This window comes from Pinus tabuliformis, chromosome 3_1 (genome assembly GCF_031772625.1).
Source record: "Pinus tabuliformis cultivar Carrire ecotype Pingquan chromosome 3_1, CPIR1, whole genome shotgun sequence".
Taxonomy (NCBI): domain Eukaryota; kingdom Viridiplantae; phylum Streptophyta; class Pinopsida; order Pinales; family Pinaceae; genus Pinus; species Pinus tabuliformis.
The window spans coordinates 483723325-483795413 of NC_142301.1; the positions used below are offsets into that span (position 1 = coordinate 483723325).

At 34.5% G+C, this 72089-nt stretch overlaps 2 protein-coding genes across 2 annotated transcripts; both read left to right on the forward strand.

The window, feature by feature from the left end:
- The first annotated feature begins 25982 nt into the window (after nucleotides 1–25982).
- On the forward strand, nucleotides 25983–27535 carry LOC149187901 (pathogenesis-related 5 protein Cup a 3-like). The gene is made up of 2 exons (XM_089412897.1): nucleotides 25983–26135; nucleotides 26209–27535. Exons 1-2 carry the CDS (start codon nucleotides 26000–26002, stop codon nucleotides 26874–26876), a joined length of 804 nt encoding a protein of 267 aa, XP_089269023.1. The 5' UTR covers nucleotides 25983–25999; the 3' UTR covers nucleotides 26877–27535.
- A 424-nt stretch (nucleotides 27536–27959) lies between these two features.
- On the forward strand, nucleotides 27960–29358 carry LOC149187902 (putative serine/threonine-protein kinase PBL9). The gene is made up of 3 exons (XM_089409821.1): nucleotides 27960–28683; nucleotides 28779–28911; nucleotides 29005–29358. The coding sequence occupies exons 1-3, from the start codon at nucleotides 28577–28579 to the stop codon at nucleotides 29356–29358; spliced, it is 594 nt and encodes a 197-aa protein (XP_089265947.1). The 5' UTR covers nucleotides 27960–28576.
- Nucleotides 29359–72089: the final 42731 nt, after the last annotated feature.

A 72089-nucleotide genomic window follows, 5' to 3' on the forward strand; every position in this document is an offset into this window, starting at 1 on the left:
TTTCTCCTCTCGACCCTAAGAATGTTGTTGTCTGCCTCTTTTGATAACCTTCCATATCCCCTTAAAGGACTAACTGGCCTCATTATGGAGACAAAAGGGAAAGGATGTTGGACTGAGGCATAATATTTTATTTGACAACTGAGGGGAATTCAAAGAAACTCTCTATTTTTTTTCGTCTGAAAATCAAAAACATCTTAAAAGAGAGAAAATATTTGTCATAGATGTAGATGGATCAATGTTAATAGAGTGGGCAGGGTATTTTTTTTACTCCAATGGTGGCACTATTCAACTCTTTAATTTCTATTGAATGTGAAGTGCTTGTCTTGATCACTCAGAGCAAGAAGGTTTTCACATATTGAAAGGAAGTATTAAATTTTTTTTTTGGTTATATGGTTAATGGGTGTGGAAGTGCAATACTCAGGTTTTCAATTTTTTTTATGATAATGAACTTAACACTTTACAGGGTGATATATATTCTGGTGCTATTTCCAAGAAGCCACAGGTGGAGTTGCCTAAATTTCATCTAGTAGGAGAGAGTGTTGCAGTTCCTATTTTTCCATCTTGGGCAAAGGAAAGACAGAATATGGGAAAAGTAAAGTCACATGCTACAAAGATAGGGAAGGCTATGTGGGAAAGGAAAATAGGCTCCTCTATAATGGATGACAGTAAACCTTATTCTCAGAGGGAAGATGTGGATATCTCACAACAATTTTTTTGTTCTAAGAGTACGAATTTTGAAACCAAGGAAACTAAAATAGGTTCTCATTCCACACCAAATGAATATGGTTATACAATGTAGGTTTCAAGAGATCCTTGTTCTTCTGTGACATTAGTGAAGATTCACAGTTCATTGGACCAAACACATATAATTCTAGGAACATTTAAATTAGTAGGCCAAGAAATGTCACAGACAAAGTTGCAAACAAATCAAACTAGAACTTTTGGGCAAGCTCTAGAAATTTGAGTGATGGTTGATGAGGGCCTTTCCCACCCTCCCCCTTGGAAATCAAGGGCTACTACAGTCACAGGAAAGGGTATTTATTGTCAAAGAAACAATGAGAGACATCGCAACTCTCAACAGGTTGCACAGAAGTGGGTACCAGTTGAATCAAAAAGTGGTAAGGCCTCTGCAACTGATAAAGTTGTAGCTAACTCCCATAGTGGTACAATTATTTGTAGAATGATTGATGAAGTTAGAAACAAGGAAGATGATTCATCTAGATTGTGTGAGGCTTCTTCAACTGACACTCAAATTAGATATTCTAGTGCCAAGACAAATGCGCCTGGAATGACATTTAGGGACAGTCAATCACATACACAATCTAAGATATTCAGATGTCCACTTAATGCACTAAAGGAAACTGATACAAGTAATAGTGACCATATAGAGCATGTAGTTTCAGAAACTAGATTAGATTTTGATGATGCTTGCATGAGGATTGGGAATGACTCATGCTTGCTTGATGAATCAAACAAGAAGGCCCATTCCATTTTAAAGTCTATTGATTCTTCATATGAGTATGAAATGATTTCAAAACATGTTTCACAGGCGATTGGCAGCCCCATAGTCAAGTTTGAGAAGGTTCTGGATGCCATGTCTCGTGTTTTTCTATAAGACCCTTATGAACACAATTACAACTCTGATAATACTTCACTGAATAAAATTTTAATATGTAACCATTAGATCCCTAACATTCCATTGAAAATTATTTTGGTGCTATGAGGAACCTGGTAATTATGGTCTAGAAGTAAAGGCCTAGGATCTGGTACATTCAACAAGGTTGGGAATTGATAGAGATCTGTTTCATGCCCACTTTATACCCTTTTTATCAGGGGTGTAATTATATGGCTTCTCAACATCCTCATTCATAAATTTCATGGGTGTTCAGAATAGTGTAGAAATGGTTAGGAACACTATGTATGGAAACCTTCCTATCCTTTCAACTATTTTTCCAAAGCCTACCATAGCAGATGATTCAACTGTATCAGAGTATTTGGGCCCAAGTTCAGATTTGTGCACACATTGTGAAAAACATGTTTGCAGTTGTGATGCAACCTCAAGAAATGTCTACTTATTGTTTGAATTTTTTGAGTGTGAGCAACCACATCAATGCAGAATGAAGCAACCAGTAAGTGGGATGAAATTCCAAGATTGTGAAAGATGATGATAGACAATGGGGTAGAAAAGAAACCAAGATGCAGCTAGATTGAATTCAACAAACATGTTCATGCTTTTCTTGTAGGAAACTGATCACATTCACAACCGCAAATAATTGATGCAAAGTTGGATTGATTTTTTGGATTGGTGAAGTTGGCAGAGTATGTGTCAAACCCAACATTCATACATGATATGAAAGAGGAGATAAAGGGGAATTTTCTCTCTAATCACTACAAGTAGCCCATGATTTCACTTGAGCTTATTAATATAAGCTTTTCAAATCTTCCTGCGTTATGAAAATATTTGAGTGCATGGTGGTAACTATGAGAGACCTACCCTAGGGTCTGCTAGTAGATCTACTTTCTTCTGAAATTAAATGCAATCAGAGGCGATAACTTACTTACTTACACGGCTTTTAAAAAAATACAATTTTATCATTCCATTCTAATCAGCATAAACTAAGGTGAATATTTCATTCTGATAAAATTTACAAGAGTAGTCTATGGAGGAATACCTGTACTGGTGGCTGATGGAGATACCTTTGTCCTGCTACTCTTGTTGAACGCTCCTCTTGACAAACCCAACTGGATTTACCTCCCAGCCAACTAGGAAATAATCCCTAGCCCAAGAAACCTCCACAGGTTCCCTAGCCCTCCGAGCCCAAGTCCAACCAGATGTAGTGTGTGTGTCCAAGATGAATGATCCAGACCAAGATAACAATACTTCCCTCCTCTCAACAACCCAAGAAACCTCCACAGGTTCCTAAGGTCTCCAAAAACACAACAAGTCCAAACAATCACAACCAACCACCACAATCATAAGCAAGACCCAACATCCCCCTTTCTCCCTTCCCCCTTCCCTTTTTATACCCTCCTTCCCTTCTCCCTCTCAACCACCTCTCATTAATGTCATTAACTTCTCATCCATCCTTACAGTTTACTTCTCTTCTCCCAAGTAAAGCTGAAAGTACATTTGGAAATGTGACATGAATATAAAATTTGGAATTTAATGGGAAAGGACCATGTCTCCTCCCAAGTAAATCTGAAAAGTACATTTGGGAATGTGAGATGAATGTATATATATTGATAATTAAATGGAAAGGACTATGTTTTATCCCAAGTAAATGTGAGGGTACGTTGGGGAATGTGAGATGTAATTACATGGAGAGGACCATGTCTTATCCTTAGTAAATGTGAGGGTACATTGGGGAATGTGAAATGAATATATATATTGATAATGAGTTGGAGAGGACCATGCCTTCTCCCAAGTAAATGTGAGGGTACATTGGGGAATGTGAGATGTAATTACATGGAGAGGACCATGTCTTCTCCCTAGTAAATGTGAGGGTACGTTGGGGAATGTGAGATGAATACACATATTATTTGAAATAATGGAAGGAGACCATATCCTACCTAATATTCAATTTGAGAAGGTAAATGGGGAATTTGAATAATGGAAATCACGAATTTTATATTAGACCAATATTTCTCAATATTTTCAAATAATGTAAACATTAACAAACTTTGTAGGATAAGATTTAAGTGGAGCATTACAGTAACTATCACTCTGCCACCAAGTTTGTCCAAGGTTAGTGTGAGAGAAATTGTTAGGAGTGATGCCTACTGATTCCATCATTTGGAAGATTGATGTTGCTTCTCTTGAGGTTATTCTTGGCAATGCATATTTTGATTTAGAGCTATCAATCTCATGACTCAAAGGTAATTCCAGAGTTCATACTTAGGCACATACTCTCTCACCACGGATGGGAAGGTCCACACCAGCCACTTGGGAGGTGATGTAGAGGAAAAACTAATTGAAAATGCCTAGCTGCACATGGGGACAAATAGCCTTGCATTTGTTCCACACCAGCCACTTGGGAGGTGATGCAGAGTGCAACAACCAATTGAAAGTGCCTAGCTGCATGTGGGGACAAATAGCCTTGCATTTTTGGGAAAAGTCTTTGTATCATCCTCTGATATGATAATATCCTTTAGGCATAAATTGGAATTGCATGGAATTTTGGTCATGAAGCATTACTATATTGATAAGGGACAAGGACATGTATCATGAAACATTTGGTGAGCTTATCACATATATCAACGATCTAGCTGCCATTCTTGAAGCAAGAAGAGGCTCGAGGATTCCACGAAGATCTATTATCTAAATGTTGATGTGTTAGCCAACATTACATAAAGGGAAGTTTGTATACTGCAAAATTTGCAGCATTCCAATAAGCACATCATGGAAACTATATAACGAAATAGCTCTACTACAAGGAAAAGAAGAAAAAAAATACTCCCCGTCTAAAGGTATAGTAGAAAGAGGCATTGATGAAGCTTCTGAGATGCGTTGTTTTAGTGATTCTCAAGTAGAACCCATACAAAGATGGTTGAGAATCAAACCTGAGCTATTTGTGGTATACCAATAGATCACAACCCAACTGGAAACATGTCACCTAACTCTTAATGAGTGTTATTCCATTAATAGAGGACCTTCATTCATTACATGTATTTTTTAATTGTTCATCCTCAATTTGTTATGACAAGGTTTGTATCTATTAACATAACACTATTTAAGATTATAGAGTAATTATTAAGAAGTATGATCAAGCATACGTTGAGAATTAAATGATAGACATGCTTATCAGGATATGTTGCACATTTAGCCATCTTTTCTCGCTTACCTTTGTAGCTTGAAAAATAAGTCAATTTTGAAGAATGTTTCTTGATAATGAAGATGATGTCCCATTGTGAAAAACATGTTTACAGTTGTGATGCAACCTCAGGGAATGCCTATGAATTATTTTGATATCTAACTTTATCATGTAATTTCTTTAGTTTCTATTTTTCATCATGTTTGATAGGTTTGCAGTAGCTTGGTATCCAATCTATCAAGTGAAAGAGGGGCAGTTGTGTGTAACATTTTTGACTTACTATTCACTTGGTCATTTTTCTCATAGAAATTCTTGTTGTAACCCAGTTGAAGGCACCAGTTCGCGTATTGTAGATCCATACTGATTACCCTACACAAACAAATCTGACAAATTTTAGTTTGTCGATGCGGGATAAACCAAAAACAAAGGAGGGAAAGGGTTCAATGCTTCTTTTTATCAAAGTAATTGCAAGAAAAACCTTAGACTTGGTTCTGAACTGGTTTTCCCTCCAAACCCAGAAATTCCAAGTGACAAATTACCGTAGGCAAAGAAATCCAAAGATTTAGTTTGTCGATGCGGGATAAACCAAAAAGAAAGGAGGGAAAGGGCTCAATGCATATTTATGTCAAAGTAATTGCAAGGAAAACTTTACTTCGCATTATCCTTGGTCATGAACCTCCTAAAAGGGTTCCGAATTGTAGAGATGGTGTACCCATAGACTACAGTCGAACTGAAAAATTAATGAGTGAATTAGTTGAGTGGCAAGAAGTTGTGGGATCAAACAAAGGGAAACATTTCAATCGTCTAACACTTGATCTCACGGTCCATAGCGAGGACAACGAGGACCAAAGGGGATTTCATCTCAAAGGAAACACCTTATGGCGTAAATATTAGAACTTGTAAATACTACATTCTATAACATAATGTAGAATGCAAGTGGGTTGTATGATGGTGGCTTGTGACAGATCATTAGGCCATCGATTCTCAATTCAGTATTTGTCTAAATTGCAAGTTTGAACATTGTAATATTCACTTTTTAATTAGGATTTTGTCTAAATTGCAAGTTTGAGCATTGTAATATTCACAATTCAAGTACTTTAGAGATTTTTAAGGATATTGAATTAATTTATGCATAGAATTTAAATAATAAAAGAAACATAAATTTGCTAAGAATTATATCAACAAATTTAGACAAAAACTAAACCATAGAATAGTTAGCATGACATAATGTTTTTCACAAATGACAACTTGTATATTTTTGTTTGTACATTTTTATTGAATTCTTTACATTTTTTTCAATAATTTTCCATTTATACAAAAATATATTATCATTTCATAATTTTAAACCAATTAAAAAATATAATATTAAATTTTAAATATTTAAATAAATAATTTTTTTATATAGTTTTAAAAAAGCAAAAAAAAACCAAAATTTTAAATAAGTAATTTTCTTTACGTAGCTTAACCAATAACAATATTAAAACTTAACAAAGACCATCAAAACAAAAACTTGAAATACTTGAAATAGTTTTTTTTTATTATTATTATTATTATTATGATTATTATTATTATTATTATTATTATATCAATTTTCACTTCATCCATTGATAATAATTTTCAAAGAATTTATAAAATAATATTAATATTTCAATAAATTTATATTTACTCCTAACCAGAACTTAGATTATCACTCTCAACATTAATCCCATAAGAACTGAAGTTTTTGCCTGATGGGTCGCTTATAATTTAATTTTAAAATTCCTTCCCAACTATACATTAATTAAGCAATTTTATTTGTATGAGAACCATACATTAATTTTGAAACCTTTTATTTGTATCAGACTTTACATTTATAAAGCAATGAGAAAGTGTGACCTCCGAGACGCAATATTTGTTATTATCACTGAAGTCGACTCAAACCGCTAAACTTAAACCTACCCTTAAAGTATAGATGAGGTCCAAGAAGTTCATCTGTAATTAGGATGATGCTGCATATATATAGCCTTGTAATCCTTCCAAAGTTTATCAACAGATTTACCAGTGATATCGTGGAAGAATCGCAGGTCCCATCCATCGCGCAGTTTCGAATTCATCTTGGCAACGAAACCAGGGGCAACGGTGTCACAGTACTGGAGAAAGTAGGCAGTCACATCGAAGACCTCATCCCACTTGGTACCACTATCGGGCTTATATCGGGCTTAGACCAGTGTGATGGGGCAAGCCCCGTGGTGAGCAGAATATAATCGAAATGCCTTCAACCATCCCTAATGGCGCACTCCCATGCCGTCCCACTGCCAAATGCAGGTCACGCCGTAATACAAAACACCGGTGATCTCTGTTTTTACCTTGCCTTGGTAACTATCAACGTACTCGGTGCTCAAATGGATTTCATCGTTTCTCTGGTATGCAATCAAGGTTATGTTGTCCACAAACAGAGTGATTGCCTCCACATTCTTCCTGTCGGTGGATGATTTCAAGTTGAAGCTTTGCCAGATGAATTGGGTTGCACTACTCATTATCTACTAGTCCTTGGCACTCCCTATCTCGTTGTCGAATCTCGTCCCGCTGTCGCTACCCTCAACGCTATTGTGGACCATGAAGTGCAAGGTGTGGCTGTCTTGTGCGGCCATTGCCTTATGAAGTAGCGCAACCCAGATGGCTCCTGCCATATTCCCAAAAATTAAAGGCAGTGAGAACGTATATCTTACACCACCTTGTTTCTTTGAAATACGCAGGAAGCAAATTTAAAAGTGTAGGCAAATAGAGAAAACTCACAATACTAGTAGGTTTCGTAGGGCTAGATGCAAGCCCTGGATCGAGAAATACAAAATATTTATTGGAAATAAAGCAAAGGCTTCTGTGGAAAATTTATGGATCTCGTGCCTACCAAGCTTGAATTTTATTTTTCAAATAATAAAGGTCGGTGAAGTACCTGCAATATATTCATTGGTAAAGATCAACAAGGTTAACAGTTGCATGAATCAAAAATTCAATTGACAGTTAGAGCAATGGAATCTAATAGTGGAAAAAACTTCAATCGTCTAACATTGGATCCAAGGTACACAAAACTACAAAGTGGCAAATGGGGGAGTTTTTCCCAGAGGGAATGCCTTACCGCGTAAATATACAAAAAAAAGATGTTAAAAAGAAATTAATGTTGTATATAATAAAATAACCAATGTGAATTATGAATAAAATAATTTAATATGTATGAATATTTATGAATACTTGCCCACCAGGCTTTAGATTGACAGTGAATAAGTGCACTGTTAAGCGATAGGTCATTGGTTCAAATCCCGGCAGGTACTTAGGTAGTATTATATAGAAAAAAATATATATATTTATGAATACTTAAAAATATATTTATAACAAAAAAACATTTTAATGTGCACTCATAAAATGGCCCAATGCACAAGTTATGTAAAATATTTTATATATTGTTTTAAAAAATTATGTATATATCATATATGAGCGAATGCATGGAGCTGACTTACACTTTTTGGCGAAATGGGGTGCGTTTGGGTGGTAAAAACAATGCCTTGATGAAGCCATTTAAGTTCTAGGTCGGGCTTTTTTTGAGCACTCGATCAAGCTCCTTGGGCACTAAAACAAAAGCTCGATCTAGGGTTAAAAACTAACCCTTGATCAAGTTATAATGCTCGATCGAGATTTAGGGCTCAATTGAGCTTTAAGGCTCGATTGAGCGTTAATGCTCGATTGAGAATTAAGGCTTGATTGGAACCCTTTATATATATATATCTATATATATATATATATATATATATATATATATATATATATAGTCTGCACGCAGAATTTGCACAGACTGTAGGAGCTCAGCCAAGAGTTTGACGGTAGCTCGACCGAGATTATCGAAGCTTGATCGAGTAATGGAGCCTTCAAACCAATCTTGCCAACCACACCACTAACACCATAGAGTTTTAAACAAACGTAGATACTCTATTATTTATCTTTCTTATTTATTTATTTGTTCAAAATGTAACAAATTAATAATAAATAAATAAAAATAGACATGTACAAAAACCATGAAACCATACAAAAACTACGAAAATACAAAAAAATCCCTTCACGAAAGGTTAGAAAATCACAAAACCAACCAATAAAATGGTATAAAAAAAAAACGATCTTTAAAACATGGACCAAAACCACAAAACTACCTTAGAAAACCATAAACAAACCTTCAAAACAACCTAGAAAACACTTCGAAACCACAAAAAAAACTATAATTTAGGTTTTAAATTTGTTTTTTACTTGCAATGTTTTGTGTATTAAATGCATATTTTCTAATTTTGCATCGCAAAGACTTTTTTTCTAATTATTTTAGGTTTTCAAGTTTTCATTTCAGATTTTGTGAAATAAAGTCATAATTTTTTTGTTATTTAAAATGCATTTTAAATTTCTAGCAAATTTGACCCAAAATATACCCAAAAAATTCCAAATGGAAAACAATAAAACTATAACCAATAAATATCTAAATTTATATATCTAAATTAGGAGCTTGATATTGACATAATGAATATGCTTGCTCATAGTGAACCTCTATTTATAAAATAAGAAATTTTATTTTATTTTGTTATTTTAAATTTAAATTAATTTATATTTTAAATTTTTTTTAATAATAAATATAGTAAGATTCTAGCTTTAAAATTAAAATATTAATCTTTAAAGTTAAAATTCTAGAAAGATAAAAAATTGTTATATATATAAATATATATATATGAGACAACATAACATAGTTCTATAACTATTTACTACATAACATAAAGTTATAGCATATAACTTTATAATGATTTAACATGTATAACATAAAATTATTTAACATAATACACATAAGATAGCATGTAACATAACTATAACTATTTCATAAGTATGTACCTATATAATTATTTAAATATAATTATATATATTTAACTAGATTATAAAGTTATAACATATCACATAGCTACATATATTATAGTTATATATAATGTTTATAACATAACATAAAATTAGTTAATGTAACATAGCATAGTTTTATAATTATTTAAGATAACATATAAAGTTATATATATAGTCGAAGGGTCCTCGGGCCTGGAGATAGGGAATATGGATCTCTCCCGACCGGGTATCATTTCTCCCGTCGAGAAATGGTACCCGGTCAGGAGAGATCCATATGGCCTATCTCCAAGCTCAAAGACCCTTCGAGTCATGTTCGGAACATACTTATTTTATATGTAATTATGCCTTTTGATGGCTCGAAGTTAGGTCCAGGTTATTAGAGTTGAATTTACCATCCCATGATAACCAAGCTCCCACCCTTACGCATGCATATCTAGTCATGCACATGCATATCCCGCCTCCCCACTTAGAGCAAGGATGAATGGACCTACTACATGAAAAGAGTATGACTGCAAAGGAGCACTATCAAGGGCCGAAGTACTTACCTTACTATGGACGGGATGGCCTTGTCTGTTAGTCGTGTGCCACCGAACCAAGTACTTACTAGGGAGGGTGTTGATTTTGATGCCCTATATGTTAAGATGTTGTTGCAGTCGTTATTCCTTCCCTTTCATGGGATATCAATCTTCCTTTCGCTCCATGATAATATTGGGCTTGAAGCCCAATATTCACTTTTAAGAACTTGCGTGAACCTGACTTGCCTACAGCTTACCTGGAGCATAGCATAGAATGTAACATAAATATAATTACAACCACAACTCATTAAAAATAATATATTTATAAATATAACTATATTTATATATTTAATTATTATAGTGTTATAACATTACATATATAGATATAGATATATATATATATATATATATATATATATAACATGTAACTTGTTGTAGCAGCTACAACCACCCTCCAAAATTTTGGCTCACATGCAAATTTCAGAGCCTGCCATGGATCCTATGATCAATCGTTCCTTGGTCGCTTATTTGTAAGCTGATGATTTCAAACCCCCTCCTTGATCTTAAGAGTTTTTCATGTTCTGATATTTATGTAGCAGGTGTCATCTTTGGGAATAGGGATTATTGTTTGTCATGCAAAGGGAAGTTTGTTCTGCTTCAAGGGGAGATCTTTGTGTGTATGAGTTGTTCTCATTACATAGACATGTTTCATACTCACTTCGTGCAGAGTATGTTTTATATGTTTTCGATGGTCTATGTTGTATCACTAAGTGTTCTAGTGTGTGATCATAGTCAAGTTCTATCACTGTTTACATCAGTTTCACTAATCTCTTACTTAGCGAGTTTCCTGAGCAACCTAGCCTCCTCCAGCTTTCTCGAATTGCACACTTTTCTTCTGCAACCCTCAATCTCTCTCCCTTGCCTGCTAGAGCTCCGCAATGTGTAGGAATCCTAGCCTCCCTTGGCATCCAAAACTACGTAGTGGTTTCCTCGAGTGTCCTTCCCTCAGTCGAAACCCACTGTCTCCAGAATCTACGCTGTGTTTTCCCTCAGATGCCTAGGATGTCTTGCAATTTGAAACTACACATATGTGTCCTCCCAGGACCCCATCTCGCAACGGTGTCTTGAATTTTATAAACTGTGTAGTATTGTCCCTCATCTTCCTAGTCTGTATTGCATTCAGAAACTGCGTAGAGGTGTCCTCCTAGGACCCCATCTTGCAACAGTGTCTTGCATATCAAAACTATGCAATGATGTCCTAGCTGTCCAATCTGCCTTACATTCAGAAATTATGCAAATGTGCCACCAAGGCCTCATATTGGTAGTAGTGACTACCCACTGAAACTACACAGATCTATATCTCATTGACAAAAAATAAAGATGACATGGTAGATGAATCTTAAGGATTTGAGAAAAAGGACCAAGGAACCCTGGCCATGATCGCATGAAAAATTCGTCAAATGCATAACCCTCTGGAGGGTAAGTATTGTAAGTGAATATCGTCTTTTGAAATACATCTCCTAGTGTAGCTTGAAGTACTGATATCATTTTGTCTTCAATGACATGCATGAAAGTCATCCCATGTGTGTCCTTTATGTGTCTTGCTCCTTGTCACTTGTTGGACCAGGAGTTGTCTTTTAACATATTGATTGCTTTGTCATCCTTATGATCTTGTTTTAGAAATTTTGAAGGTTTGTCTTTGTGTGCATGAGTTGAATTCGCTCGGTGAAAATGGGTCACACTCACACACAAAGTTGCAAGCATATGCGTGCAAGTTTCATCACGGTCGTTCGAAGGACTATCTCAAGTGTTGCACTTGTCGCTCTTAGCTTTAACAGACTCTCACTGAGCACATGTTTTTTCTTGTTGGTACGTCTTGTCTTGTCATCAAATTATTCTAAATGTATGATCACATTGTTAGTCCGCACAAATTCACTTGCTTTTGACACAACCATTTTCCTGAAAATCTGCTCAACCGGAGAAACTCCTTTAGCCAGACCTCAACTGAGCTACACTACTTAGTCTCAGCCCTCGATGACCCTGCTCTGCTTTCCAGAACTGTGTAGTGCTTGAGGTTGTCCTCTCAATGAATTGCACTACACAATCCTGGAAGTGATCAACTTTTCATCCTCCCAGAACTGCGTAGAATTTGCCTCCAAGCTTGATCCAATCTATGCTTCCCACAAGATCATGAAACCTCCCTTTGGATTGTTGTACACTTGCACTACACTGAGACCCAAGGCTACATTAATATCCAAAACTACACAGACATGTCCAACTGATTCCCCTGCTGCATACCCCACATTGCCTTCAGAAACTGTGCAGAAATGATCAACAAGGCCTCTCGTGCCTTGCTCTACACTGTCTCTAGAAATTCTGCAGTCCTGTCTAGTAGGTTTTCTGTTGCCTTGTTCTTCACTTCTCCAGGAAGCTACGAAGAATTCCCAGCTAGTAACCTTGTAGCCTGTCCTATCTTCGTCTTAAAAACTGCATGACAATTCCCTTGCACTCTACCTTGTCTTCTTCCCAGGAACTGTGTAGAAATGAAAAGCAGTCCCTCTATAGGCTTGTTCTGTCTTCCCTCCAAAAATTGTGTAGAAATGTCCAGCAGCCTTGCTCTATCTCCCCTTGGAAATGGCACAGAACTTCCCATCAGTCCCTCTATAGCCGTGCTCTGTGCTCCCTCTAGAAACTAAGCAGAAGTTATCCCTTTCAAGGTCTCATCTCAGAGACAACACTGGTGACTGTCACTGCCTGATTCTGCCTCCCAGTGATCATTGTGTTGTTTTTCTCAATAGTGCAAACTGAGCTCTAGAATCCCTCATCCTGGCTTGAGTTTTTCTCTGTGCAGTTTCAATGACCTGTCCTCCCTCCCGGTCACCTAGACTCAAACACAGAAAACAATGCATCATGCTAGACTAAGCGATTTTTGGATTTGATGTTTTCCTGTCATGATTGGATTGCAGGAACAAGTATATTGATGGAACATGGTGAGACAATTAACGGGATGAGGAAGGAGCACATTCTAGAAGACTTGCTTACAGCTGGATGGATGCATAAAGCACATCGAGAAACAAGCAAAAGGAGTACATGCAAGGAACCATCTTGCAGCAACCAAGACGATTGGAGACCCCGCAACACCAAGCTATGTGGAGGTGAAGACAAAGTACATCCCAGGACACATCCATCACTTAGCAGTGTAGTAAGTTGACTTGGACACCACATTCAGCCAGTACATGTGAGTAGTGTCATGAGTTGTCTTAGCCACCTCACTACTATGAGTCGTATTTATTGTAATCAAATGTAATATAAAGTGAAATTCCAAGTGTTGTTAGTGGAATACAAACAATCATATGTAATGTAAAGAGTTATATGTAATGAAGTCGAAGAGTCATGAGGGTAGTCCAAGAGTAAAAGGGGAATTTCAAGGGTAACCCCACCTTTTGCTATATATAGAACCTCATAACTCATAGAACAGGATTTTTGGGAGTCAAGCTTTTGGCTAACCATTTTTTAGAGAAGGCTTTGAGAGTACTGTGACGAGCCTTAGCTTCTCCACAGTGTAGAGCGAGTACATCTCTTTGGAGGAGTAGGTGATGTTGATTGTAATGTTCCACTACTTGGGCTAGTGGTTGTCAATGGTGTATGTATGGATGGAACTTTCACTTTTATAATATAACAGAGCCATCACATCTTCATGCATATGTTTTTATTGTAGTTCGACTATTCTGGTTACTTTATCAATGGATGTTGTTTAACTTACGTCTTTCTATATGAACTATTTTTTATAGAATTGTATGAATCTTATTGAAGTCGTGTTGTTGGTTTAACCCATCACTTCAAATTGTTGACTATTTTGCTTTCTAGTTTGTGATGTCATTCATCTCGTGTGTTCCTTTCAAGTTGCGTACCATTACAGGCTTCTAAGGGACACACTTCATTTTCCCCTTTCATGTGTTAGAACCCTCATGCATCTCACTTAAATCGTTGTAAGGTCACACACTTATTTCTAACAAAGATATCACGCTTACCTCTGCACGCTATCACAGTAAAGGCATAGCTCCACTACCCACTATTGGGACTCCTACTCCAAATGATCTGAGGTCTAGTTGGGACTTCTTACTAGGGATATCCCCTGACATGTTGGCATGTCCAGCACCGTCAACATAACTATAACTAGATAGTTCATAACATAATTATATAACTATTTATCATAACATAAAGTTGTTGACATAACACGCACACAAAAATATATATATATTGTGTAACATAACATAGTGTAACATGTACATTGTACATAACTATAACATAATATAACTATAACTATAACATTTAAGATAACATAATTATTTAAAATAACATTATATATATATATATATATATATATATATATATATATATATATATATATATATATATATATATATATATATATATATATATATATATAAGTTCATGTTTCAACAATGCATCATTCATAGATAAATTAAATCCATTATAATAAGTGCATTCTAACTAGTGAATAAAATCATTTAGACTCTTTTCTAATTTGTACCATATTGTTTCATTATGTAGTGTGTTGTACAAGAAAAAGTGTCTTGATGTGCTTGCACCTAATACATGTCATGTGCCAAAGTCAAACATTAAGAACATAAATTTTATTGTAGTACTAGGTTGACATGAAATTTTATTATTTTCTTAAATAGGCTTATTTCAATTTTTTACATATATATTTGCATATAGTTTCGCTATGAATAAAGTGTATTATATAGAAATGAGAAAACGTGTGAGGGTAGATTTGATCACTTCTTTTGAAGGTGTTTACATGGAACTCAATGTAGTTTGGTTGATAAATTATCAAAAAATGGATTCTAAAGTTTAGGACTTCAGACTCGATTATTCTTCTTGAGTTTAGAAATGGTTTTTTTCTCAAAAAAATTTCTTGCATTAGTTTATATGTATTATAGGTAATATATTGAGGTATCCCATAAATGTGCCCTGACTGGAGGCGATCGTAGTGTGATAGGGCATGCTATACATGATCGAGCTCGTGATATATCACATAGCCCAGCAAGAGTCCATGTTCCCCTAGTATATCCTACCACCGACGTCAATCAGAGTGTTAGAGTCTATGTTTTTGGCTCTATTGATGACCATGATTATACATCCCGTGGACCATCTTTGCCCATTTCAGGTACACCTCCTGAATTTTTAAATCCTCTTTAAACTTTATGTGTTAATGTCTTGAAATTGTCTTCAACTGATGTGTTTGAGTTTAATGTATATGTTATTATGCATCTAATTTTTTAATTATATATATATATATATATATATATATATATATATATATAGATATAGATATATATATATCATTATTTTTATGAGTTATAGGTCCTTAGTAGGCCAAAGATGAGGATCAAATTACAGTATCGATCCCTCTATGGGATGATGCTACAACTCATATCACATTAGATGATGTTACAACTCATTATACACAGGTCAAAACAAAGATAAATAATATCCCTGCTAATTCACCGATTGGCCTTTCATTGTCTTTGATGTTGGATAACATGAATAGGTTGATCAAGACATATAGGAGGTTGGGCCCACACAACCACATATTATAGTTTATACATAGGGTCAAGAGGAATGAGGTTAGAAACCCAGATTCTTGGGAGGTGATAAAAGAGGCCACGAAGAACATTGATGTTCATGGGGAGTTGTTCGAAATCCATGTGGATCACCTTATTAGACATAAAGGTTCAATCTTGTTGAGATACTTTAACAATGTTCATGCAACCCATTTCATGTATGATAGCTTCATTGGAGGTTGGGGCAAGTTACCCAACCTTGACCAAGTCACAGTTTATTTTGTTAAGCATTTATATACTTAGTTTGTGTTACATATGAGGTTGGATTAAACTGATGCCAGATTTCATTTTTATGGTATCAGTAGGGGGCGTACCTATGAGCACGAGGGGGCTAGTAGGGACCCTAGGCATGTACCACAACCTCTGAGATTCTTATCACTACCATCTCATAGCATGGTATTACATGGAGAGCTAGAAGAGTTATCACAGCTTCGTGGTGAGATGCATCAGACTATTGTAGATTGCATTCCTTCATCATTGGCTAGTGCTCATGTTGCATTGCATGGAGAGATACAGAGACCACCACCACTACCTTATCACCCACTAGTGCCCTTATATGATGATGCATTTCTCACGAGTTTACTTTTTGATCAACTTTTGACACATACATGTATGTATCATGATGTCATTCGTGAGACTTGGAGGGTGCATGGCCCATGTGACACAAACTAGGTACATATTTCTACGAAACTTATGGCTCTTATTGTCAAATTATGCATAATTCTTTATATTAAAATGGCTAGTTCGTATTAGATTGAATAATTTATATGAATAAGCTCATGATAACATGTAGACACGTCCCGACTACAGGGATGATCTTATGAGGTCATCCAAGGGGGAAGCTGATTAGCCAGGGCACCCTCGACCAGAGCACATTTCCATGGATTATCCTCCACCTCCACCTCCACATTATATGTTCACTAATGTGGAGGAGAGTTAGTATGTACAACCACATGCACCAACAATTGAGGTAAACTTATTTATTCCTAAGATTTCAACATTTTCATTTTTTTTAAGTTACATAAATATGGTAATTAATTTGTAGACTAATTATAATTATTCCTTGTCATTGTGTACCAAAAACCATATGTAGAGTGACATTAATGCCACTGTTATGTGGAGAGATGAATGGGATGATGGGTTTAGAGGCACTGACAATGCAGGTCCATCGATGCAGGCTGCCATCATCGAGCCACACGCAGAGGAGAATCAAACCCAGATTGATGATTAGACCCCCATCGTCCTAGACTTGAATTTGGACTTGACGAAGGTTAGTAGATTCATGTATATACGTTTACAATTAAAAATATGGTTCAATATAATTTATTTCCATATTATTTATTTCTTACAAATAATGATATAATTAGTTTGAATTTGAATGTGTTATATTACAGTACCATCTTATGGACACTTACCTTGCATGATAGAACTCACATAGGAGTTTTGGTGTTACTTAGAGTGTCATAGTTTGTATATTTTCAGGCTCATTTCTGGCATATTTACATGTGTGATACAAACTTTGTATGTTTTTATATATGGACAGTTTATGGATGTACAACATGGATATTATTTTAATTTATGGATGCTTATTATTTCAGTTTATGGATGTTCATGTGATATTTGTAATTTGTATATATTTTCATATGGATAGTTTATTGATACATGTATTCACTATTTTAGTTTATGGATTTGTATTAAACTTGTTTATGGATACTCATTAATTTTTTAAGTTTAAATGGATCTGTTAAAATTATTTCACCAATTTAATACTTTTTCTATATACTATAGCTTTTATTAGTAAAATATATGTTCAATTTTGATTTCTAGTTTCATAGACTAAGAAAATAAGTAAAATCTTAAAACTTATGATGCAGGTCACTTTGATACTTAAAAAGAACTAGAATATATCATGTATCAATTTAATATTTAAAATGGAAATAATTCCCATCATGCTTCATATTGGCTTGTCGAAAGTGTCTTATAGTGCAATCAACATGTATGTTATTACAATTCAAATTTAAAATTAAGTTATTTGAATTATAAAGTCATATATATATCTATATATATATATATATATATATATATATATATATATATATATATATTGAACCACTCATATGCCACAATGCATGGACAACTTTTTTAAGTATTTCAATCAATTTCTTATTTCAAGGTTCAATTAAAAAACACAAATATGATTGAAATAAGTTTTATTCAATTTTAATATTAAAGGATGTCATCTAAACATCAAATAGCTTTTATTCGACATTACTTATTTTGAGATTATCTACAAGAGCTTAGTCACAACATGATATAAGTCAATTGTATTGAAATTTAATATATAGGTTAAACTACAATATATGGCAGCATATCTAGAATTTTATATAATGTTATCAACTTTCCTAAATTTACTAGTTATCTAAGTATTTCATTCAATTCCTTATGATGGAAATTTAAGTTTTATATTTAGTATTTAAAAACTCAGATATGATTGAAATAAGTTATATATTCAATTTTAAAATCTATGGAGATGTAAAAGTTACAAATACAAGTTTTATTGTTTTTATTTTGTGTGAGATTATCTACAAAAGATAGTCATAATGTGCGTCATCAATAATTTTTTTGTGCTTACACAGAAATCAATGCACAATTTTAAATTAAATACCTTGAAATTAATGTATGCCATATATCTAGTTACATCACTTATCAAAAATCAACATCTTCGTTGAAATCAATGCATCTAATGCAAGTAATCAAATAGGATGAGAAATCAAGATCTATACTAAAATCAATGCATCTAATGCAAACAACCAAATAGGATTAAAAATCAACATGTACACTTAAACCAATGAATCTAATGCGACAAGCAATCAAATAGGATTAGGAATCAACATCTACACTAAAATTAATTCATCTAGTGGTAGAAATCAAATAGGATTAGGAATCAACATCTATACTGAAATCACTACATCTAATGCAAGCTCAATCAAATAAGATTATAAATTAACATCTATATAGAAATCAATGCATGTAATTTGCAAGAAATCAAATAAGAATAAAATCAACATTTGTACACTGAAACCAATGCATCTAATGAAATAATTTGTTTTCTTTTTCTCTCCCCCTCTGTCTATATTGATCTATCCCTCCATCTCTCCTTATTTTTCTCTCTATCTCACCCCCCCAAAAATAGACATAATCTCTCTTTTCATATCTATCTATCTCTCCCTCCCTCCCTCTATCTCTTTTCTTCCCTCTCTCCTCCTTCCATCTATATCTCATTCTCCCTTTGTCTCTCCTTCTTCATCTCTCTAGATCACCGTGCAAACATACAAAATTTTTCTCCATATCTATCTATATCTCCCTTCCTCTTTGTCTGCCTCTCTCTCTCTCTCTTCCCCTTCTCTCCCTCTGTGTTTCCTTCTCTCTATATTCCATCCTACTCTCCTCTCTCCCTCTCTCTCCATCTCCCTTAGCACTCAGTCTCTCCATATCCATTGCCACGCCATCTCTTTCTCTCCACCTTTAGCTCTCTATATGTCTTTCTTCATACCTCCCTCTCTCTCTGACTCCAACTCCATCTCTCTCTATCCATCCCTCTTAAGTCCTTTCTCTCTTCCTTTCTCTCCCGCCTCCTTCTGTCTCTCCCCCACGTCTCTCACTCACTCACTCTCTCTCTCTCTCTCTCTCTCTCTCTCTCTCTCTCTCTCTCTCTCTCTCGAGCTTCATCCTGCATCTCTGCTGACTATCTCCCTCCCTCTCTCATTCTCTCTCCCCCTTCTCTCCATCTCTCCTTTTTTGTCTTTCTATCTCACCCCCAAACATATATATATATATATATATATATATATATATATAGATATACAGAGAGAGAGAGAGAGATATCTGTGTGTGTGTCTTAAACTTCTTCCTTTCATGACTTTTCCTCCAACTCCATCTCTCAAGCTCCCTCTCTTTCTTGAAGACTCTCTCTTCCACTGCCTCTCTCCATCTTTGTGTCCTCCTCTCTCTCTCTCTTACCCTTCTCTCGTACTCTTTGTCACTCTATATTTAAAAAAATTAAAATACTTTGATAATTAAAATATTGTGTTTAAATATTTCTTTATTTATTTTGATGTTGTACGATAATTTTTTGTTTTATATATAATACATATTTAAAATGCAAGATTTCAAATGTGTGTTGTACATTAACCTAGAGGGAAAATTATAATTTTCCATGGAAATATTATCTAAAATTTTCCAAAATATTAATGTTCTATCCACCTCCATCAAAAATGCATAGAGCGCTTCATGTCTTCCAATTGAAACTGTTTAGGTTTGTGTTTTGTTAACTTCTATGGAATATATCAACCACATCCATTAATGTGGTTGTGTTAGTGTATATTATAATATAAGAAATTTTATATTATACTAAAGTTAATAATATTATATTAATCCAAAATTAATAAATTTGATATTAACATTAAAATATATTCATAATAATTTTTTTATATCAATATCATTTCATCATTTAATTAATAATAATAATAATAATAATAATTTAATATTAGTATTAAGTTTAATAAGGCTTTTACATGACATTATAGCAAAAATTCAAATAAGATGTGGAATTTAAAATGTTTAATTTTAGATAATTCATTTTTTTTATAAAGGTATGATGAAGCTCTTGTTAACCACATAAATGGATCGATCGAGCGAGAGTTTACGAAACCCTCAGTCGAGCTATTTAAATTTCAAATTGAGGCAGTCGATCGAGCCTCTTAAGTCCTAATATCAACAATTTCAACACCCTTTCTGCAAAATTCCTTACAACTCCATTTTGTACCCTCATAAACTTAGGGCTAAATTTGTCTCACAGAGTTGATCAGGTTGGATTCATGAAGAATCTTCTATCCAATGGCAAATGATTTTGACATTTTCAAATACATATGATATTTTCCATCTAATTTCCTTTAAGCATAATGTTTGAATTTTTTTTGACTCAGTTTGAAGAAAAAATGAATATCGTAAAATATACACAATGATTTTTTTTCAAAAAATACCACTATATTCGTTTATGAGTCCTCTTCAAAAGGGTACTTTTGGTTTTTAAATATATTTAAATAGTTGAGAAAAACCTTATGTTTCACGTGTCTGCAAAATGCAATGCAATTCATATATTACTTCGGAAACTTTGAAAATAATAAAAATGATATTTTTGAATAAAAAATAAATTTTTTATATGAAAAAAATAACTCTCTCTATATAAATCATGCTCATAAATATATTTTTTAAATTACACATTTTATACTAAGTTATGATATGTGAACACACAGATGCCTTTTAAGATATGTGAAAATTTGCAAGGACAAGAATTTCATTTAATGGAAAATTGACATACTATACCACACTAAATATTTTTGCAAAAGTATCATTAGGAAAACAACATAATTCTCCACATTTTTTCTTCTTACTCCGAATCAAAATTCACAACGCTTATATGAATTTTGAGGACTTCAATTCGATAAAAGAGGAAAAACTTGAAATTAATCATCACATTTGGCCCAAAAATGTAACCCATATTCACACTTTCATCCATAAAGTTGTTAAAAAAATATGTTTTATGGTTAAAACATTTGAAGTGGTCTCTTATTTTACAGTTTAATTCCTTTTTAAGTATATGATTATTTGTCGAAAGCCAACAAAGATTTTTTGGACTTACAAGTTTAAGTTATGTAATTGCATCGAGAGGCGCTCTACATCCCAGTATAGGGTAGATATCACGTGAACACGTAAACATAAAAGTAAACGTAATGTTTAACATTTAATATTTAACATTTTTAATGTAATGTCGGCCCTATTTAAAGATCAATCTAATTATTATTATGTATAAACACAATATAAATTTAAAATATAAAGATGTTTATGAACACTAAAAAATGAGGTATGGTAAATAAATAAAAACACAAATAAACTAGAGGTATGGTAAATAAATAAAACCTCTTTTTATATTTACTCCATGAACCTCCTTAAATTTACCGAAACTCCAAAAATAGGTTTTATTTAGGTCAAGCCTATGGGCCAAATACCAGGGGACAAATAATTATTAATACCATGGGTCAAATATCATATTTGTAAAAAAGGTATGGTAGATAAATAAATATAAAAGAGGTATAAAGAGGTATGGTAAATAAATAAAAACATATCAAATAGGATTATAAATCAACATATACCAAGCCTATGGGCCAAATTATTATTAATACGATGCAAAAAACATTATTAACCCTAATAGTAATATTAAATTATTATTATTATTATTACTATTATTATTATTATTATTATTAAATATAATATTCATACTAATATTTTATAATATTAATATTATGAAATTTAATAACTTTGGATTAATGCAATATTAACTTTGTTATATTAAAATATCTTGATATATATTAACTATAGATGTAGGGAAGAAAACAAACATAGAGTGATAGAGGTGGAGAGATAGGGGGAGTGACAAGGGGGAGATGGATATAAACTGAAGGAGAGGGGAGAGGAGGAATGAAGAGATAAAGAGAGAGAGAGAGGTAGAGAAGGGTAAGAGAGGGAGAGGGAGACACAATGATGGAGGGGGGAGAGAGGGAGGGAGATAATGAGAGGATTGGAGGGCAGAGAGAGAGAGAGAGTGAGAGGAGATACGGGGAAGATAGAGGAAGGTAGGAGAGAAAGGGAGAGAGAGGAAGAATGAGAGAGAGAGGAATTGCAAGATAGGAGGAGAGAGGGAGGGATAGAGAGATGGAGTTGGAAGGAGAGAGGGAGGGACGAAGAAAGACATAGAGAGTGAGAAGTGGAGAGAGAGAGAGAGAGAAAGAGTGACAAGGGAGAGATGGAGAGAGGGAGTGTATGTTAACGGGTGAGATAAAGAGATAAAGAATGATAGATAGTGAGAAGGGGGAGAGAAGGAGAGAGGGATGCATATAGTAACATAGTTGGAGAGAGAGAGGGAGAGAAAGATGGGGGAAGAGAGAGGATTGTAGGGAATATATATATATATATATATATATATATAGAGAGAGAGAGAGAGAGAGAGAGAAGAATTGAGAGAGAGGAGGAGACTGATGGGGGAAGAGAGAGGGATGAAGGAGAGGAAGGGAGAGAGCAGGAGTGAGAAGGGAGAGATGGATAGAGAGTGTGTATGTTTTGGGGTGAGATAAAGAGACAAAGAAGGAGAGATGGAGAGAATAGGGGAGAGAAGGAAAGAGGAGAGAGGGAAGGATATAGTAACAGAGTTGGAGGGTGAAGAGAGAGAGAGGGAGAGAGAAAGAGGTAGGTGGGAGAGAAAGGGAGAGAGAGGAAGGAAGAGAGAGAGGATGTGAGAGAGTAGAGAGAGGGATGGAAAGAGAGATGGAGTTGTAGGGGGAGAGAGAGGGAGGTAAAAAGAATGAAATAGAGAGAGAAAGGCGGAGAGAGAGAGAGGGAGTGATAAGGAAGATGGAGAGAGAGGGAGAGAGGACAGTAGGAAGGAAGAGAGATAGAAGTGGGAGAGAGGGTGAGAAGGGGAAGAGAGAGAGAGAGTGGGGGGGAGAGGTATGGATAGATAGATAGATTGGAGAAAGAGAATGTATGTTTTTTGGGTGATATATAGAGTCAAAGGGAGATAGAGATATAGATGGAAAGTAAAGATAGGGAAGAAGAGATAGATGGAGAGAGGGAGGGAGGAATAGAGAGATTGATAGATATGGAGTGAGAGAGTGTGTGTGTTTGTGGGGGGGGGGTGAGATAGAGAGACAAAGAAGGAGAGATAAAGGGAGATATAGATATAGATGTAGGGGGAGAGAAAGAAAGAGATTTCTTGCACTAGATACATTGATTTCAGTGTAGATTGTGATTTCTAATCCTATTTTATTGCTTGCACTGGATTCATTGATTTTAGTGTAGATGTTGATTTCTAATGATATTTGATTGCTTTCACTAGATGAATTGATTTAACTTTGGATTAATATAATATTAAATTTTTTATATTATAATATATATTAATATATCATGATATATATTTACTCTATATATATATGGGATGGAAGAACAAAGGCATAGAGTGATAGAGGTGGAGAGATAGGGGAGTGACAAGGGAAAGATAGAGATAAATTTAAGGAGACGGGAGAGGAGGAATGAAGAGAGAGAGAGAGGGAGAGGAGTCAGAGAGGTAGACAAGGGTGAGAGAGGGAGAGGGAGACACAAAGATGGAGGTGGAAGTAGAGAGGGAGGGAGATGCATTGATTTCAGCGTAGATGTTGGTTTATAATCCTATTTGCTTACTTACACTAGATGCATTGATTGAGTGTAATCGTATTTGATTGCTTGCATTAGATGCATTGATTTCAATATAAATGCTGGTTTATAATCTTATTTGATTGCTTGCATTAGATGCATTGATTTGAGTGTAGATGTTGATTTCTTATTTGATGTAATTAGATGTATGATGGTACATTAATTTTAAAGTGATTATATTAACATCAGGCATTGATTTCAAAGCACAAAAAATTATTAACATTGTACACTGATTTTTGTGTTATAGTAATGCAACTTATTAATATTGGAGAGAAAGAGAGAAAAAGTATGATGTTTACTACAATACCTTGTGCTAAATATTTAATCGATACGGAAAGATGACAAAAGTAACAACATTGTCAATAAGAATAGTAGAAGAAAATAGTTTGAGATTAATCACAATGAAGACTATTTGTAAATGACTATATTCTTATTATTCACATTTTCTATCATTCAAAAATATTATATTGTCAGTTTACATTCAAAATTTTTATTTCATCATTTTTCATCATTAAATTTATCAACAATATTTATCATCTCAACAAACTAAGATAACTAAAAAAATTAAAATTAAAATGACTTGATTAATCAAAGACATATTTAGCATATTTAAAATGATTATATTAATATTAGAAGAATTTACATATTATTGATCAAATTAATCATATATATGTTAGATTTTCTTTAGCCACACACAACTGAAACCAACCTAGATCCATCTTAACTCTAGATCTATCAAGCACGGATCAAATCTCTTGAGGTGCAAACCTTTCCTCAAGTTTTGCACTCAGAAAAGAGGTTTGCACCTCAAGGGATTTGATCTCTCTCGGTGCTTGGTAGATCCAAAGTTAAGATAGATTTAGATTGATGTCTATAGTATTCAAAAATAGAATTATACCTGAAGAAATTTGATTCCTCTAGACTCATATTAGATCTGTGTTTATGATGGATCTATATTGGTATCACTATGAGAATCTCATTTTAATAATTTTGATGATATGTTAACATTCACCTCATATTCTTTATTTAATAATATTATTTATCATAAACACACAAACATAAGAAAAGAAAAACCTAATGTGTATAATCTTTGTAACATTATCTCAACATTGGATGTGTTTCTACCAACAATGACTATGCTTATGATCAAGATAAGATAGAAACAAATTATTTTAATAAAAACATATATTTGTTTATATTGACTTTAGTCATTTTTATTTAAAAAATATTTAAATAAACATTAACCTTATTATACTAATAATTAAAAACATATATTCGTTTGAAATGACTTTGGTCCTTGTTATTTAAAAAAATATTTAAATAATCATTAAACTTATTATATTAATATTAAATATGCGAAATATACCATTATAGCTTTTAAGTAATTAAAAAAGGAATTATTTATTCCATTAAATATCCACTTACAACGTCTAAATCAAGTGTGGGAACAACTTTTATATAGAATATTCAATAAAAAAACAATCCTCCATAAGCACGAAGTATTCTATCAAAGAAAGAAAAATTCAGAGACTTCACAACTTTAACGTACTCCTTTAATCAAACGTAAATAACTCCTATAAGGAAGGATTCAATTTTAATAAAACGAACGAGCTGCATGCTTTTCAGAATCTCCTTCTAAAATAATGGGGAGGCTTGTCCATTAGTGAATGTCTTCGCAGGGACTTCTATTTCCTGTGCCGCTCATAAGAACCGTTCGAGACACGCCTCCAATGGTCAAACTAGAACTATTCAAAATCTGTTATTGTTCTCAACGCGTTATATGGCTTTTGCAGGGAAAGGTTAAGTCACAGCGTTTGCGATGGCCAGAGCTAAGGGAGTTTCGTTGGCATTCATGGCGTTGTTGTCCTATTGCGTTATACAACGTAATAACTGCAAAAGAACAAAGGGAATTTCGATGGCATTCATGGCAACTTTATGCAGTTGGATTATACAAGGTAACAACTGCAAATTGGATATTTATGTATGTTGAAGAGTCCAACTTTATTACTGTATTTGTTATCCTCGCAGGAGCAGGAGGTGTGACCATTGAGTTCCTGAATGAGTGCCAATTCCCCGTTTGGACAGCTGGGACACAAGTCGACGGGACACTGCTGAACAGAGGAGAGTCATCGAAGGTTCAAATCACTCCCCATCTGATAGGCAGATTTTGGGGGCGCACTGGCTGTTCCTTTGGAAGCAACTGCACAACCGGGGACTGTGAGGGTGTGCTAAACTGTGACTCTGGTCTCGTACAGTTTCCGACAGGCCCAGCGACTCTGGTCTTGTACAAACTCAGTACAGTTAATAACCTCGACTTGTATGGCATCTCTTTCGTCCGTGGATTCAACCTTCCAATTTCGTTCATACCCTCCGACTCTACGTGCACAGCGATAGCTTGCAGCAGCAACATAACTGCCAGTTGTCCCTCAGAATTAAAGGTCACTGGTGGATGCATGAGCGCCTGCGATAATTTCAATACATCCCAGTATTGCTGCACTGGGGATTACGAGGGAAATAATTGCCGTCCCACTAACTATTCACGTTTCTTCAAGACACAATGCCCACAGGCCTCCACCCATTTATTTGAGGGCAACAGCACGTTCACTTGCCCCGCAGGCACTAACTATAGGGTCGTCTTCTGCGGCGTTGCCGCTTCTACCCCGTCTCCAGCCCCTTCGGGTATTGAATCTCACTGACCATAATTTGTTATGGGTTCATATAGTTGTTCTTTATTTCTTCAGCTTTAACATCTACACTATTTCCAGCAGCCTATTTCCCGCAGGCGATTTTGTCAAAACACAAGCACTATGCACACCAGCAACACAAGACACTCAATTTTTTCTGCTAACCAAAGAGCAGAGTCTCTAGCTTAGACAATACAAATTTACCCAAGCTCCTCACACACGGCTCTCACAGTTTCCGAAACCCTGTTGCTCTGATACCAATAAATAGAAAACTTGAAAAAACATACATAAATCTGCTTGTGAAATCCACACTGTAAGATGTTTGTCTCGCCCTTTATTTATAGTGACACAAATTCAGCCGAAACTCTTACCATCAGTAGCTAAGAAAGTGCGCTGTCTATTTAATACACCTCTTTTGACAATCAAGGGTTTGTATCATTCTAACAATAGAGCCATGAAATGAATATAAACAATTAGAAGAAAAAATATTTTACAATTTATTTATTGCAATATTTTTTTTAGTGATATTTTCATAAGAATTTATATTTTTCTGGGATCAATAAATTATGTAAGATATTCAAATTTCGGATCTAGAATTTCAATTTGTTTTCCACCTGTTTTTACATTATAACATCACTTGAAATTTTTTTTGACCCGAAACTTGTCTGTTAGCAAAAGCGAGCAGGCTTTTAATCGGAATAACCATAAGCGGAGCTTTAATAGCTTTAGCAGTGATGGTGGTTATAGCTGTTTATTGGAAGAAATTCAAGACTAAACAACATCTCAATGAAGGTTAGGAAGCAACTTGAAGTTCAGATATATTTTAACATGAGTCCTACTGTGAATTTACCCTATGAAAACACCTAATCTTTGATATACTGTAAATTTACAAGGATTGCAGACTACTTGACAATTATACACCCAAATCCAACAAAATCTCGTGCCTTCAAGTTAAAAGAGATAATGGAATCCACACAAAACTTTAATCAAAAGATTGGGCAAGGGGGCTTTGGATCAGTATTCTTTGGTAAATTGGAAGGAAGAGATATAGCAGTGAAAGTGCTCTCCGTGTTCTCTAAAGAAGGATTTCACCAATTCCAGAATGAGGTAATTCTAGGGTTTTTAAATCATAATATTTTTAATTATATTGACATTACTTTATGTATAGTAAACTTCATATAAGTGGTTTCACTTGGTAAACAGGTTGATCTTCTTTCTAGAATCCATCATAAGAACTTGGTTTCTCTACTCGGATTCTGTAATGCAACGAAAGAGGTTATGCTTATATACGAGTATATGTCAGAAGGGTCGTTAAGGGACCACCTTTACGGTAGATATGTTGTTGAGTAATATTGTTTGATTGGGAAAAAATAAATAAAAGAAAATGTGTATTTGATCCTAAATTGTTTCCCAGGTCGTCGCGTAGAGATTTCCCCTCTAAATTGGAAAACAAGGCTCAAAATAGCTTTAGATGCAGCTCAAGGTAAGTCTTTAAATAAATTAGTTCACAGTAGATCTATGTGATAGAAAGGTTGACTCATTTGATATATGTAATTTCGATATTACCTTTCAACAAATAATGCTTTAACTATAATTTCCATGTGATTCACCTGCGTTTTGTGTGTAAAGGACTGGAATACCTGCGCATTGGTTGCACTCCAAAGATAATTCACAGAGATGTTAAGTCTGCAAATATCCTTTTAGACGGAAATATGAATGGAAAGCTGGCTGATTTTGGTCTCTCAAGGATCTCAGTGGATGGAGAGGCTTCTTATGCTAACACTGCAGTAAAGGGAACAATAGGATACCTCGATCCAGAGTATATATTCATATGCCCTCCTCTCTCTGTGCAATATTCTTGATATTGTACAAGTTCTGTTAATTTTCTGTTTTTCTGTTCGGGATGTTGTGCAGTTATTTCCGGACTCAAATGTTGACTGCGAAGAGTGATGTATATAGCTTTGGAGTGGTGTTGTTGGAAATCATATGCGGCAGATCCCCCATAAATGCAAATCTGGGTGAAGAGGAGCTTAACCTCATTCAATGGGTAAGGAATCCGATTATCATTAATCGTTTAAATGATGAACATAATTTACGATTTTCAAGTGAAAATTAGATATTATGTTGACGTCATGTATAGGTGAAACCGTATGTGAAGATGGATGAAAACGCTAGCGACATAGAGGAAATTATAGACAAGAGGTTGAACGGAAACTACGACATGGGATCAATAGTTAAGGTTGCGAGACTAGCGCTTAGATGTGTGGAGGGTACACCATCTTGTAGGCCAAGCATGTCTGAAGTAGTGACGGAGATAGAAGAAGCCAGCGCATGTGAAAATGAGAATAATGGTCCTTCTCCTCTCATTTCAGATGGCATCTCTATTGAACATAGAGATTTGGCAGCCAGCAATGTCCATGGACGGGCGGAATCGAGAATAAGAAAGATGGAGTGGGCTGACAACAGCTCCAACATACCGCAAGTAGGAAGATGACTTGAAACTTCCAACATATCCATCAATGGACCGGTAAAGCCAATGTTGTTTTCCCCGTTCTCTATGACTGAACCACTCAGCGGTATATTGATTCGTCCAATTATTGATATAAAATCTTTAGAACTCGAGCAAAATAATGATTCGTCAGCTATCTATATGCATTTTCAGAGTATATATTTCCAAACATTTCAATTCTGTATCCTATGATTTCTCTAGTTATTTCCATTATCTTCATAAGGGACCCTCAAACTGTACCAATGAAATTATGCAGACCACTTCATATTATATAATTCCAAAAGATTATGATTACGTCTTTCATATTTTCCTCGTTCAATTATAATTGAGTTGATGCTGAGGTCTAATCATATGTAAAATAAATTGTTAAATAAATTACCACAATTATATTAGAAAATGTGGTTAGCATATGTTATTTTTATAAAAATGTAAAATGTCATTGATTTGTGTACATCCATCATTATTATTAATGTGGTTATGTTAATTGATAGTCAATTTGCTTAAATGGATTCATTGATCATGGTTGATTGTTTAGGTTGACTAACTATGGTTAAAATTTGTTGATGAGGGTTGTTGATGGTTGACAAGATTGACCATTGTGAAATATTAATGTAACAATGTATTTATGTTATATTAACCTAACAATGTTGAATTAATATTGACCATTGTTACATTAATGTTGGTCATGATTGACCATGATTGTTGATATATTAATGTTACAAAATGGTTACATTAATGGTTGAAGAGGATGGATAAAGAAGGTTTACCATTGTTGGCTAAAGAAAAACTTGGTAGACCATGATTGAAAATGGCTACCATCGTTGACCAAAGATGAAGAGGATGGATTGTGGTTGAATGTGGTTTACCTCCATATATATATATATATATATATATATATATATATATGAAATTGATGTTGAAATAAATTTGTTAGTACAGATATTCAAATACTTTATTAAAGTGTCGTATTGATTTTTTTTAAAGTACAAGAATTTTACATCTTGTTTATTCTCATAAGTGAAAATATAAGGTTTTTTTCACTTTTAGTTATGTTACCTCTCTTTAAAGTTAATATAAAATTATGTTACCTCACATCAATCCAATTTTTTTTTTTTTTTTATGTATAAGAACCAAAGTGAAATATTTTTATCACATCTACTCCATATCAAAGATGTATATTCATTTTTGTTTTTTTTATTACTGTCCACATTATATTTTTATTAGAGAATATTTTATTTTACTTAAAAGGGACACATGTCAACTTGAGGTTGAACACAGAAGGAATTACACATCTCCCACATAAAGGGTTGTAGAATGCACCTTTCAGCAAACGTTGACCTTGGTTAACCATGATTGTCCATGATTGTCATGGTGGACCTAGGATAAAGAGGGAAGATTATGGATGAATTTGGTAGATCATGCTTGGTTATGGTTGACCATCATCAACCATCGTTGATCTTAACTAACCATCATCAACCATAATTGACCATGAGTACCATGGTTGATTGGGGAGGAAGAAGATATGTTATGGTGGATTAAGCATGACCATGGATGACCATATCAACCATGGTTATGCATGGATCGATATGGTTTGGGCATGTTGTCCACAATTGACTCTAGTTAAGCATGGATGAACATGGTCACCATGGTTGACCATTGCTTAGTTGGTTTGATCATGCTTGCACATGGTCAACTAAGGTTGAACTTTGTTACCATGTTTGACCATAGTTAAGTTGTTTGACCATGGTTGAACTCATTAGACAAAGTTGACTATGGTCAATTATGGGTGACTATGGGGAACATGTTTGACAATGGTTGTCAATGTCAATTATAGATGACTGTGGTTGACCATGCACACTGATGCAGGAGCATACAGCGCAGCAATTTCATTATGTTCTAGTTAACTTAGGGGGTCTTTTGTTTTCAAGGAAGTTGGATTCCTATGTATGTAATTATTAATGTTTTGAATGATTAGAATAGGAATTAATTATATATTGTGGGGATATTTGTAAATCCTCTCAAATGTAGGAGAACATGAGTGATGATGAGTGATGACGAGAGAGTTGGAAATCAATGACAAGTCTCAGAGTAAAAAGTGGTGTCATCATTCGTAGAACTAGAGAGGATTCTTAGGGATTACTGGAGCCAAAAGTGGACTTAGAGGATATTCAGGAATTAGTTAAGCAGATTAAGGACCTGAACCAGAATTGGTTAACGAAACCTTTTGTATAAATGTAAGCCTAAAATGCATAGAAAGCGTTAGTCAGGAGTCAGAGAGTCAATCGTTTAGGTCTACAGGCAGGAAAGGAAAGGCCACTGATATTGAAGATCAGGCCGAGGAAGAAATTCCTGTGTAAATGGTTGTATATTAATACAAATAACTCGATTCTGAGATTGTGTGATGTGTATTTGAATTATAAGTTGTGTGTAAACTTGAGTAATTCTGCGTAACATAGATTATAGGTGTGAAAAATCAGAGAAGAAGTGCAGAGAGGAGTGTTATGGTTTTACACACAAACAATATTGGATAAATCCTTTAATGATACAGTGAAGGAAGCATAAAGGCGCAAGCAGAGATCAAGATCAGAACAAGTGAAGATCGTGAGGCGAAGACAAATACACAGGCAGAAATCGAAATGGGCGATTACACATTAAGAACCAAAAGAACGTAACAGTGTTCAAGAACCGTTGGATCCATCAGATCAACGGACGAGATTGTGTGCGATAGACGCATAAGGTTAAGTCACGTGAAATAAAATCAAGAAGATGAATGATGGAGATTAACACCACGTGTTAGTAGAAGGACGGAGTTGTATTTGCAAGGGGTAAGCAGTGTCTCGCGCACCCTAAAGGTGGTAAGCGGTCTTTCAAAATTTCACACGATTACCTTTAACGGCTCACACATAGCAAACGATGGAGAGAGAAAAACATTTTCTCACGTGCTTCCAATCTGATATTGGTCGTGCAAATATCTGCGCGAGATTGCGATAACGTTGGATCGAGCGGGATTGATCAACAGTGGTGATCAGCCAAGTTTTTTGGCAAGTGAATGACGCGATAGCTGTTGGATCAGATGAGACAAATCAACAATTGAGATCAGTCAAGATGGTTGGCGCTCGGGTGACGTGATAACCGTCAGATTAAGGAATGAGATCGACAGCGAAGGTTGAACGCGCTAAAGTGAGCATCGATATATGTGCACAGGTGTGTGGAATGGTGGAAAGGTAAAGTTTAAGTATTATATGAAATATTTCTATTATACAATAGTTATAATAGAAATAAGCGGAATTAATGTATTATGGCTTATGTATTATGTATTGAAGGAGCCTTAAACCTTGATTTAAAAAGAATTTTCCCTAAGTATGGAATTTTGGAATTCCTGGGACATATAGTGTGACATGCAATTTTATTTGCATATTGTGGGTATATGCAGCTTACGCTACATCATCATAGTATATGCGGCTTAGGCTAACATCACACACTATCGCTGAACATGATTGACCATGTAAATCACTTAGCCATATATTGTGAAGTCTACAACGACTCCATTTTTATTTTTATAAAATAGATACCTTTCAAAAGATTTACCATCTTTATTATATTTTTTATTTATTATTGTAAATAACTAGTGAACATTTGACTTATTCATAGTTTTATAAATTTCAAAAAACACAAAAACACAAATCTTAAAAAATCAAAAATTTCTAAATATATATATATATATATATATATATATATATTTTGAAGCCTTCAAGTTCTTCTTTCTTAAAAAAAAAATGGATTCTTCAAACATCCCGATAACTTATATAATGGGATATCCGGGTATCCAGATGGTTTTCCCTCTTACGTTTTCTGAACAGCTCGAGATATCCCAGATTGCCAGATAATTTTTTCAATAAAGTCTTATTTGTTTACTTAGTTTAATTGCTTTTGAAATTTTGGATTTGTATCCGGTATCTCGATAGAAATAAAAGTTTAGATATTGAGTTTGCTCCAAACTTTCAGATACCGGGATCATCCGGATTTAATAACAGGTATTTCTTTATTTTGCACATTTTTGTTGTCAATAGACTTTTCTTCTTTTTTATATATAGTATTCGACTCAAACAGATTTTATTACAAACCACTGATTTCTCGGATGCTCGGTTCATTTTAAAGTCTCTTTCATTCGATTTTTTGGTATCTGTTCATTATTTAAAAATACAACATAGTTTTTGTCTCGGATACTCGGTTACATGCAAGCCCCAGATTTAATGAAACTAGTTTTTTATTTTTTTCAAAGTTTTTTTCTGATTTTTTTAGTAGTAACATCCTTTAATTTTATTAAATTAAATATATTTGGTATCCATTTAAAAATCATTTTCTCAAGATTATTTTTGTTATCGATACCTAGATGACTATATTTCAAAATTCTAGATAATAAAGAAATATAAGGAAATGGTAATAAATTTTTCTTAAATTGTTTTAATAGGACATATTGTTGGGAATTTCTGATAATTCCAGAACAGACAAACAGAGAATAATGTTCTGTTTTTAATGCTCTGTTCTTTTTTTTTAACACAGGAAACTAAAAATTGTTTGCTGAATACGGTGTTTCAGCAACAGAGTTTCGTCAACAGAGTTTCAGCAACGGTGTTTCAACAACACTGAAACTGGAGTTTCAGCAACACTCTGTTTTTGACACCGAGAAACTATTTGCTAAAGACAGAGTTTCAGCAACGCAGAAAAAACTTTGTATTCATTAACAACACTGACTGTTACAAAAAAAAAAAAAAAATCCTCCAAAAGAGGGATTACAGTAGGAATGCTTCAGATGCACTTCCAAAGATTTCACTCTGTCTCTGCCTGCAAATTGACACTGTTGTGTCTGCACTTCTGTGCATTACAAAAAGCAAAATACTCTGTCTCCTCTGAAAATCAACCCACTGTCTTTGCACTGCTGTGCATTACACACACACTCTGTTTCTGCTAAAAATTAACACGCTATATGTAAAAACATTTTTTTTCATTCTTTGCACTGCTGGATATTACATTACATTGCATATTCAACAACAACAAAAAAAACATTACATGTACTATAAAAAAAAAAAAAAAAAAAAAAAAAAAAAAAAAATACAAATTTTATGACAAGAGTAGAAATAAAAACAAGGTATGGAGGGGCAGACAAATAAGTTTAATTCCTGAAATTTCTGGATGTTGTGGTACATTCTCCATGTCCGCAATAAAACCTGGTGTTTACTATTTTTACCAACTCTGCCATGATTTTTGTGTTCTTAAATATTTGATGTCCTTGATCCTAAAAAACAAAATCTGCACCGTGTAAGGAAAAATCTAGTCTCGATCTGCTGTTTTAATTGGTGCTGCAGTTGAAAGTAGTATTTCAACACTCCCCTTTAATTTCAACTGCTGGGTTATCAGTCATACCCAGACATTTCCTCAAAAACTCAAAACTTTTATGCCCCAATGGTTTGGTCAAAATATCTGCAACCTGCTCCTGAGTTCTGCAGTGTTGTAAAACAATTTCTCCATTGTTTACCAATTCCCTGATGTAATGAAACTTTGTGTCAATGTGTTTCGTTCTCTTATGAAACACAGAATTCTTGGATAATGCAATAGCTGAGCTATTGTCACAAAAAATCACTGTTCATTTTGTTTTCTCTTGGTATAAACTCCTTAACATCCTTCTCATCCAAACTGCTTGACATGCTGCTATTGTAGCTGCCACATATTCTGCCTCTGCTGTAGACAACACTACAATAGGCTGTTTTTTAGAAGCCCATGAAATGTCTCCTGAACCCATGTGAAAAACATAACCGGATGTGCTTTTCCGATCATCTACACTTCCAGCCCAATCACTATCAGTGTATCCAATTAAATCTGAACATTCTGAAATAGTATATAAAATGCCAAACCTTTTAGTACCTTTAACATACCTCAAAATCCTTTTTGCTGCCTACCAATGTGCTTCTTTTGGCCTCTCCATGAATCTGGAAATTAAACTAACAGCATGCATTATATCCGTCCTAGTTGCAGTCAAATACATGAGGCTGCCAACTATGCTCTTGTACAAACTAGGATCAAAATCATTGTTGTTGTCCTCTTTGCTGAGTTTTAATCCCATCACTATGGGAGTGATTGCTATTTTGCTCTCCTACATATTAAATCTTTCCAACAATTCATTAACATATTTCGCTTGTGAGATAAAAATTCCATTTCCATTTTGTTCTACTTCTATTCATAAGAAGTATCTCAGCAAACCCATGTCAGTCATTTCAAATTCTTCTTTCATGACTGTTTTGAAATCTTCAATAAGATAATCATCATTGCCTGTGAAAATAACATCATCAACATATAACACAACAATTAGTATTTTACCATCTTTTTCTTTGATGTAGAGGGTGGGTTCTCCTTCACACTTTTCAAATCTATTTTCCAGTAGATAGGAATCTATCCTACTATACGACGCTCTTGGTGCTTGCTTCAGCCCATAAAGATCTTTCTTCAATCTGCACACTTTGTGCTCTTGGCCTTTCTTTTCATAGCCTAGAGGTTGTTCAACGTAAACTCTTCCATTAACACTCCATTTAGGAATGCTGACTTCACGTCCATTTGATAAACTTTCCACTTGTTTGCTGCTGCTATGGATAGCACTGCTCTGACTGTTTCCATTCTAGCAACCGGTGCAAAAGTTTCCTCATAGTCTCTCCCATACTGTTGCTTATATCCTTTGACAACTAGCCTTGCCTTGTGTCTTTCTATTTTGCCTTCAACTTTACTCTTGGTCTTGTAGACCCATTTAACTCCAATGACTTCCTTTCCTTTTGGTAGTTCAACTAAATCCCATGTCTTGTTTCTTTCTATGGCATTGATCTCCTCATCCATAGCTTCTATCCATTTCCTATCTTTAATTGCTTCTTCGAAATGAATAGGGTCATCAACATGATAATATAAAGCAAATAAAGAGTTCATACCTTCATTTTCTACCTCTTGTTCATAAATTCACTTAAATTTCTGAACTTCATACCTCTTTCATTTGGTGTACAAGTGCTTGAAGAAGCACTTGAATTTCCTCCTTGTGGTGTGCTTGGAGAAACACTTTCATTTCTCCTCAAGGGTGTCTCTTGCTTCCCTTGTGTTAGTGTTGCTGTTTGGGGATGTGTTTCAACCATCTCCTCCTCATCTTCATCATGAGACAAAGAGTTTTTAACATTCACTGTTTTCTCTATGCTTCCATCCCAAGCTTCCTCCTCAATGAACTGAACATCTCTACTCACAATAAGCTTCTTGGTAGATGGGTTATACAACCTATAAGCTTTGGATTACTCATTGTATCCAATGAAAATACATTTCTCCCCTTTGTTGTCCAACTTCTTCCTTAGTTGATCTGGAATGTGTGCATAAGCCACACATCCAAAAACTTTCATGTGGGTGACTCCTTGCTTTGTCCCACTCCATGCTTCTTCCGACACTCTGTTCATGACTACTTTTGTAGGGAATCTATTCAAAATATACGCTGCACAATGTACAACTTCAGCCCAATAATCATTTGGCAAATGCTTTGCCTTTAACATACTCCTCGCCATATCCATGATTGTCCTATTCTTCCTTTCGGCAACTCCATTTTGCTGCGGAGTGTACCTAGTGGTAAACTGCTTATAAATTCCATTTTCTCTACAAAAACGTAGAAATTCCTTGGAGATATACTCACCTCCTCTATCAGTTCTTAGAACTTTGATATGCAGCCCGCTTTGGTTTTCTACAAGTGCTTTGAAATTGCAAAATCTTTCAAACACTTCACTTTTGTTCTTCAGGAAATAAACCCAAATTTTTCTAGTAAAATCATCAATAAATGTTAGAATATAGTGGCTGCCTGCAAGTGATGGAGTTTGCATCGGTCCACATAAATCTAAGTGGACAATCTCTAAGGGTGCTTTTGCCCTTATGCTTTTCCCAAATGGAAAACTTTCTCTGTGTTGTTTCCCCAAGAGACAATCTTCACAAAGGTTGTCTAGTTTCTCTATCAATGGTAATCCTCTTACCATTCCTTTTCTATTCAACAAGTTAAGACCTCCAAAGTTGAGATGTCCAAATCTGAAGTGCCACAATCAATTTTCATATTTTGGTTCGCTTTGGAAAGCCTCTTTTGTCACTACTGTTATTTCTTCTCCATTTTTCAAATTTTCTTTCATCCTGAGAGAGAACATCCTATTCCTTGTCATATTCACTTCAGCAATACATTGTTTGCTGGGTGTTTTATCCATGATGGTGCATACATCATCCACAAAGAAAACATTGTACCCCTTTTGAACAATTTGTCCAATACTTGAGAGATTACATTTAATTCCAGGAACATAATAAACATCTACTATGGTTTTCTTTTCACCTTTCTTTGTTAAGACATTTACTTCTCCTTTTCCCATAACAAAAACTTTATTATCAGTGCCTAGTGTGACTTGTGACTTCACACTCTGATCTAACATAGAAAACAGGGCTCTGTTTCCTGTCATATGGTTGCTGCAACCGGAGTCTAGAAACCATACATCTTCACTCTTTTCTTCAGCTATATTACAGGCTAAAAACAAATTTTCTTGGCGGATATTTTCTCTAGTGAAATTAGCACTAGTTCTATTATTCATATCATGTTTGCTTCTTCCTACATTCATTTGCATAATTCCCATATTTTTTACAATAGTGACATTGGACATTGGATTTATCATGCCCTTGTCCTTGAGCATGATGTTGTCCACTTTGTTGGTTGCTGCCTTGACCTTGGTTCTCATTTGGATTGTTACCTCTTCCTTGAGCATTTGCTGGACTGTTTCTTCCACCTCTGTTTTGGCTTCTGCCTCTTCCTCTCTTATTTCCTCTGCCTTGACCTCTTCCTCTTCCAAAGAACATCTGGGTCTTAAAGGCATGCTCTAGAGATGAGTTTTCATTCCCACTCAATCTTTGCTCATGTGTTATTAGTGATGCATGTAGTTCATCAACTAAGAAGTTTGTGAGATCCTTTGTCTATTCTATGGTGGTGACAATCACATTGAACCTTGAGGGTAGGATCCTCAATAGTTTCTCCACAATCCTCCTTTCTTCAAGAATCTCTCCATGAGACCTTATTTGTGTGACTAGACCAATTACATGTGTGAAGAATGAGTCAATATTATCTAACTCGTTCATGTAGAGAGTCTCAAAATCTCTCCTCAGCAACTGTAGTTTTGTTTTCTTCACTTTCTCCATGCCTTGATAGGCTATCTTGAGAGTTTGTCATGCTTCTTTGGATGTCTTAGCTGCTGCTATCCTTGGAAACACACTCTCATGCACTACTTGATACAAAAAGTAGAGGGCTTTGGAATCCTTCTTCTTATTGCTCTTCAACAGTTCTTTCTCTGCCTGAGTCAAATTATTAAACTCATCTTCATCTGCTGGTTCTTCAAAACCATACTCAACAAATTCCCATAAGTCTTGGGAAGCAAGCAAGGCTCTCATAGTTATTGCCCAATAGTCATAGTTTTTCCCATTAAATTGTGGGAGCTGAGTATTACAAATACCCATGCTAGTGCTGGCTCTAGCCATTCTTGCACTCTTAACTATGCTCCAAAATACTTGACTGTGTATTTAAAATAGTTGACTGTCCTCAACAGTAACACAAAAAACTGACTTGAGAAATACCTTGGATTCTTTCTTCACTGAGTCTTCACTCTGCTGGAGAAGCTGCGGCAGCAAGAAATCCTTCCTTCAGCTTCTTTGACACCTTCAAAGAGCCTGGACAAGCTCTCATACCATGTTGGGAATTTCTGATAATTCCAGAACAGACAAACAAAGAATAATGCTCTGTTTTTAATGCTCTGTTTTTTTTTTTAACACATGAAACTAAAAATTGTTTGCTGAATACGGTGTTTCAGAAACAGAGTTTCATCAATAGAGTTTCAGCAATAGTGTTTCAACAACGCTGAAACTGGAGTTTCAGCAACACTATTTTTGACGCCGAGAAACTATTTGCTAAAGATAGAGTTTCAGCAACGCAAAAAAAAAAAACTTTGTATTCATTAACAACACTGACTGTTACAAAAAAAAAACTTCCTCTAACAGAGGGATTACAATAGGAACGCTTCAGATGCACTTCCAAAGATTTCACTCTGTCTCTGCCTGCAAATTGACACTGCTGTGCATTACAAAAAGAAAAATACTCTGTCTCCTCTGAAAATCAACCCATTGTCTTTGCACTGCTGTGCATTACACACACACACTCTATTTCTGCTAAAAATTAACGCACTGTATGTAAAAACATTTTTTTTTATTCTTTGCACTGTTGTGTATTACATTACATTACATATTCGACAACAACAACAAAAAACATTACATGTACTGTAAAAAAAATAAAAAATAAAAAAAAATAAAAAAAAAAATAAAAAAAAAATCTACAAATTTTATGAGAAGACTAGAAATAAAAACAAGGTATGGAGGGGCAGACAAATAAGTTTAATTCCTGAAATTTCTGGACGTTGCGGTACATTCTCCATGTTCATAGTAAAACCTGGTGTTTACTATTTTTACCAAATCTGCCATGATTTTTGTGTTCTTAAATGTTTGATGTCCCTGATCCCGAAAAACAAAATCTACACCGTGTAAGGGAAAATCTAGTCTCGATCTGCTGTTTTAATTGGTGCTGCAGTTGAAAGTAGTATTTCAACACATATCCAATATTCGACTCCAAGAGATTGATCAAATCTGTAAAACATTTCTCACCATAGATACCTGGATTTTCATATTTCTAACATGAAATGACAGATAGATAGGGAATTAATGCATGCGTGACACCTGTTAACGATTGTTCTCCGGCGCCAAAACTATCTATAGTCAGCTAAAAAAATTGATTTTCTGTATGATATTCAAGAAACTCATAGAAACCTTCACACTCTGAATGAAATTCTATATTGAGAAAATATGTTACGCTTCTTAGGTTTAAAATGGTTGATTTTTTTAAAGAAATTATGTTCGGAGAAGGATATCATCTTTTTTAGTAAGTATAAGTAAAAGATAATCTTTCTTTTACTGGGAACTTAATATATGCATTTGATAAAAGAATAATGGTTCAAAAAGGAAAATCCAAAGCGACTAAGCCTGGAATTCAGAATATCAAAACCAAGTTAAATGTTATGGAGCCAAAATGTGAATTCTCTAAGAAGAAGAACCATAATTCAATTTTTTTTTTCAATACAATATTCATAACTTAAAAAGAGAGAACTGTATCTTGGGATTATATGCATGACATTTTTATAAATGATAGATCGAGAAACGAAGAAGGAAATGGCTCAGAAGAAGACTCATCCTAAAATTTAGGTAATTTCAAATTTATTAAGAATACTAAGCTACGACTACCTCTCATGGAAATGGTCATACGTTTGAATGACTTACTTAACGCAGTTGAATCCCAAAAATGATATCTAATATAATGCACTGCGTAATCCCCCATACTTAAATACTAGCATAGTTCTCATATTTTTATTGTTGTGCCCCATAAAAGCTCACTATTGTTATTATTGTGCTACATAAAAGCCCACTATTGTTATTGTTGTGCCCTTACATTATCATTGTTATGTAGACCCTAATTATATTTTGACCCCTTAGACTCCTAGATATTGTGGTTCACGGACACCCTGGTCAACGGGTGGCGCTACGTCCACGGAAAAATCTAGGCTGATCGACCCCGAAGGGAATCTAGCCCCGCGGCCCACTAGCAAGGCCTGACCCCATGGGCTTTGGGGAGATTGCACCCTGTGACCTCCCGATGGCGAGGCACTGATTTTGACCAACTAAGCTAACCCTTGGGGCTCTTAGACTCTTATATATACAAAAGAGGTATTTTCATTTGAATCATCTAAGAATTGTTCATTTATGTGATGTAAAATAAGGTTTCCCCCTCAAAGATACTTATTTTCAAGACGTTGATCCATCTTTTCTTCTGCTTTGTGATCTGGTTACAAACCATTTTGTATCAAAGCTTTGGATCCTAGGGTTTCAATGCTTCAAATAGGCTATCTTGTAATTTTCACTATAAAGATTTTTATGCAAGGCTTCAAAAGAGGAATTTTCCATCACATGGAGTTGAGATCTTGATGAACATCGTGTAAATATTTCAGACCTTGGTTTGTTGTACTTTCAAAGATATGGTCCAAGGAAGTTAGGGTTTTTGCATGCTCCAGAATTTAGTCTCTAACTCAATTTCCAAGGAAAATATTCGTAACTTTCTCTTTGACCATCAAATTTGAATTTTGTTAAGAGTGATAGAAAGCGCACAAACTTTGGTTTTTCATGTATCATTTGCATGGCCGAAGGTTAAAATAATGACACATGGAATATCATACAAGTTTTCACTACTCAAGTAGTCTAAAATGAGGTCATTGTAAGAGATTTTACATAACTTCATCTTGAAGAATCCAATCTTGGTCTAACTGGTGCGGTTGGAAAAAAAAGCCCAAAGGGCTACCTCAAGATGCAATTTCATACCTTGGGATACCAAAATTATAGAGATGAAACAATTTCAAGATCGAGCTCCTAAAAGTAAGAAAAAAATATGTATTTGTTTTTAATTTTCATAACTTTTGTTTCAAAAATTAGTTTTAAGTGGTTCAAAGGGAATATTGAAGCATATATGTCATTACTTGGTTCTAAAATTTTTCGAAACAAAAAATGGATACACCCATCAAGTCAACAAAAAGCTCTAGTATGACGCATGAAGAATAAGAAGAAATATAGCATGATATATCAAAATTATGAGACCAAGTGCAACAAAATTTTCTCTCACAAAGAGTAACCAAAAATGAATTGGGAGTGCTGATGAATATTAAGATGTATGGTTTAAAAGGGGACATGGTTGGTTTAGAAGTGAAAATAAAAAGGGGCATGGGAGTTTTGAATGATGGTTTAAAAGCAGACATGGGAGCAATGATGAGTGCTAATATGGAAGGGCTGAAGGGATGTTTGACAAAGTTGTTTCAAGAAAGGCTTCCTAGTGGTGAAAATAAGGATGAGGAAAAAAGTAATATGAATTATGATTTTAGATAAACCAACAATTGGTTGAATACTAGCCACATTCCAAAGATCGATATGGGGAAGTTTGATGGCAAGGATTCAATAACAAAGATACTATATATGGATTTTTTCTTTGATTTAGATGATGTGCAACGCACACTAGATGTACACATTGCATTTTTATATTTAGAACCCAATAATTTTTTATGGTATTGATGGATTTGTTCTCATGAAGCACTAGTCACTTGGACAATTTTTACAAAGGAATTGATAAAAGATTATGAGGACACAATGAGCAATACCTTCTTTAGCCAAATGATAAATCTCAAACAAAAGGGTTTAGTTGGGAAACACATTGAAGAATTCTAGAGATTGAATATCAAGGTAACTAATATTCCAAAGGAGCATCTGGTTGATGTCTTCAGAGGGACTTTAGAGGATAACATCCAACATGAGGTTTTCCTTTAGGAACCTAAGTCATTTGAGAATGCATTCAGGGTAGCAAGAAAAGTTGAAAGAAAAATTATGGAAACAAGGAGGTCTACTACTCACAACTATAGAGATGGAAGTGTTGTTGTTCCTAGCTTCCCACAACCTATAAGGTTGACACCACAACAACTAGAGGAAAAAGAGAAAAATGGCTTTGTTATAATTTTGATAGCAAATGCACTAACCATTTACCAACCATTGAATTTATATGATTGCAATAGTATTAAACCAATATTATATTAAAACTCTTTATATTATTTAGATACCTAAAATTGTAGCTTTCTCTAAAGCTATAGTGAGGGAAAGTAACATAGAACTATCTAAACAAGTCCTCAATGGTAGGATTCATCTCTTTTTCTATCATTTTGATGTTTATTCTTGAAAAACTCTTCATGAATTCTATGACTAAATTATTACCTTCTTTTCTAAGACATACAACAATATTTTCTTTTGTTTTAAAGTTGTCTGTGATCTTCCAGGCTTAACCTGTGGGTTGAGAAGTCGTGGCCCAGGGGCATCTAAGTCATCAAAGTCACCCATGGATTGCACCCGGCCTGTGTCACACCAACCCTAAGTTGAATAGATTTTAGCATGTCTCCTCCCCCTATGATGGATGCAACAACTTTCGTGAGGCTTGATCCTGGATCGCCTTACTAACGAGACCCATCCTCAGTGAGTTGTGCTAGTGGGACTTGACAAGACATACAACAATCTTATCTCACTTAAATAACTTACTAGAATATAATGTATCTACCTTAATAAATATGTAGCTTATATTAAATCTATTATTGCAATATCATAAATAATTATAATACCATAATAGTTATAAGATAATTGTTAGATAATGTAATGATTGATATATATTAATTAGTGTAAATCATTTATTTGTACATTAATTATATAATAAATAACAAATAATTTATTTATTCTATATGTATTTTATATGTGAAATTTTATTGTTAAAATAGATCTGAAATGAAGCAACAATTAAATTTTTTCTTCTATCTATTTTTGTGTTAAGAAATACATTAATAATGGTGGATAGTAAATACGCTTATTTTAGTAGAAACATTTTCTTAAATTATGGTAGATAATAACGCTAGGTAAATATGTTTATTTACATGAGTATATATCATATAGAACTTTAAAAATAAAACCCACAAATAATTTAAATTTTTACACTCATTTAGTAACATTACAACATCTTTTTATCTAAAATTTTTATTGACTCAACATTAAAATGTTTACATTCATTTATAAAGACTACAACATTTTAACATACACTTCAATTTTTTTTATTATAAAAATATTATCTAAAAAATCACATAATCTAAAATAAAAAGGCTTTTTCCTTATAACAGTTATAAAAATAATTTATTGTTTTAAATAAAATTATCCTTCATAAATGCATCTTAAAAGAATTTTAAAAATGACATAGAAAATTATCTTTTATATTGGTTCTTAAACTAATTTTTAAAACTTAAATGAATTCCAAAATTTACACATTAAATAATTTTTTTAATATTTTATCATAAGTACATGTAGCGAGTATAATATTACTAACACAACTATATTAGTAAATGTGATTAATATGTGCTAAAGACGTATCATTATAATTATGATTATAATTTATTATTATTATTATTAATTAATATGACTACTATCATTAATTAATTTCATAACATTATTAATTCATTTATTCATTAAATAATTAAGTTATTCATTATTAATAATAAATTCATTCACATTTAATAAATAAATAATAATAATAATAATAATTAACTAATAATTATTATAATTATTTATTAATATATTTTAATAATATAAATATCATTATCTAAATAAAAATTTATTAATATAAATATTCGAGAATGCAAACCTCTGTGCTTCATTGTGTTTCTTCAAGATAGTTCTTCCGATAAATTACATTTCATATTTTTGAGGCTCGTGTTTGTAAAACATAAGTATTCATTGCAAACATAAGTATTCATATAACAATGAGTGCCTTTATTGGCTTTGAATTTTATAATGATATTTTACTTGACGCATAATTAATGATATAAAATTTAGTTTTCTAAATTTTATTACCATTAAAAATAAATTAAATATAAATATTGTTTATATTTAATATTATTGTAAATATTTAATATTATATTGTTAATATAGGATTTCTGCTCTACCATGGGTATGACTGTTAACACAGACAAAACAAAAGTTATGATTATCAAATCTAAAAAGGACACTTGCGCTAATTTTACGTATGACAATAATAACTTGGAGGAAGTGTATTCTTACAAGTACCTAGGAATTGATATCCATCACAAGCTCAACTGGAACCATAGCATTGAGAAAAGGATCAATGGGGGATGGAAAGCTTATTTTGGTCTTGAAAATAATTGTAAAACAACAAACCTCGTAATGTGGGATAAAAAGAAGTTCCTCTTTGAAACCTTAGTCACTCCGGTTATCTTATATGGCTGTGAAGTTTGGGGCTGCAGCATCTCCAGAGAATCATGGAGGAAGATTGAGCAAATCCAGAAGCGTTTTATAACTTATAACCTGAAAATTAAAAGTAATACACCCTACCCTATTCTCCTTATAGAAGCAGGTCTTTCCTCTATTGAGAGCCTAGCTATGCTCAGGTTTCTGATATACAAGCACAAGCTCAATAACATAGACAATCATAGACTTCCTAAGCTAGCTTTAATTTCCAGCCAAAATCACCTGAGGCTTAACCGAGGATGGCATAAGGACACAAGGGCCTGGTTAAACTATTGGAAGATCAATGAGAATGATGCTTTGCAAAACATAAATAACATTAAAGATATTGTTACTTCTAAGTTCAAAGAAAAATTGTGGTGTGAGAAAGATTTAGCGTCTAAAAGAAAATTAAGTTATTATAAGAAGGTCATCAACCCCACCCTTGAGGATCAAAAGTATCTCTCTATTCTAACTAGCTCAAAAAAGAAAATTAATATAGCAAAGATTAGAACGAATTCTCATGAGCTCCATAGTGAGACTGGCCGCTGGGTAGTTCCTAAAACGCCTTGGATGGAAAGGATCTGCCATATCTGTGAGAATAAGAGCATCGAGGATGAAAACCACTTCCTCTTAGAGTGCCCTGCATACAACCACATTAGATCTCAATTTCACAACCTTTGTTATAATACTGACCTTTCTAGCCTTTTACAATGCCAAAATTATAGTGAACTCGGGAGGCTTCTCTCCAAGCTTTTTGAGCATCGGAATAAAATCATAAATCAAAATAAATAATTCGTCTTTTTAGGTCCGATAGATCATTATTTGGTCTCAGTGGACGTTAACAATCATCATCATCATCATCATCATCATAAATCTAAATATTTAATATTATTAATAATTCATTTATTCATTTTTATTTCCTTCATTATTAAATAAATCATTAAATAATTAGACATTAGACTATGCTTGACCATGCTTAATTTTCAAATTGATAAACTTTTTGTCACAATGCATCATTGGACCATGGTTGATTCTCATATTGAGACAACAATATTAAACACTACGAATATGAACCTTTATATTAATAAACCCAAGGGATTGATATTATAAACCAAAGCGAATAATAATCCCAAGGGATAAAAAATATAAACCCAAGGTATATAAACTCTAAGGTAAATATTATAAACCCTAAAATAAACATAGTTGACCATGGTTGATTTCCATATTGAGACAGTCCTTGTCACATTGTGATCTTGGATTATGGTTAACCATGCTTGACCATGATTGATTTTCATATCGTTACAATCTTTGTGAGAACATGATGTTAGACCATGGTTGTCCATAGTTGATTTTCATATTGAGACAATCATTAACGCAATGCAACATTTGACCATAGTTGACCATTCCTTGCTATGATTGAACATGGTTGACCATGATTGATATTATAAACCCAAGGGAATAATAATCCCAAGGGAATGACACTAAAACCACAGGGGATTATGAACCCAAGGGAATAATATTAAACCCATGGGACTAATATTATAAGCCCTGAGATAAATATGATAAACACTAATATAAACATGGTTGACCATAGTTGATTTTCATATTGAGGCAATCCTTGTCACAATGTGACATTGGACCATGGTTGACCATGCTTAATCATGGTAGATTTTCATATCAACACAATCTTTATGACATTGCGACATTTGACCATGGTTGATCATGATTGACCATGCATGATCATGTTCGATTTTATAAAACATGATTGACCATGGTTAACCATGGTTGATGTCAATTATCATATTGAGACAATATTGTCATAATGCGACATTGGACCATGGTTGAGATAATGATTGATTTTCATATTGAGATAATAATTGTCACAATGTGACGTTGGACCATGGTTGACCATGATTGATTTTATAAAACATGGCTAACCATGCTTGACCATTGCATAATATTAAACCCAAGGGACTAATATTATAAACCTAAGGTAGATAAACCCTGAGATAAATAATATAAACACTAAAATAAACATCATTAGCCATGGTTGTTGACCATGTTTGATTTTCATAATAAGAAAATCCTTGTCAGAACATGATGTTGGACCATGCTTGACCATGTTTGACCATGATTTATTTTCAAATCGACAAAATCTTTGTCACAATGCAACATTGGACAAAGGATGATCATGGTTTATTCTAATATTGAGACAATAATATTAAACCCTAGGAATATGAACCCTTAGACTAATAAACCCAAGGGTTTTATATTATAAGCTGAATGGATTAATAAACCAAAGGGATATAAATTATAAACCCAAGGTATATAAACCCTAAGGTAAATATTATAAACCTTAAAATAAACATGGTTGACAAGAGTTGATTTCCGTATTGAGACAATCCTTGTCACAATGCGATGTTGGACCATGGTTGGCCATGTTTGACCATGATTGATTTTCCTATAGAGACAATATTTGTCATAAAGTGACATTGGAACTGATTGACCATGGTTGATTTTCATATTCAGACAATGATTGTCACAATGCAACATTCGAACATGGTTGACCATGGTTGGCTATGATTGACTATGGTTGAGCCTGATTGATATTATAAACCGAAGGGATTGATATTATAAATCCAAGGGAATAACAAACCTAAGGGATTAATACTAAAACCCCAAGGGATTATGAACCAAGGGACTAATACTATAAACCCAAGGTAATTAAACCTTAAGAAAAATATTATAAAAACTAAAATGAACATGGTTGATCATTGTTTATTTTCATATTGAGACAATCCTTATCACAATGCGATGTTGGACCCTAGTTGAGCATGCCTAACTATGGTTGATTTTCATGTCACTCAATCTTTGTGATAATGCAATGTTCAAACATGATTGACCATGGATAAACATGTTTGATTTTATAAAACATGGTTGACCATGGTTGATGATGATTATCATATCCAGACAATATTTGTCATAACACGATGTTGGACCATGGTTGAGAAAATGATTGCTTTGCATATAGATTCAATCTTTGTCACAATGAGACGTTGGACTATGGTTGACAATGATTAACCGTGGTTGACCACGATTGATTTTATAAAACATGGTTAACCATGGTTGACCATGGTTGAATAATATTAAACCCAAGGTACAAATATTATAAACCCAATGTATATAAACCTTAAGATAAAGATTATAAACACTACAATAAACATCGTTGACCATGGATGTCGACCATGGTTGATTTTCATTTTGAGAAAATCCTTGTCAGAATGTGACGCTAGACCATGGTTGACTATTATTGATTTCCAAATCAATAGAATCTTTGTCAGAATGTAAGATTGGACCATGGTTGATTCTCATACTGAGACAATACTTGTCACAATGCGACGTTGCACCATGGTTGACCATGATTGATATTATAAACCCAAGGGAATAATAAACCCTAAGGATTAATACTAAAAACCCAAGGGATTATAAAACGAAGGGAATAATATTAAATTCTAAGAATATGAACCCTGAGATTAATAAATCTAAGGGATTAATATTATAAACCCAACGGATAAACATTATAAACCCAAGGTATTTAAACCTTAAGAAAAATATTATAAATCTTGAAATAAACATGGTAGACCATGGTTGACCATGGTTTATTTCCATATTGAGACAATCTTTGTCACATTGCAAAATTGGACCATGGTTTACCATGATTCATTTTCATATTGAGACAGTGTTTGTCAAAATGCGACATTGGACCATGGTTGACCATGGTTGATTTTCATATTGAGACAATCATTGTCACGATGATGTTGGAGTTTGTCTTTTCCAACGCTTCATTTCCCTATGAGCTAAGTATGGTGAGTTGTAAGCTAACATAGAGACTTGTAGTTACCCAGTTGTCGTAGTTATCCTTAACCGACATTGGGCCTTCTCTATTGCTATATAATGCACGCTTTCTATGTACTTTTACATAAGTTTCTAAGTAATAGAATATGTTAAGATTGTATCAGAGAAGGTGATGCCTGCCCTCCGGATTTATTTTTTAATTTTTTAATCATCTAATGGGGTTTTAATTTTAGATTCTTCTCCTAATTTTTTTATTACAAATCTATCTAAGTAATAATGTTTTTGATCTAATAAGGATTCTGATCAGTTCGTGGTTTTCAGAGAGACAGATCGAGGTTGTTATTTCAGATCGTGCTGAGAATCCTGGATGAGCCTCGACAACCCATATTGCACGCAGTTGGTTACTATGATGACATTGTTTTTTGTCGGTGGCATTGAGATCGTGCAACGGTCTGTTTTTTTAACGAAATTTGATTAATGAATTTGTAGATCGGATCATAACCGTGACTAATTTCTTCCATCTTAGCGACATGGTTGTTCAGCTTATGCTAGATCGTGAGATCATGTGAGACTAGGCCAAGATCTCCTATGGAGCGTAATCTCCATATAGACCCCCTTTCAGATTTGTTAGATACACTATTTTTTGGTCAAACGACTCCAACATCGCGAAGAAACCTACCTTTGTCTTTGATGGTCACAATGCCATCGATACTGAGAAGTTGTTGGATCGAGGCTGAGGCTTAGGATGGGGAGATTTTGTAGGGGTGAATATTTTTTTTTTTTTAATGTGCGTTGGTTGGATGCAAAGTTGTCAACAATGTCTTCACTATCGATGGAATCCACGTAGAGACATGGGTCGGAGGTGAGTAGGCCTTTGTTCATTTGCAGATTCACGCAATATTTCTTGTCGAAAGAGTTCAGAGTCTGGAAATCCAAGTTTGTGAAGTTCACGGTGTTTTTAAGAGTGCAAAATATTGAGTAAAGCCAAACTGTTTGCTAGATTTGGATCCATAATTTCTTTTCCTGAGCTCTTACTATATAATCTGTTATCAGATTAAACAGGACACGTGTCGCATATGGTCCTTATTTGGACGCCTATTTTTGCTAGTTTTCTGAGCAGTGGAAGTTCAGAGGGAACCAAATCTCGAGTTTCAGAGGCCTTAACAGACACTGAGTCTAATCCGAGTTGAGTTTAGCTGCGTACAATGGGTGAAATAAAGGCTTCCACATTGCTCCCGATCATCGTTTTTTCATCCTCAATGTCATTGCATTTGGGCTCGTTGTTGCTGCAGAGCAGAGGAGTAATGCAAGTGAATTGATTCCAACCATGATTTAATTATCGTTATTGTCATGTTTTTGACTTATGCCTAATGCATCCAATGCTTAAAGACACTGCATATAGTTTCTTCTTTTAAAAGTTTCTAAGGGGCCCTCAATGTCTATCCTCACTCTCCGTTGTGTATGCATGATTTTGAGGCTTGTGATGGTTCATTGTTCTATGTCAGTTTAGTATGCATGGGAGATCCTTCTTCAGCTATAGGAAATACTACAATGATGCTTAGAAATTTCCCTCACCGCTGGAATGATGCTAGAACTATGGCATTCCATATTTAATTTTCCTCCATGATTTTTTTTTAGTGAAAGGCACTAACTGATATTGGCGGAGCTCGTTGGTAAAATGAGATTCTTCGTTTTTCTTAGCTTTGCCCTATTTTAATTTTCCTATTATTTTTTCATATATTTTGGGAGCCTTTTTATTATAAAAAGAGATTTTGGGCCGACCTTTTATGGGAGTTCCATTTTGGGTTAAATTTGATTTTTGGAAAAAGTTTTTGGGCACGCATTTTTTTTTCAAGGATTTTTTTTAAAAGGTAGCGAGAGCATTTGTAAATTATGCTCATTGAAGAACGGTCATATTTCCATTTGTTGATGTTTTGATGGTGGGAGGTTATGAAACACCCGATGACTAGTCATGAAAACATAGTTGTATTGATCTTATTTTTTTGGTGATTGGAAGCTTCAAGTTATTGTTGTCATCATCAATCTTCTTTTGTAGCGGTTTTTCTTTTGTAGTCCGTTGAAACACATTTTCCAACATGGTTTTTTCAAAATGGGTAAAAGGTTGCAGGAGCTTCATGAGAAGAAGGCAGAAGATGAACTTCGTAAAGAGTTTCTTCAATTGCAGTCAGTAGTAGTTGTCTTGCAAGCAGAGAATGCAACTCTTAAGAATAGGTTGAAAACTTCCATATCTAAAAAGATCAACAAGGTTGAACATTTGGAATCAACCATGGGAAAATATCTCTAGATTCTTGCACATGAAATCCAAGAGAAGATGAACCTCCTTGATGATTTGCAGGAGGAAGTTGAGTCTTTTTCTGATACAAATTTGAAGAAGAAACTGGAAGAGCAAAACCATCAGCATGTTATGGAGATTGATTGCTTAAAAGAAACAATGTTGGAAGAACATCAACTTTTGTCACAACAATTGACTGAAAAAGATGAGATCATTCATAAGCTACAAGAGTGTAAGTAGAAACTTGAAACGGAAGTTAATCGTCTTCCGAAATGTGAGATGAGGATGCTTGATATTGAGCTTCCAAGGTATCCTTCTTGCATACTTGATGATGTTGATTTCCATATGGTTGATACAAATGATCATGAATCCTCACATGTTATTGTTGCACCTAATTTTGAAAAACATACTACTGGTATTGGATCCTGATTGCTAAGCAAAATGGGATATATCGAAGGAGGACTTGGGAATAATGGATGGTGAATTGTTGATCCTATTAACCCTATAGTGAAAACATCAAGAACAGGTCTTGGATACGATCTTGTTGTTGCCTCATCACCTACATCCATTTGTGAGGTGTTTGAAGAAAATGTTCGTCTTAACTGTGTTGATGACATCGTTGTTAATGTCATTCCAGATGAAAATGTTGTGGCACTGAGCTTTGAATCTAAAAAAACAAAGCTTGAGGCATCCCCATCCTAATCAAAGGAAATCATCCAGGTTCCAACATTCTTGGTCAGTTTGGAGTCCAACATTCAAATCGATTTAGAAAATACGTGAAAGAATGAATCATGGATTGGTGCCAACCATCAGTATCAATTGTGGATGGATCGATGAATGGTCATGACATCATTTGATCCAATTCTTGAAGACCTCATATCACCAAGTTGCATCAATTTTTCATTATTGACTGCCACTATTCCCTCAATTGTGTTTTAGGGGGGGTATTAGATGGTGACAGATGTTGTCATTTCTTTGTTGATAGTTGTCATTTTTTGTTTGATCAGTGTGATGGTGATGGTGTTCAAACCACTTCAAGAGTGTTGTTTCACAACATTTGAGCTGAGTTTGCCATACTTACATGCCTCACCGATTGTTTGTTGGTTGATGGTGTTGCTTCCGTTCAAAGCCTTGTCATGGTTCTTTACTAACACCTATTTTTTCTGAATCTTTTGGGAGAAGTTGATAGTGTTTTCCACCCTTAGGCCTCTGCAACAATCCTACTTCAGAAATCAACCGACCTCATTGAGGTTTCATGGATATCATTTTCAAATTTTTGGTACTTCAACATTCTATACTTCATTGGAGCATGCCTATATTTTTTCCATTCAGTAGATCAATATGGTATCTATAGTCTTAGCTCCATGATATTTTGAGCATTGTCATCTTTCTCTCTTTTGGGGGGCAGTTTTTTGCTACGAGTTTTTCTCTCTTTCTTCGCTTATGAGAGTTTGTACATGGGTACCTTATTAGGCCTTATTGTTGGAAGCCATTCTTTGTTTTCTTTTTTCTTTGATCTCCCTATATTTCACTTAAGGGGGGGTGTTGGAGTTTGTCTTTTCCAACACTTCATTTCCTTATGAGCTAAGTATGGTGAGTTGTAAGCTCACAGAGGGACCTGTATTTACCCATTTGTCATATTTATTCTTAACTGACTTTGGGCCTTCTCCATTGCTATATAATGGAGGATTTCTATGTACTTTTACATAAGTTTGTGAGTAATAGAATACTTTAACAAGAATAAAAATTGTAAACCCAACGGATAAAAATTATAAACCCAAGGTATTTAAACCTTAACGAAACGATTATAAACCCTAAAATAAACATGGTAGACCATGATTGACCATGATTTATTTCCATATTGAGACAATCTTTGTCACAACTTAACATTGGACCATGGTTGACTATGGTTTACCATGATTTGTTTTCATATTGAGACAATCTTTTTCAAAATGTGACATTGGACCATGGTTGACCATGGTTGATTTTCGTATTGAGACAATCACTGTCACAATGTGACATTCAGCCATGGTTGGCTATGATTGATCATGGCAACCATGAATGATATTATAAAACCCAAGGGAATAATAAACCCAATGGATTGATATTATAAACCCAAGGCATTAATATTAAAACCGCAAGGGATTATGAACCCAAGGGAATAATAAACCCTAGGGATTAATACTAAAAACCCAAGGGATTATAAACCTAAAGGAATAATATTAAACCTTAGGAATATGTACCTTGAGATTAATAAACCCAAGGGTTTGATATTATAAACCCAAGGGAATAATAAACCCAAGGGATAAAAATTATAAACCAAAGGTATATAAACCCTAAGATAAATATTATAAATCCTAAAATAAACATGGTAGACCATTGTCGACCATGGTTTATTTCCATATTGAGACAATCCTTGTCATAATGAAACGTTGAACCATGGTTGACCATGGTTGATTTTGATATTGAGACAATCTTTGTCATAATGTGGCATTGGACCATGGTTGATTTTCATATTGAGACAATCATTGTCACAATGTGAAATTCGACCATGGTTGACCATGGTTAGATATTATTGACCATAGTTGACCTTGATTGATATTATAAACCAAAGGGATTGATATTATAAACCCAAGGGATTAATACTAAAACCCTAGGGGATTATGAACCCAAGGGAATAATATTAAACCCAATGGACTAATATTATAAACCCAAGGTATATAAATGTTAAGATAAATATTATAAACGCTAAAATAAACATGGTTGACCATAGTTGATTTTCATATTGAGACAATCCTTGTCACGATGCGATGTTGGACCATAGTTGATCATGCAACCATGGCTGGTTTTCATATCAAGACAATCTTTGTCACAATACAATGTTCGACCATGGTCGACCATGATTGACCATGGATGATCATGTTTTATTTTAGAAAACATGGCTGACTAAGGCGGAGCATGATTGACCATGGTTGACCATGGCAATCATATTGAGGCAATGTTTGTCATAATACAATGTTGGACCATGGTTGAGACAATGATTGATTTTCATATTGAGACAATCGTTGTCACAATGTGACCTTGGACCATGGTTGACCGCAATTGCTTTTATAAAATATGGTTGACCATGATTGAATTTATAAAACATGGTTGACCATGGTTGGCCATGATTGATATTATAAACCTAATGGAATAATAAATCCTAGTGATAAGTACTAAAAATCGAAGGGACTATAAACCTAAGTGAATAATATTGAACCCTAGGAATATGAACCCTTAGATTAATAAACCCAAGGGATTGATATTATGAACCCAAGGGATAAAAACTATAAAGACAAGGTATATAAACACTAAAATAAATATTATAAACCCTAGAAAAAAACATGGTTGATGAGGATTGATTTCCATATTGAGACAATCCTTGTCACAATGCGATGTTGGACCATGCTTGACCATAATTTAATAAACCAAAGGGATTGATATTATAATCCCAAGGTTTATAAACCCTAAAATAAATATTATAAACCCTGAAATAAACATGGTAAACCATGATTAACCATGGTTTATTTCCATATTGAGACAATCCTTGTCACAATGCAATGTTGGACCATGATTGATCGTGTTTGATCATGATTGATTTCATATTGAGACAATATTTTCCATAATGCGATGTTGGACCATGGTTGACCATGGTTGGTTATGATTGACCATGGTTGACCATGATTTATATTATAAACCCAAGGGAATAATAAACCCAAGGGATTGATATTATAAACCCAAGGGATTAGTACTAAAAGCCCAAGGGATTATGAACCCAAGGGAATAACATTAAACTCAATGGACTAATATTATAAACCCAAAGTATATAAACCTTAAGATAAATATTACAAACATTAAAATAAGCATGGTGGGCCATGGTTGATTTTCATATTGAGATAGTCCTTGTCACAATGCGATGTTGGACCATCGTTGACCATGCTTAACCATGGTTGATTTTTAGATCAAGATAATCTTTATGACAATACGACGTTCGACCATGGTTGACCATGACTATCATATTGAGACAATGTTTTCCATAATGTGACATTCGGCCATGGTTGAGACAATGACTGATTTTGATATTGAGACAATCATTGTCACAATGCGACGTTGGACCACGGTTGTCCATGATTGATTTTATAAAATATGGTTGACCATGGTTGGTCATGATTGATATTATAAACCGAAGGGAATAATAAACCCTAGGGGTTAATATTAAAAACTCGAAGGAACTATAAACCTAAGTGAATAATATTAAACCCTAGGAATATGAACCCTTATATTAATAAACCCAATATTATAAATCCAAGGTATATAAATCATAGAATAAATATTATAAACACTAAAAAGAACATGGTTGACCATCGTTGATTTCCATATTGAGACAATCCTTGTCACAATGCGATGATGGACCATGGTTGACCATGATTTATTTTCATATCGAGACAATATTTTCCACAATGAGACATTGGACCATGGTTGACCATGTTTGATTTTCATATGGAGAAAATATGTGTCACAATGCAACGTTCAACCATGGTTGATCATGTTTGATTTTATAAAATATGGTTGACCATGGTTGAACATGGTTGTCCTTGGTTGACCATCATAGTTGATCATGATGAGAGAGATTTTAATCAAGGTTGATCATGGTTGATGAAATTCAACCATGGTTAATCATGGTTAACCATCGTTGACCATGTCTTATCATAGTTGACCATGGTTGTTCATTGTTGATCATGATCAAAGTTATTTTAATAAATGTTCATCATGGTTGATGAAATTAAACCATGCCAAATCATGTTTGACCATGGTTTACCATGGTTGACTGCGGTTGACCAAAAAGAAATTGAGCATGGTCGACCATATTCAAGTATGATTAACCATCATTGATCATGTTTCACCGTAGAGACATTGATTAACCATTATTAGCATGGTTGATAATGGTGGAGCATGCTTGACCATGGAAGATCATCATTCAACATGGTTAATCATGGTAGATGATGCTTAACATTGATTGACCATGGTTGAGCATGTTTGATTGATATAAGGTCATTTATTTATAATAATTAATATTAATATTAATAACGATGTTAATATATTAATTACTATTAATATAGTCATCTAAACATGGTTAAATTAATGTTTAATGTTATCTAATATTTTCAATTATATATTATTTATAAAAAAAAATATTTCCATTAATATCCTTTAAAATCATTAATATTATAATTAATGAAATAAATAAATTAATGTTCAATGTTATCTAATATTTTCAATTATATATTATTTATAAAAAAAATATTGCCATTAATATCCTTTCAAATCATTAATATTATAATTAATGAAATATTGTTATTTATTTATAGTAGTATTTTTTTTTAATATTAATATTTAATAATATTATTGTTTTTTAATATTAAATAATATTATTGTTTAATAATACTTATTAATTTATTAGTTGTTTTATTAATTTAAACCAACGGATTGATATTAATTATTGTTATTTTTGTTATTATTATTAACCATTTTTAATTATTATAATTTATATTAAATGTTAATAATATTTAATACTATTTTTTTTTAGCTATCGAGAAAGTTTAATAGTATTTTCATTAACCAATTTTAATGTTATATTGAACATATATATATTTTTAATGTAATTCTCGCTTAAAACAGGAAAACGAGTATATTTCTAAATAATTTTGACATATTTTGTAACTGACATTTTATGGTTAGAAATATTTTATTAATATTTAATTAATTAATTAGCAATATGTATATTTCCGCAATGGGGTGGAAAATGGTGCGAAGACGGTCCTCAGGGTTTTATCATCTAGTACACCTGTAGAGAGAACAATCTTGACGGGGTTGCGGTTATGATAGGTGGGATGGCTGATTTCTTGTTTTGGTTGGAAGTTTGGGTGATGTAATTTGGTAAGAGGGAGGTTGATAGAGTTTGCGACAGAAACTATGGCAGCTTGCGAGGTTTTGGCTCTGGAGATGTGGTAAATTGGTATTTTGGTCTGGTGAGTTTTATTTCAGATCCTATTGAAACATAAATGCAGTCTGACATGCTGGGAGTATAGTAGTTTGTTTGCATTTGTATTTCCTTCAAAATTGATTTTAGAGTTTTAGCAGCAAGGAAACTGTTATTTCCCTTGCATGTTAGAAGCATTTATGTTTCAATGGGGTCTGAAATAGGAACTGCCATATGATCTGCACTAATTTGGTAAGAGTTTACCCTAAAAACAAGTACAAGTACTTGGGATCCTGACTCTTTCCTGAGCGGAAATTTAGGTCCTGGTATTGCCTTTAATTGGAAGTTTTTTTTAAGTCATTTCACCCTGATTCGTTGGCTCAACGCAGTTTCTTTACTGTACCAACTATAAAGATATTAAAATAAAAATATTAAAAGGTATAAAACATAAAATATAATATATGTACCAACTATGAAATATTAAAAAAATATACTATATTTACCAACTATAAAAAATATTAAAATAAATATAGGTCAACACTAAATTGCCTTTATTATTTAGAGAAAAGAAGGTTCTAAATTATTATTGTTTCAATGTAATATTCCAAAATGAGTTGTTTTCTAAACTCAGAGTGAGTTGGAGCTTTATACACATTACCATCTTCTAGTTTGTTATGATTATCTAGTGATCCCATAACTATAAAATAAGATTATATTATGTATTCTTTGTGTAGAATTCAATTAAGAAAATGTCTAATTGACATAGTTTTGTTATATTTCTGTGTTGTTTTTGTTTTTTATAATTTGGTATGATAGCCATATATTTTTAGTGGATTTTTGAAGAGGGTTTCAACCATAATGTTGATTGAATAATTAGCCAAATAGATAGCAAAATAGGAAAAAGGAAAAGGCAAGTTCCATCTCTGGGTCTCAGTCCCTTTCCTTTTAAAGAATAGTTGAACTGCCCGTGAGTAAAGAAATATTCAATGTCCCTTATGGTGAGTGCATTTTGATTTTCTTTAAAATTATAGTATTACTCGGTCCCTATAGCACCATATTTCAACTACACCTTTTGTTTAGAGTCTTCAACTTCCCTTGTCTTGGCCTTGGTTAACATTGTTGTTTTCTCGTGCTTCTAAAAGTTAGTTATACATTGTGAAAATCAAGATTAGATAAGATATGAATGAGGCTCAAATCATGAGTTGAAGCAGTGTGGAAAACCTAATCGTTTGATATCGTGGCCATTTTGATTACACTCATTTCGAGTCTTTGATGATTCATCTGCCCTCTTGAGATCCTTAGGGGTGATGGTGTTTTGTTCTTTCAGAGGATTGTGATTTGACTATTACTCATTTGGTAGATTAAAGGTACCTTCTTTGGATTATAGCCATACATTTCGTTCAAATTTTATTTAGATCATTGTTTTCTAATAAAATCTTACCTTGAGAAGTAATGGATGGGAATTTGAGCTTTAGCGCGTGCCAAGTAGCATTCTAGTGAGCTTCAAGGGCTTTGCATGCAATACACTCATATAAGATGTTGAGGGGGATTGTCTTTTGAGTATTTTTATTGAACTTATCTTGTTCATATAACGTTTTAGCATTAGAATGAGTTGACATTTTTTTTATTTGTATATTTATTATATATTGCAGGTATAGGGCATAGGCTTACATGTTTGTGAGAGATACATAATAATTCAATATTTTCTTAACTAAATATGGCAAATTAATTGGTGGATTCATATTAAAATGAGTTATATAAATTAGATGAAGAAAATTACATGGATTGGAAATTTAAGATGTAGACAGTAATATAAGGTTGCAAACTTCTCTCTATAATATTTAGAGCTGAAACTAAACTAGAAACACTAACAACCTCAGTTTAGGATTGGGAATGTAGAGAGACTAAGGAAAAGGTGCTTTTGAGAATGCTTATAAGTGAAAACATTATTCTACACATTAGGGATTGAAATACATCTCAAGAAACTTGGGATACACTTAAAACATTGTATGAAACTTCAAATAAAAATTGATTATTATTCTTAAAGAAAGGATTTTCTCAATTAAAATGGAGGTAAATGAAAACATTAGTGAATTTCTTTCTAGAATCAAAGTTTGTGATAAGCTTGGTGCTATTGGTTCTAGTGACCTACTAACAATTACATTAAATAAGATGTTGGATGATTATCATATGTTCATCACTCGACTTTTAGCTAGGGAAAAGGCTCTTACATTTGATGAATTGATAGGTATTCTCCTACAAGAGGAAGAAAGAAGGAAGAATCTCAGTAGCAGACCTTAGAGTTCAAATTTAGCATTGGTAGCAAAAGGGAAGTAATCATACAAATGGAAGCCATGGGACAAGATTAAAGGAGGCAAGTTACAATCAAAAGCACATCAAGGAACAACATCACCAAGAAAAAATACCTATATGAAGAGGAAGGATGTGTGCTTCTACTATGGCAAGCTTGGAGGTTTTGCTAAAAATAGAAATAAAAGGAAATTTGATGAGTCTAAATATATAAGGAATTCAAGAAATTTTGTTGATAAAAGAGCCACAATTAGTGATAGTCTAAAAAATATCAAATTATTCAATTTAGGTGTTGCTTTATGAACATAAAGTAATGGTGTTAATGCATGGTTTATTGATTATGGTGCTTCAATTCATATGCCATGCAATAAGAAATGCCTCGATACGTATCATGAAGATAATAATGGTGCTCACATCTATTCAGAGATGATAGATCTCATGAAGTCAGGGGTTATGACGATGTATGTGTAACTTTACCTACTGAACATGTGAGGCAAATACAAAATGTGATGTATTCTCTTGGAATTGAAAAATAAAAATCTCAATGTTAACTAATGTAGATCAGAATCTCAAAGTTAAATTCTTGAAGTCATATTGTATTATGAAACGATATACATGATAACTACAACATCATAGCAAGAGAAGTATGAGATGGAGGATTGTACAAGTTTTATATTAACAAGGAAGATCATCAAGCAATGTCATCTACAACCATGTTAGGAGAGGAGCTATGACATCAAACATATGGTCCCCTCAATCATAATGATTTTGTGTTACTTCAACAAAAATTAATGGTGGAACGTCTTCCAAATTTTATGAATTGATATGTTGAATGTGGATGTGCATTTGGAAAATAATGTAGGGAAGAGTTTCCTTTACTTTTTTTTACTTGGAACAAAAGCACAAGAAATCTTGGACTACTTTCCCACATTTTTTGGATGGTAAACCAGGTAAATTATTGGCCTTGATTACGGGGCCTCACCCCAAGGGAATCAAATACATTCAAAGTTGTGATCAACAATAACAAAAAATTTCTTTTTGGCTCTAGACCACTTGAGCTAACCCTTGGGGTTATAGGGAAGAGTTTCCTACAATAACATAAAAGAGAAAAAGGGAAATTATCGAGCTAATACATACTAATATGTGTAGTCCCATGTGAACTAAGTCACTAGGTGGAGGTTCATATTTTATTATTTTTATTAATGATAAATATAGATACACACGGGTCTACTTTATTGGAAAAAAAAGTTCAATGTATTTGAATACTTTAAAGAATTTAAAAATATGGTTGAAAAGAAAATAGGTAAATACATCAAGGGGGAGAAAATACACATCAAGGTTGTTTATTTTTTATGTAGCATCAAGAGGTATTACCATATGGCTAAATGGTCTTGAAGTTGACCAAGAAAAAAGGTATAATTTATTTTATTTTACTAATTACGTTGGCCTAGGAAAGTCAATTCATCCTAACCAATGAAGTATATTTATTAGACAAGTATAAATATAGGATGTAATGTATCATTTTCTCCATAAAACAAGAACAATTCATCTTCTCCCTCTTCATCATCTTATCTCTCTTGGACAAATACACATGTGAAAAGAAGAAGATTGAGCTTAACTGAAGTTGACAAAGCTATTTTTTGACCAATTCTTTAGAGAGTTGCAGGAAGGCCACAGGGGCCACGGGAAGGCTACAAGAGTCACATGAAGGGTGCATGGGCTACAGAAAGGTTGCAGGAGCCATAGGAAGGCCCCAAGGGTTGCAAGAAGGTTACAGGGGTTGTTTGAAGGCCATAGGAGCCACATGAGGGTTATAGGAGCTTGCTGGATTTAGGTGAAATAGGGCTTGAAAAGGGATAAAGGGGATGACTTCAAAGGATAGTAGGTTTTCCAAGTTTGACTGGTATTTTGACTTAGATCTTGGCAGATTTTTCTAGACAAATTGCTTATTTATAAACCTTGTTGAAGAATAATCTCTCTTAAAAAAAGTTGTTGGGTTTTCTCGCAAGGCTGAGTTCCCCAGGGTAAAATTTGTGGTCTCTATTTTGCAAGTTGTTTTTCTATGATATTTACTACTTTTACTATATTTCTTGTTGATATTTTCTAAATTGTAATTATTCAATGATATTAGTGGCATAAAATTTGAGTTGGATATCATTGGGAAGTATTTATTTGGTAGAAAATTGCGTTCTACTATAATTTCAACATCGTATCAGATCTTTGTCGAAATATTAGCCACTGAATTCAACCTTAGAGACCATGTGATTAGCCGCTTAATTGACTTTTATATATCCAGTCAAAATGGGGCCAAATCTTAGAGTTAAGCATAGGTTGGATTGTGCTCCTAATTTTAGATCTTGGAATATTAGTATACTTCTTATCTTGGAAGAAAATGAGCTTAAGGATCATGCGGAGGACATTATTCTAGAGTCAAATAGAGCTAAGGAGAAATAAAAGTATAAAAATAATGAAGCCAAGGCTAAAAGAATCTTGGTAGATTCTGTTGTTACTCATTGCTTTATCAGTCATCAATTGCTTAACAACCCAAATAGCAGTGAATTTTGATGCCAAATTCTGAACCATAGAAGCTATTAGAACTATATGGGACCCTTTCCATGCGTAGTTCTCAGAAAAAGATTTCCAGTGGTATATAGAAGTCCACAAAAAGGGTTCCTGGATCAAAAGTTAGACCCTATTGAAGAATTCCTTTGAAAAACTCAAAAACTAAGGAAAATGGCTAAGTGTGGAGATAAATAACAATCAGGACCCAAGAGGCATATCGCAATTCTATTGGGCTTGCTGGTGGGTAAGGAGCATTGGAAGAATTAAAGGCAGTGATCCGCTGATCGCCAATATCACATATCGACAGCCAGTGGGTCCGGGCAGAACATATATCGCAATCGGTCATCAACAGGATCCTTGGGCCACATGGCTAAGGTTATTGACATATCACATTCCCGAATGTCGATATATTGTTGCACCACTGGGGAAGGTCTGGAAAGTGTTAACAAAGAAAATCATAGAAAAACCAAGGCATGAGCCTTCCCTTTCTCTCTCCTCCAGGGGGCCACGTGGCGGCCTCTGATTGGTCCACCAAGCTGACATGGTAGATGAAATCAGCATAGATATGGCACGTACGGATGATGATGTGGTGGGTGGACACGTGTCACTCATTTTTGGCATTTTTCGGGGTCCTATGGGGTTTTTTCTAGGTGCCAAATGTCACCACTCATACGGTGACACGTGTGTTTGGTCAATTTAGTGAGGTCTAAATTGCTACTTTTAAAATGTCAACCCGAGGTTCGTAAACTAACGAATTGAAGTGTACTATATGTACTAGATAACCATTTCCTTAGTCTTTTGTCGTTTTTAGTTTTTTAAGTTTGTTTTTGGATTTATCTTTCCCTAATGTGAGATGATGAAAAGGTGATAAAGCAAGTGAAATATGGATGATTATGGTGATATCTAAGTGGTTTTTCAAAACTTAAAAGAAAGAAAGCTTTAAAATAACTGCAATGAAATCAATTCTTAAAAAGAAATAAAGACATCAAACAATGAACTAATGACATCGGCCCAGTATCTTTGTTGCTGAATGAAAATGAAAGTGAAATCTACACTAAATTCAATTAAAAGTAAGAACAACTAATCCACACTATTTCAACTCTTCAACTCAATCTTCCTTGTGAAAAGACATCATGAAATGTTAAGCAATGTGAAATCTAAAAGAAGTTAAACTGCATAAAAGAAACTAATCACACTACTTTAACTCTCTTGACCTTTTGCCTTTCAGCTTAATTTACCCTGTGAGAAACAATCATGAACAAGTCAAGCAATGTGAGATCTAAAGCAAACTAAATCAAGCTATAATGAGTGATATTATGGTTCCTAATAAAGTTATTCGATTATAGAAAGAAACCGTTAACAGATGAATAGCATGATATCTAAGAGTAGAAAATAAATGTACAACTTAAGGAAATGACAGTACTGGAAATCAAACTTTAGAAAACAAGAGTCAGCGACAAAGACAAGATGATCTCGTATGCTAATAGTTATAAAAAGAAAAGGTGAAAAATTGCCCCGGGCTGCCTAAGAAAACCTGCAGAAAACACTGATCAGTTGTAACCATAAAAGAGCAGCAATGAAAATGTAAATCAACAGAAATCAAAAAGCTTTGTTATGTACAGCTAATATACATGATGAAATAAAATGCAACATTTAAATGACAACTGTACAGCTAATATACATGAACAGGAAAAAAAAGTAATGCAAGAGTTAAAGGACAACTGTACAAGGCTTTAGTGAGCAGGGGCCCTCTGCCACTTCAGCCGATTCAACGAACAGCTACAAGCTTAAGTTTAAACCAGTCTTCTCATATATTAAACAACAACGTAAAAGTGCAGTGGGGAAATACAACAACTTCGAATTACATTACAAGAGATTAACTTTTACAGCGTTCATGGACGCGTTATTTATAAGGAAAGAAAGCTAAACAAATTAACTAAATCTACGCTATTAACCACGCTGCCAGAGACACGTAAATCCTCTTCAGCCCGGATCTAGGTAACTGTCATCATGTTTATTAAATCTGAGAGGTATGGCTGTTGGATTCATGCTACCAGGATGTCTTCGTGGCTAAGGACTGTGCCACGTAGCTTCACGTGCTCAAAAACAGAGCTACGCAGAGCTGTGCCACCGCTGAACACTTCCGTTGACTATCCTTTGCCCCTTGTTTGACCACGGGCTTTTATGGGCGTGCTGGATGATCTGGAGGGACACGTTCCATGTCCTTGACTCCTGTAACTTGCCCATGTGGCTCGTTTCTTCAGAGAACACCTGTAGCATGGTGTTTGACAAAACGACTGCGGAATCCTGTGCTGGCTGCAGAAACCTGGGTCGGCTATGGAAACCTGTGTCGGCTGCGGAAACTGAGAAGCTTCTGCAGCTATCTGAACAAAATTCTAAACCAAACAAAAGTCATCAGTGTAGTTAGAAAACCATGTCAAAAGCTCTTTTTTAAACTAAAATACAATGATTTAATCAACTTGGTGGATGAAATGAGTGGAAAAAAGGAGGCTTAGAGGGTCTATAGGAAGGTGCAGGTTCGAGGATCAACATACCCCCACTGTGAAGGTGTTGCATGTCCTCATGCAACCAAAACTTAGTTATTTTCCCTTAATCCATATGCTCTAAGGCTTCTGCAAGAACATCTAGCCCTCTTCTCTTTCTCTTTAATGCTAAAATGGTCCTTGGTTTCCTGACTAGACATTTGAACTTAAGATTAATCAATGCCCTACTCAACTTTTTACACTTTTTCTTCAGCTTCTTGTTCTTCTTTTGCCACAGTCCTAAATGGAGCATAGTATTATCATGGACAATCTTGTCTACCTTACTCTGCTCTTTGAGTGCTTCGTTTTCCTGTTTGATGTGCCTATTTAGGACTTCCAATTCAAACAATTCCTATTTTAAAGATTGTACTTGTGCATCAAGTGGCAAGGTGGTGCTTGGTCCTGCAGCTGATTGTTCCAAGGACTCTAGGTAGTTATATACCTCTTGCTGATTAGGATCTACTTCAGGTGTCTTTCTTGGGCTAGGCTCAAAATCAAAATCTGGTGGAGGAGGAAGACTGTCCTCTCTTTCTGGCCGAAAAGGGCTTTCATCACGTGGAGGACTTGACTCAATGTCTGGCTGAGCTGGAGCTTTTTCAGGTGTTTCTTCACCTAAATCAATAAAGTGTGATTGTTTTTCTTGGGTTACACTCTTCTTTCCTTTTAGCCTACTGCTCCTCCTCACGTCTGGACTAGTGCTCTTTTCCTGTGCACTCTATTTTTCTTTTTGTTTCTTTGTTATGGCAGCAGCTTGAAGATGTACTAATCTTTCTGCCAAAGTTTGAGAATCTTCCTCTATGGATGGTTCAGGGGATGGATAGGTTTCTTGAATGGTTATTTTGCCTTTGTCCTTCTTCTGTTTCTTGTTTTTAGCTCCCTCTTCTTCTTCTTTCTGAATAGTTTCCTGAATGTCTATTGTAGGAGAGTCTTGGGCTGTAATATTCTTTTCTTTCCTCCTACTCCTCTTTGGAATTTTTGGGGAACTGCTTCCAGAGGCTTCAGTCAGTTCTTGGAAGTGGTTTCTTGTCAAAAACTTTTCCCAAATATCCTTAGTGTTTTTCAACTGATCTTCAATAAGGATTTTTATGAACCCGTGATGGTAAAGATGGGGTTCAATATTGCCTACGTGTTTTTGAACAGTAGAGCTCATTTTCTTCAAGCTTGATAACAGAAAATAAGGAAAAATAAGGGTATAACCTTCCATAAAATTCATCATTAGCCTGGCATGATACATGTACATGGAACCAAAACGACCCTCGCATGTGATAAATTTCTGGATAAGTAATAACAGAGTGGACCATTCTTCTTTTATTGCATGCACAGGGATTCCTTTTGTAAATACAGAGGTATCCATACCTGGGTTTTGGAGCATGATTCTCCATCCTTGATCGTCCACACTTCTGTTTTTGAACCACCTTTCACCTTCTTGTGGGAAACTTGTTGCAGCTGCTATTGTGGCCTCGGTCACTGTAAATTTTAAGTCTCCTATCTCCACTGCGTGTCCCTTAAAGGACCGTGCAAAGGCTTTAGTCACTTCTTTGTTATAGCCCCTGAACTTTTGAATGAATCTCAGCCACCTTGCTTTCTTCAACGACTCCATCGTTTGAGGATAACCCTCCAGGTATTTTGGTCCTTCTAGTTCAGCTCTTATTAGTTTTCCCATTCTCGGCTTTAAATTCCGACTGAAAATTCTACTGTGTATGAAGGTTCAGGAAAAAAAATGGGCTGATTACGAGATTCTTAGGGTAACTGGAGTGGCCGTAATCGAAGTTCAGGATGTATGTGGTGACTGTAGCCAGGGTTTGGAGCAAGCTGTAGTGGATGCAGCGGAAATGGAGAACAGGGAATGGTATGAGTACCGAGGGAGTAAAGGGTAAGCAACAATAACGAGTTCAACATCAAATGCATGCGGGAGTGAAGTGATAAATGTGTAGAATAACGGCTGAGTCCTTTTGGATCGGATGACTTGCACACACGTCTCAGTAGACGGCTGCAGAAATTATGGTGAAGCAGAGCTGTAGTTCAGTAGTTCACGTCTCAAAAGTACGGCCAATAAATGGGAGAGCAGTCCATCTCGATTTTAAATTTAGAATGATCATGGGACCATTAAAAATGAATAAGGTGTGTGGAATGACATCGTGGAAGAGGAGTGGTATGGGGCTTGCCATATCAAATCATTGCATTTAGTGGAACTTGCCATGGTTTAATAACTATGCATAATAATGACATTGAATTGTTATTTGGTAGAGATTTTTGATCATACCTTTGGAAGTTTATCATTTCTTGATTAAGGCTTCTGACCCATTGTTGTTCTTTGATCTTGAAGATGCCCCATGTCTTTGCTGCACTTGGTGATGATGACACTAACCTTTGACTGTGATTTTTTTTTTTGAAAACAGAGTGATGCCGGCTGTAAAGACAGAGTGATGCTGGTTGCGGAAATTGTTTCTGGCTGCGGAAATTGGTTCTGGCTGCGGAAACGGTTTCCGGCTGTGGAAACTAAGACAACACCCCTTTAACTGCACAAAGATAGTTAGAGAAGAACTAACTAAATAAAATAGTCCTGAGAGGGACTTTTATTGATGGAATGAAATGAAATGAGTGGAATGAGATGGAAATGAAGTGGAGTGAAGATGGAGATGAAAATGAGATGGATGAACTGAAATGGAAAATGAGGTGGAGCGAAGATGGAAAGAGAGAGAGATTTTTGTTTTTTTTTTGGAAAATATATAGAGTGTCAGGTGCCCCTGATTTTCACTCTACATTTTCTGTATAAGACTGCCAATCTATGATTGGTTTTCAGGCTTATACAAAAGATTTTTTTTTTTTCTTCTTCTTCTTTTTTTTTTTCAACTGAAAGAAACAAAGACTAGGCTGATGGAGGAGAAGGATTCCTCTCCACCAGCCTCATTGCAGAATTTTCTTGAAACATTTTGACAAATTCCTCTTTTGAGAGTGGCTTATGATAAATTTTCAATCGGTGGCCATTCACAATGAGAGGAGTTTGAAACTCATCAATGGTCTTGACTCGAACTGCTCCATTGCTAAAGACTTCATCAATCTCATATGGTCCAAGCCAATGAGTCTGAAATTTTCCTTTGAAGTCTTTAAACTTGGAATCAAACAGTAACATCCAATCTCCTTTTTGAAACTTTTTCTCTTTGATATATCTGTCATGCCACTTAGTTCTTTGGTGCTGAACTAGATCAGTCCTTAAAATTGTATCTTGTCTTATTTCATCTAGCTCATTCAGCTGCTCCATTCTGTGCTTTTGGGCTTCTGATAGATTCATCCCCAACTGAACTGCCATCTTGAAAGTCTTGACTTGAAACTCAATGGGGAGCAAGACTTCTTTCCCATAAACAAGTTCATAGGGAGAATGTCATGTTGTGTTCCTCCATGTAGTTCTGTAGGCCCATAAGGCTTCAGGAAGCCTTTCTGCCCAATGTCTTCTATGTAGATGAACAGTTTTGGTGATGATGTTCTCAAGGACTTTGTTTGTAGACTCCACTTGGCCATTTGCTTGCGGATGGTACGGAGTAGATTTTCTATGCTTGATTTTGTATTCTTCCATCAGCTTCTCCATCAAATTAGATGTGAATTGACTTCCCTGATCTGTGACAATTTCTCTTGGGACACCAAAACGAGTAAAAATATCCTCAAAAAGAAATTGAACAACTGAATTTTCAATGGCAGAAGGCAATGCCTTGGCTTCTATCCATTTAGTAACATAATCAGTGCAAACCAATATATACTTCTTTTGTTTAGATGGTGGATTAATAGGTCCAATGAAATCTAAAGCCCATTTTTCAAAGGGTTCGATGAGTACCTGTGGTTGTAATGGCATTTCATTTGAAAGAGTTGGTCTCCCAACTCTTTGGCAGCTGTCACACCTCCTGACATATTGTTTTGCATCTTTGAAGAGAGAAGGCCAATAATATCCTAAAGAAAGGATTTTATAGGCTGTCCTCTTGTAAGCAAAGTGTCCACTGCATGGTTCATCATGACATGCCTTGAGGATGTCAGGCATTTCATCTTCCCGAACAAATCTTCTGATCACACAATCTAGCCCTGTTTTGAACAATTCATTAGAAATCCATGAATAACTCGAACTCTCCTGAATAATTCTTCTCCTTTCATTAGGAAATAAATGTGGAGGTAGTTTCCCTGTAACCAAATAATTAGCAATATCTGCATACCAAGGAGTTTTAGTAGTTACTGCAAACAAATATTCATCTGGAAACTTATCCTCTACAGGAGAATCTTCGTTAGTATTTTGGATTCTAGACAAGAAATCAGCTACTGTATTTTGTTTCCCTGGTCTATCTAACACAGTAATATTGAATTCTTGTAAAAGTAAAAGCCATCTTGTAACTCTGCCATTAGTAACAGGTTTGTTCATGAGATATCTAATTTCAGAATGATCAGTATGGACAAAAGTTTCATAGCCTGTTATATAATGTCTAAACTTGTTGATTGCATGAACAACAACTAAGAACTCTTTTTCAGTCACAGTATAATTTAACTCAGTGGGAGTCAAATTTTTACTGGTGTAGTAAATGGCATAAGGAACTAAATCCTTTTGACCCAACACAGCTCCTAGAGCTGTATCTGAAGCATCTGTAGAAATATGGAAAGGAAGTTTCCAATTTGGCCCTCTCAAAATGGGTGCTTCAGATATTCTTGTTTTCAAAGTTTCAAATGCAGATTGACAATCAGGATCCCACTTGAATTCACAGTCTTTTGTAAGTAATTTGAAGAGTGGAGACGCTATTTTGGCGAAGTTTTCAATAAATCTTATATAATATCCAGTAAATCCAAGAAAACTTCTAACATCTTTTTGACAATTTGGAATAGGCAACTTGGAGATGACTTCAACTTTTGATCTATCAACTTTAATCCCATCTCCTGAAATATGATGTCCTAAAACAATCCCTTCAGTAAACATCATAAAGCATTTCTCATGACTTAATGAAAGGTTTGTTTCTTTACATCTTATAAGGACTTTTTCCAAATTCTCTAATGCCTCTTCAAATGAATTACCATAAACTGTAAAATCATCCATATAAACCTCTACACAATCATGAATTAGATCAGAAAAGATTCCTAGTACTGCCCTTTAAAATGTTGCGGGTGCATTACATAATCCAAAAGGAAGTACTCGATAAGCAAAAGTTCCCCATGGACAAGTAAATGTGGTCTTGTCTTGATCTTCAGGTGCTATCTGAATCTGATTGTAACCACTAAAACCATCCAAAAATGAGAAATAATTTTTTCCTGCTAAAGTATCTAATACCTGATCAATAAAGGGTAAAGGAAAGTGATCCTTCAAAGTTGCTTTGTTTAATTCTCTGTAATCGATGCAAACCCTGCATTTACCATTCTTTTTAGGTACTATAACCAAAGGAGAAACCCACCGGCTATCTGAAATGGGGTAAATGAAGTTTACATTAAGTAACTTTTGGAGCTCTTCTTTCACTATCTCCCTAAGGTTTGGATTCATCCTTCTTTGAGGTTGTCTAATTGGTCTACTATTTTCCTCAATGTAGATGTGATGAATGTAAGTCTTAGGGTCAATACCTTTCATATCGGTATACTCCCATGCAAATGCAGTAGAATGTTTTTGCAAGATTTTGGTTAGCTCTTCCTGTTGTGATTTTTCCAAGTTTTGGTTGATATTCAATGTTTTTCCTGGAAAAATCTCAATGGCAGAACTACCAAACTCTTCCATAGAGAAAAGAGACATTTGTCTAGATGATAGACACTCAATGTCAGAATCCAACTGAAATTGTGTGTGGTCATATTCTGAATATGGTTCAAAGTTTTCTAATGTGTTTAGAATTTGACTATCTTCACTAATCTCATAAATGGTAAGGACATGTTGTATAGTATCTTCATCATCGACCCGCTCATCTTCTTCTATTTCTGTTATTTCCTTTGCTGGAGGATACAGATTGAACTTCTTTGTTGAATTACCATCTGAAATATACATATCCCCAGACCTACAACTGATAAAAGCATCAGCTGTCGCTAGCCAAGGTCTTCCTAAAATAAGAGGATGTCCTCCTAGATTACTCTTGGGAGTTAAAATCATGAAATCGACTGGATATTCCCAAGAGTCTAAGGAGATTGGAATGTCTTCTAATACACCATCTGGTTTGATAATTGATCGATCTGCAAGTTGCAGTAAAGTAGGTGTAAAGAGAAGATTAGGAAGTTTTAGCTGTTCCATAGTCTGTCTACTCATAATGTTGATAGCAGCCCCTAAATCAATCAGAGTATTTGGAATTTCAATTCCATTGATATGTGTTTTGACAATTGGACTACCGGGATCTATATACTTCTACATGGTAATTTTACCCATCATGATATCTGCAATTTTTCCTACCAGGTGGATTCTTCTTGTGTCTCTTGGTTTCTTTCCTGGTCTTTTAAGGCTCAACTCCTTTATTGTTTTTGCTAGAATAGGAATCTCTTTAATGGCTTGTAACAAGGGAATCTTGATACAGACATTCTTCAATTCATCTAGAAAATTATAGTCAAGCAACCAAATTTGTTTTTCCACTCCTTTGTCAATTTGTAATCTTTCAGGAAAAGGAGGTGTGGATAAAGATGCAGGTTGCTCAACTATAGGAGTTGTGGGGGTTAACTCTTTTTCTTTTTCTTTTTGAGTACTTGGGTTTTGAAGAGATGCTTCAGAACCCTTATTGGCTTCAAGAGAATCTTCCTCAAAAATGCTTTGCTTTTGAGCATTTATAGAAGGCTTATCTAGGACTCTACCTGATCTGAGTTGTACATCATTGAGAGGAACAATCATATAGGCAGGAAATTGTTGACCTTCCATCATGTAAGCATTTTGAGGGTTTTTGTTATTGGGGTTTGGCAATGGCTGAGAAGGAAGTTGATTTGACGTTTGTTGGAATGGAAGCAAGAGTTGAGAATTTGGATTCTGTTGAGAAGGTTGTTGTTGTTGTGGAAATGGCAATGATAGTTGTGGATTTTGATTTGGAAGTTGTGGAGCTTGTTGGTTTTGAAAAGATGGGGGATATTGATAAAATTGAGCAAATCTCCCATAAGGATTTTGCATACCTTGTACCCATGATTGAAAAGGATTTTGAGGTTGGGACCAAGGTTG

Coding starts and splice junctions, on each gene's coding strand:
- LOC149187902 (XM_089409821.1), top strand. CDS start 28,577: ATGAATGGAAAGCTGGCTGATTTTGGTCTCTCAAGGATCTCAGTGGAT. Junction 28,684..28,778: donor ATAGGATACCTCGATCCAGA/GTATATATTCAT, acceptor GATGTTGTGCAG/TTATTTCCGGACTCAAATGT. Junction 28,912..29,004: donor AGCTTAACCTCATTCAATGG/GTAAGGAATCCG, acceptor CGTCATGTATAG/GTGAAACCGTATGTGAAGAT.
- LOC149187901 (XM_089412897.1), top strand. CDS start 26,000: ATGGCCAGAGCTAAGGGAGTTTCGTTGGCATTCATGGCGTTGTTGTCC. Junction 26,136..26,208: donor ATGCAGTTGGATTATACAAG/GTAACAACTGCA, acceptor TTATCCTCGCAG/GAGCAGGAGGTGTGACCATT.